The 72,089-nt window shown below is 38.5% G+C and overlaps 1 protein-coding gene across 2 annotated transcripts; it reads right to left on the minus strand.

Moving 5' to 3' along the window:
• Positions 1–529: 529 nt before the first annotated feature.
• Positions 530–28,421, minus strand: Dph5 (diphthamide biosynthesis 5). 2 transcript variants are annotated; one of them, XM_060392845.1, is made up of 8 exons: positions 28,141–28,421; positions 27,570–27,728; positions 24,039–24,163; positions 16,827–16,935; positions 7,669–7,789; positions 4,488–4,527; positions 2,901–3,004; positions 530–1,158 (listed from the first exon to the last, which is right to left on the minus strand). In XM_060392845.1, the coding sequence occupies exons 2-8, from the start codon at positions 27,702–27,704 to the stop codon at positions 947–949; spliced, it is 846 nt and encodes a 281-aa protein (XP_060248828.1). In that variant the 5' UTR covers positions 27,705–27,728; positions 28,141–28,421; the 3' UTR covers positions 530–946. The 2 variants fall into 2 exon arrangements, with proteins under 2 accessions (XP_060248828.1, XP_021498388.1); XM_021642713.2 differs by lacking the exon at positions 28,141–28,421 and adding an exon at positions 27,922–28,076.
• Positions 28,422–72,089: the final 43,668 nt, after the last annotated feature.

Below are 72,089 nucleotides of genomic sequence, written 5' to 3' on the forward strand. Positions count from 1 at the left end.
GACCTGAACTAACACACTAGTGTGAAACGAAGGTACTTTTATTCCAGACCAACAGAAGTATACCATTTTATGGTTATTAACCAAATGAGCCTTTTAAATTGGGAAGTGTATAGTTAATGTGTATATGTATACATGTGTGCATGTGTGATGACTAACATCACTGGCTATCCTCTTTCTCATCTTGCTCCACTATTTCTTTTTTTAAATTATTACACAATACAAGGTGATCTGCCTGACTCACTCCCAAGTGCTAGGATTAAGAAATGGGCCACCATATTCAGCTATCAACCAATTTTTTTTTTTTAAAACAGTATCTCTCTCTCACTGAATAAGGCACACACAGATTAACCTGAAAGCTCCAGGGATCTGCCTGCCTTGCACCCCACCTAGCGTTAGGGTAATAGCCATATACCGCCTCACTTGAGTTTTTACACCAGCTCTTAATGTTTGCACAGAAGCACTTTCCCAACTAATGCACATCCTCAGTCCCCAACAGCTACCTTTTTATAAAGGAGATCATAAAACAATATATGAATAATTAGCAATCTTTTATTTGCTTTTCTTGGTACTTTATGCTTCTTTAAACCCTTAAAAACAGGGTTCAAGTAATTCATATTCCAGTTTCCTCAAAGATATTCTTAGCACCTCCTTGCATTGATTTCAGATATGAAAAGGCTTCTGAATGTGTGGATACCCAGCCGCACTTTCCCAGCTTGGTCTGCCCCACGTGTGCACACTCCAGTAAGTAGCCAAGGGATACTGCAACAGCAACTGATGATGAAATGGGAAAACTGCTGCAGGAAACCAAATACTGTTGGGTCAACTTGCTTCTTCTTCGTCATTTCTGTTACATTTTCAAGATAAATGACAGACCCATGCCATTTGTCATATAAATGCAACACACCCCAATCTAACCAAATTGTGAGACAACAGAAAATGTCCATGGTCAGAGTCCATTAATACTCTGGGCCTCTGGGATAAGGAAGAGACTCAGCATTTCCATCTCCAGGGGATGCAGGCTTCCCCCTGTAATGACCAAAGAATGCAATGGTTCCCCCAAGTCCACTGTACACATTTGCTGTAAAGTGCCTGTTGCAATCTTCTGGTCTTCAGCGCCAACTCTGGCTAAGCCAACACAGAGTGTCTCCTCAGTGATTGCTGTTTAAACAAGGGGTGGGGGAGACACAGAGAGATACTGCAGATCAGTTCAGCAAATGCATTGCCTTATTCAACATGCAAAGATAATAGTACAAATGCACTGAAAACCTTCCTAACATCTTAAATCTCCCCACTGGCTCACTATAGACCAGTTACTTTATCTTTTGAAAATTTCAAAGGTTCACCCAAGCTTATGTTTTAACTTCTTGAAAACAATGAGATATATTTATACTTCACATAATGATATAACATTTATATTGAAACAGTTCTGAATGAACATCTTTATGACTCACACATATTATAAATATTTAGTTTTAACGTTATTTACATGTGTGTTGGTATATGTGCACATGTGCATGGACATGCTTGCAGTTACCTACGGAGGCAAAAGAGAGAATTGGATCTCCTGAAGTTGGAACATATGTGGTTGTGAACTATTCAATTTGAGTTCTGGAAACCTAACTTCAATCTTCTTTAACAACAATAAACCCTTATAAGGGAATTATTCCTCCTGCACCAACATACTTTTATTTTAAATTAATTCTTGAGATACATTTATACTGACCAAGACACAGTAAAATTCAGAAGACTCAGAAAATTTCACATATGTGAGCTTCTACTTGGCCGTCTAATTAGACTAACTTTAGGTTTTTTTGGTTTTTATTTAAATGTTTTGTATCATAAATGGTAGTTATGAGAGTTAATATAATTAATACAAGAGTACTTAATAAACTATAGAGCCTTTAAAAGTAATAGGTATTTCTGGATACTTTAGCTTTTAAATTCAAAATAAAAATCCTTATCTTTTCATAATTACTCATTTTGATGCTACAGCTGAAGAACTGACTTTCTGTTACTTTTATCCTTTAGTTAAGAAAGCTGTGCTCACTGAAAAGTGATTTTAAAAAGAAATGAGACAAGGATTTATACAAAGCAAAGAAGGCAGTCAAGAAACTTGATAGCACTAGTACAGATAAAATACATAATGCCTGGGCCAGCAGGATGGCTCAGGAAAGAAAGGTACTTGCCACCATGCCTTGATGGCCTGAGTTTGAGTCCTGGGACCCATTTGATGAAAAAAGAACTGATTTGTAAAACTTGTCCTCCAACCTCCGTATGTGCATTACAGCAAGCATATACACACATAATAAAGAAACAAACAGACAAATGTAATGAAGATTTAAAAATATAAAATACCATGGTGCTCAAAAGACAGTGCCCGTAACAGACTATGGCACGTACATTCAAGAAATTCTCAGTGTACGTTACAGTTCAGACACACTTTATGTGTATACCAACATTCTACCTAAGAAGGATGGAAGAGAAACTCTTGTCTTTATCCTAAATAAAACTTTTCTATGTTTCAGTGTTGAGAAGAAAAAGTAGAATGAATGTATTTATGTAGGACAGATCAAATTGATTAGAACTAGAATGGTAGCTAGCTCTCTATTTTATCAAACATACATTAGCATGTTTACATAAAACCTGATTATAAGTAATTGGTAAAAAGTAATTTTTAAAATTTAAGTGACAATTTTACTGTAAAGAATGCAAATTATATTTCTTTCAGTATAACTTGAGTCCTGGGGGATTTATAATTAGAAAAAAAAAAAAACAGACAAGATATCTGTAACAAGGTAAAACCCCTGACTCTGTTTCAGTGTATTGTGAGTATATCAGGTATATATTGATACAAGTATCTGTAGGGAAATGACATAAGACTCTCACGGGGTCCTAAGTACCTGGCTCTTCCCCACGAGCTCTCTGATTCTGAACAATTTCTAGAAGCTGCTGGGCTGCCTGGTTCACACTCATATACCGAGGAGGTTCATAGATCTTCTTTCCCCTGTAAGCATGAAACCAAACGTCATTCTTCTTACCCATGAAATTACAGCAGCATTCAATGCAGTTCCTCCCCAGATACACTCAAGCAGCACAGCCCACACTCTGAGTTTTCACATGATACCCACCTCTGAACAATCCAAGGATGGGTCCAGGGACTGAGTTTCTTTAGGTTTTTTTTCTATTGTTCTACTTTAGCTGTCCTCAATGGCATTGAAATGATGGCAAGATTAACATTCTCATAATGATACATGTCCAAATCAAAGTTATATTGATTAAAAGTGATGCTTTAGTTACAGTAATTTGAACTGTGTCAATACAATTCTGTGTAAACTGTGTAAACCCCAGTTGCATCAGTGTTTGCTCTTTCTGTTTTTATTTTCATGGTACTGGGGATTGAACCCAGGACCTAGTACATGCTAGCCACTTTTTTTTTATTATTAATACATTTTTTCACTTCTTCCTCTAAGCAAAAGAAACTGTCAAGATCTGAAAATCCTTGGCAGTGACTTATGTTTATTTTCTGCATGCCTTTAAAGTTTAGCAAATGATCAATAACAAAGAACATAGGCTTCTGAAATGTGCACTCTGCACTGATCACTTTATTCTTTATTGCTCTACAATTCTCCAAGTCAATGCTATCCAGCAGAGGCACAGCAAACATTGCAGGCACTACGCTAATGAGTCAAGAGAGGCAAAATTAATTTTAATAACATGTAAATATATTTAACCCAGATTCACCACAATATTATATTTGAATATATTATTCACAAATAAGTATTAAACATTGTTTTTATAACGAGTCTTTGAAATCTGATAAACATTTTGAGCACATTTCATTTGTTGAGAAATATTTAACATGTATATAAAATATTTGGTCATACAAATAGATTTATGAGGGTAAGTTGAGGGGAAGGCATAACTTAAATATGTTATACACATGTATGAAATCCCCAAGGAATAAAAATATATTTAAATAACAGATTTACATATTAATGTTGTATCAAACAACCTAAAGGTTTTGTAACGATTAGCTCAAAGCTAAATGAAAACTTCAGTTCCTCAAATTTGTCAGCCACACTTCAAGCGCTCATTGCCATATTTAGGTGGAAGCTGCTGTACTGCACACTGCCTCACCAAGACAGAATCCATCCTCACACACAGGGAGAAGTGAGCCCAAAAGCAGCAGCAGCCACAGGCTGACGTCAGACTTAAAGCCAAGGTTCTGGACTGAAGGACTTAAAGCCAACACATAAATTCATTCCACACACATTAAATGCCCATCGCTGCTCTCAGTGTTGGATCTATGAATTCCACTGTTACTTTCACGGGATCACCCTGCTCTATTTTTTGTAAGAGTCAACTATTTACTTGTAACTGCTCTGAGAGCTCATTTCTCAAGCATCTTTAGTCCCGAGTAACTGAAGCAGAACTTATAAAGTCTGCCCCAGAATGAAAGCAGGTGCACTCATCCTTAGCACACTCACCTGATGAGATTCTCCACAGACTGTTCCTTCACTTTGATATCTGGAGGGAGTGAAAGACAGCTCTTTCAATTTAGTTATTTACTCCAGACCTCCTCCTAAATGCTGATCTCTGTTTGTGGTGTTACTGCTCACACTTGTGAGTGACTATTTCCCACTAAGGTTAGAAAGGAGTGGAAGCCTGTGGCTGTGGAAAGGTACCCACACTCGAAAACAAATGGCAGTTTGGCTCTCACACCACACTGCAGGGATCTAGTTTCCTGCTGGAAGAGATAAGGGAAAGCATTAGGAGAAGGTAGCATGGGGCTACCTAATAATAATCAGAATCTTTGTTTTCAGTTTTTAGCTGGTAATCGCAGACTCACCCAAAATGTCTGCTTGCACTCCTGCACTTATCTATTTTTCAGGCATCAGACTATAAAAGCATCAATGATAAAACTTAAGTAGAAAAAAAGATTCTTAGCATATTTTGAAAAGAAATGTCTTCATTCTTGCAACTGGTAAGACATATCATAATAACGAACAAATACTTTAATAACAGGGCTTCGAAGCTCTATGCCAAATACTGTGTATAGCAGGGACCAGAGACCTGCACACAGTGTCTGCACGCATGAGATCTGGCAGGGCCCTGTGGCAAGATTCCCTTTGCATTTCACTATCACTGCTGCCTAGATGAACTACTTGTGAAATGGTGAGAAGCCAGACTGGTCTGTGTCCTCACAGGAACTTCATACAAGGTCAACAGCTGCTTCCTGTTTTACATGCAAAATGAATGGTTCAGCCAAAGTTTATTTCTGTAAAAATAAATACGGTACAACTGAAGAGTCTCAGACAGACCTCCACTACTTTCTTATTGGTGAATACTAAAAAGTTTACTTAGATATTATAACAATGATTAATCTCATCTCTGGTTTTCAACGTCTGTGACACTAATCTATTTCTCAAATGTGAAATTACAATTATTTAATAGTTCTACTTGTCTGGCACATACAAAAATGAACATTATTGAAAAAATGGCCTCCAATACAATCAATAGTAGAAGTCATATTTTACTTTAAATTATGTCTTCAATATTTAAGGTAGACACCTCTATTAATTCATTCACCTTGAACTTATAAAATGCAACATGTTTGCTGAAAACGTAAAGCGCAGATATCTACTGATATGTGGACATGGATCTTCTACAACCTACTCCCACCCCACTGGAAACTATGCTTACAAGTACATTCCAATTATTTCACACAGTCTTTGTTATTTCTACTCTCATGCTTTGTACTTAAAAATATCTATGTAACTAATGCTCTTTTACTAACTTCTGACCATGACATATACTGTTTTTGTCTCAAAATAAATTATAACTTTTCTGCAGTTTCCTACCAGGCTTTTTGCAGACCCATACCAGGCATTCAACAATTTCAGAATAATTTAAATGTTTAGATCTATGGTTTGAGCATTCGGAAGCCTGACACCCTACACTCCACACACAAATAAAGAAATTGTATTAAATAGGACAAACAACTATCTTAGTCATTGTTCTATTGGCAAAGAAATTATTATGAAGAAATACCATGACCAATTCTTATAAATGAAACCACTTAATTGGGGCTTATTTATAGTTTCAGAGGCTTTAGTCCATTATCATCATAGCAGGGAGCATGGTAGCCTGTATAGTGCTGGAGAAGTAGCTGAGAGTCCTACATCCTGACCTGGAGACAACACTGGGGAGACCTCAAAGCTCACACCACTGACATAACTCTAGTAAGGACACACCTACACCAACAAGGCCACACTGCTTAATCCTGCTAATCCTTTCAAAAGTCTCACTCCTGGGTGACTAAGCATTCAAATATATGAGCCTCTGAGGGCCATTCTTATTCAACCACAACAAAAACAGCCAAAAAGAGTATCAACCTTTGACTTGAGGGCTGGTGAGATGGCTAAGCAAATACACATACTTGCTGTTTACATGGATGACTTGAATTTGATCCACAGGATCCACAGTGTAAAGAGAGAACTAATTCTCACAAGTTTATCCTCTGACTTCCACACGTGTGCAGTGGCATGCACATGCATATACACACATACACAAACAAAATAATAAAAACATTCACCACAACTAGTTTGAGAAGCACTATTAGGAAAATCAAAGCCAGCCCAGGCTCCTCAACCCTACCACTAGCCATCAAATTTAGAATGGTCATTGAGAGAGCTCAATGGTGGGTAGGCCTGGCCCTACCCATCTATCTGCCCACCCTGGCCAGCCTGGCCCTCCCTGCCTACCCGCCCACAGGCAGGGTGACTTATTTTGGTAGTATGAAGGCAAAGGCCAAGGGCTGCTTCTCAATATTTTCTAGCTGGTAAGCAGAAACACTGGGATTTTATCTTCTAGTTCCAACTCTTAAGTATCATTTCAAGGCTAATTTAAGATGTCAACTGTGTTCTGGTCATCAGGGATAAAGTGAAAATTTATTTCCCATATTCCTTTCTCCAACGGATTAGTTTAGAAGAGGCTCTGAGACATGTGACTTGCTGGAAGGCAAAGTCCACGTCCATTTGAAACTCAGTACTATTATCTTGCTGCACAAAGCAGTCCTAGCACTTTCTACGTTACACAGGAAATAAAAATAAGATTTAGGCAGGACAGCACAATGAAGGGAGCTAGGAACAATGGGTCATTTGTTAACAATTTGCTAACATTTGTTAACAATCCTATTAACAATTAAATGAATGGTACTGGAAAAATGTTCAATAGTCAACATCATCTGCAAAACAGATTTTAACAAAATGATCTTGGAGTGTCTTTCAGAAGTAACATTTTGTGATTTTTGAAAGAGAATATCCTAGAAGATACAGAATGGTTGGTGATAAGAATAAATACTTACTATATGTCTGCTGAACTGCAATAATGATGGACAAATTTATCAATACAGAATCATGGAAAGAATCTACAGTTTCTAAGACAGCACAGCAAGTCCTCACCACGAAAACAGGACTTATGTGGTATTTGGAGCTGAAAGTATGGGAAAGAGAGCTGTGTGCATACAGTGGCTAGCCTGTATCCTTTTTTTTTTTTTTTCTTGCCTCTACCTAGGTATTCACAGAACAGTTTTAATTCTATCCCAAAATGAGAACACAAGAAGTCTGAGAGCTCCTCTGTGAGAGTAAGGGCTCTTCCCATGCTTACCAAGTAAGCACAATGTGTGCATGCCATTTTGTCTGTTCTTCTTCACCTTGTCAAAGAAGCTTTCTGGTCTCCAAGTGTCCGTCCAAAAAACAATAGAAACTGTTTCTCCAAATTTGTACAACTAGAAAAATAAAACAGTACTTAAAGATACAGCCATCACTACTGCTTCACAGTTCAAGAACCCTTGAAAGGGCTGCAGACAAGGCTCAGGCCGGGGGGAGGCTCAGGTCGAGGGGAGGCTCAGGCCGACAGGAGGCTCAGCAGTTAGTTGCTAGTAATACACCTGCAGGGCACCCAAGGCTGTGCAGCTAGCTCATCACCTCCACCTCCAGAAGATCTGACCCTGCTGCCCAACGTGGGCACCCACACTCACATGCACTTACTGCCCCGTATACATAATTAAACACTAAAGCAAAAAATTCAATCTTAAGGAAAAGGAACACACAAATAAAAATAGCTTCCAGCACTGACAACAGGTGTCAGAAGTTTAATATTCTGCTTTATGGATAAAGACTATCAAGCCTTAGAAAGGTCAGTTGACTAACCTAAGGTCACACAGCTAAAGATACATAAACACACAAACTTAGGTCTGAGGGAATATTCCTATCCATCCTATTAGCGCAATAAAATCTGCAAACCATATACTCACTCCTGCTACTGATCACAACTTGCCCTCTCCCAATTTAACAATATCTTTGTCTTTCATGTCAGAGTCCAACAATAAAAACCTTATCCCAAATCTCCTTCTCACCCAGGTGTTCACCTCATTTCCCTGTCACTATAACTAGGAAGTTTGAGTTTTAAACCAAACTAGTTGTAAGACCAATTCTAGAGCTTATGAAAAGAACAGTCAAGTTTTGGAGGCTGACTATATAACCTGCTAGCTGTTTGTTGATACTGTTCATCCCATCCCCAGCTGTGGGATCAAGTAACCCATAAAAATTATTCACATGGTGAAGTTACATATTAATATTATAATGGTTTTTAAAGAGGCACTGTGCAGGAGATGTTTCCCAAGTCAATGTATAGTAAAGCACAGTGCTAACATACAGAATGATTTAATTCTTCAGTTTAAACAGTTTGATACATCTTATAAGAAATCAGGAAAGCATAGGCATTGAAAAGCCACATCTAGTATCTTGTCACAGATTAGAAAGTCATTTTACTTTCCTAAGTCTTGTGCCCTTCCGCACTGGTGATGCTGTTTCCTGCAATGCCACTTCCTTCTTGCTTCAGTTTCAGGAGCTGTGGCAAGAGATGCCAGGAAGCAGACAGAAGAACAGCAAGAAAAAAGGCAGGGCACTCAGGGCATTCTTTCCTACCCCTCCAGAGCGGCTAACAGTTCTTAGGCTTTGTATACTGGAGTCTTGAAACCTTTAACTGTTACCACAGTACCTCTGAGTCCCACATACGATAGACTCCAGTCTACCTATCAAGGAGCTTTCCTCTCAAAATCCATTTGAAAGCTATCCAAACAAGTCATCCTCAGAGAGAAGCCATGCTACTCTGTAGTAGCTGTGTTCAGAAAACGGCGTGCAAAGGCCAAGCTGCTCCAAGTATTCAGCCATGCATCTTTCTGCCCTGTATAACAAGACTTCTCTGTGAAAAATACATTCTGAGTTCTAAGATAGGATTCTTACACTACATTCACCAGGGCCAACTTCCTAAGAGTAATCCTAACTCTGCAAAGGAGTTGTTACAGTTACTACCTCCTGTGAGAATCAAGTTTTCCCAACAAACAATGAATACAGATCACCTACTATGTGTCAGGCACTATTCTAGACACAGGTCTAAAACAACAAGCAGATGGATCCCTGGCCCTCAGGCAGAAAGTGATACCTCACAGAGCTGACCAAGGCTCTGGACTCACGACAGTGGCTCTGGTTAGCTGTGTGGTCAAATAACCTCTCGGCCGTGGAAAAGAACCTCCTACATGGTGAGGATAATGAGCACAGTTTTAAAGACTGAACAACCAAGTGCATACTGAGTGCCTAGTTGTGCCTTAGACATGGTCAGAGCTCAGTATATGATGTAATAATGTTCATGATGATGTTCTGAACTGCCGTGTCCTGACAAAATCCAATTGCTCTCTTTATTGGCTAAAGCTCAAAAAGTACTAAATATGTAAAACTACTCTTAATAAGGTACATTTAAAATGGACAAGCTCAACTACACATTTTAAAGGGGGTTTTTCACCTCCCAAACTTGAAACACCAGTGTTATTTCATAAAGAAAAAAAAAAAAAAACTTCTGTGGAAAACTGTTTCCATTTATGTATAAATACTTAAGAGGCTCTAAAATTGTAAGAAATATGGAAACAAAATCATGGAAGCAAGGAAGTCAGTTTTTCATTCAGAAAGAGTGATCAAGTCCTGCAAAGAGAATTGAGATGCTAGTCACATCTAACCTAACAGAAGTGTTCTGTGTGAAACACTGTGAACTGCCCCATTGGGGGACTGAAGAAAAGCTCACATAGGCACTGCCTTCTAGGACCCTGATTTATAACTGTAGCCACTCCTGTGGCAAGGGTGCAAACTTCTTCAATGAATGCCGGAACATAATGCAAACAGTTTCACCACTGTCCGTATCTCAAAGAACAGAAGGCCCAGTACTCTGTGTTTCACAACCAAAGGTCTTACCATTACCAGTAAAGTGGGAAAAAAGTGGAGCAAATCTCAGTAACAAGATCTGAGGTTGCAGAAACCTCAACACTGGTTGTCTTTCAACTCTGGCCTGTGTGCTACAACCATTCTTCCTGACAATATCATTGCTTCAAATCTGACAATGTTACTGCTTCAAACCTAAGTTTGAAAACTACAAAATCAGCTATTTTCTCAGAAATATTAGAGGAAATAAAGATCTGTTCTGCTTTCATCTGGAATAACTTACAGAGAAAGCAGCCCATCTAACTTGGTACTGGATCATGTTTTGTTAAAGAAAAAAGAAATATTCAGCTGAAAACCATCCATCTAGTCACTGTGTAAGTTACTAACTCTTAAGACAGAGGGGGAAGATACATAAGAAAGATAAATACTAGACAGTAAACAGTTGCTGTCAATATGAGATATGTACCCTACCTAGTCTGAGAGTACAGAATTTTCCATACCCAGAGAAAAAGCACCTGAAAGTGTCTTCTGAAAGACAGACCTAAGTTGAAACTTAAAGAAATGAAGGTACAGGAGTGAGCATGAGGAAGAATGGGAGGGATAAATTTCAAAACAGGATGGCATAAAAACAATTATCTAGAAAGAGCAAGAATATCTGACCTGCCTCTAATGTGTACCTCACATTTCTGATAGGCTACCATGCACCCAGTCCCATCAACTCTAGTTGTTTAACTCACAAAGAAACATACTACTCAATTATTTCCCTGCTGCTTTGCTTTGAGCCCTTGACACCACTTGTCTGAGTGACTATGCCAGTCCCCTAACTCATCTCACTGCCACCATTTCTTTCCTTTCACAAGTACAGACACAACACTTTAACATTTGCTCACTTACTTAGTGTGTATGTTCACGTGCAGATGGACATGTGGTATAGCACACAAAGGACAACCTGTGGATGCTGGTTCCCTCTTTCTACCTTATAGGTTCTTGGCATCGAACTCAGGTCATCAGGCTTGGTAGCAAGCACTTTTAACCCCTAAGCCATCCTATTGGCTCAGTACAGGTCCTCTGTAAATCCTATAATTAGGATTTAACACTTGTTATCTTGTATTTAAAATATTTTCTATGGTTTACTGTTTATAAAAATTCTGAAAAAAAAATCAAGAAACCTGTTAAACGTGTGTATGTATGAACTAGAAATTTTAACTTGCTAAGAAATCCATCAGACCCCATATGTAGGTTAAATCTGTGAACATAAAGAGAGAGCAAAGTCAGCAAAAGCCAAATGCTCACCACAAACCCACAAAATCCAGAGCGACTAGTTTTCTTGTCCATTCAGAGCACTGATCTTGGAGATGTTTCATTGTTGTTGTTGCTCTTATCCTGAATGAAGTTTCATCAATATTACATTGATTTTTGATGATACTAAGATTATGAATACGGCTACATGAGGTACATATGCCAACTACGGCATATCACAAAAGAACTACAAAAACTTGTTTTCATATCTTTTAGTGGAAATTCATTTATGGACTAAAGAAAAAGAAATATTTTAAAGCATATTACAACAAAGACAATAACGGATTTGGAAGGTGGAAGAAAAGTAATTTAACTCAGGAAATACCTGTTGTAAATACAGTGCTATGATAAATGCAATAGAAAGTGTGAAGATGAGTAAACCAAAGAGCTAATGGTAAAAACATGAACACAAGCATTCTGTATAGGAGAGGCATTTGCTGAGCTGTCTGAGTAGAGGAATGGCACTGTGAGACCCACAATTTTGAAAACAAATACTGAGTAGGAAGAATGATAACTCAGTGCTCTAAAATAATGGGTAGCATAGAAGTGGTGTTACACATATAATATCAACACTTGGGAGACTATAATAGAGAGAGATGGTGAGTTCAAATCCTGGGCTACATAACCAAGTCGTGTCTCAGGAAATCAAAACAAGAGCCAGCAAGATGGTAAAAACACCTGCCTACTCATGACCTGACTTTGACCCCTGAGATGCACATGGAAGAAGAAGAGAATCTCTTGTACAACCTGTCCCATGACCTACCTATATGCATTTACTCTGGCACACATGCACCCACACACAAAAATTATAAAGCAAATTAAGACATTGAAGGTAGATAAAAATAAAAAATAGAAACAATCAAACTAAATAAAAATTAAAGACAGATTTAATGGAAAGGAAGGGAAAATGCTTAATAAATATGGTAATGAGTTGTCAACTAATGACACAGAGCTTAGGTGGGTTCTGTGGTGACAGCCATGCAGAGCTCTGCTCTCCTCATTCCCAGTTCTGTGTCCCTTTGCTGTATTTTCATCAATTACTACACTGGGTCTTAGACCACAATGAATCTACATAATACTTTGAGTCAGTAGTACTGACTATCAGAGTGTTGTGGAATGAAAAAAGGAAACTGGTTATTACTTTTTTAAAGTAATATACATTTTTCTAGAGCAGACATGTACTATATAAACAAAAGAACACATGGCAATAGTCAGGGCCACTTAAGCAACAGGCAGAGAAAGTGGAAGTATTTCATAAGATGAGAAAAATTATGCAACCATCTACAAGCTCCTCGAAGACAAGTTTATCACTGCATCCAAAGGCGCTGAGCAAGCAAGCATTAAGTAGATGTGTAGTACTTATTGAGTGATTGAAGCATGTCTGCTCTAAAGATGTCGAACTTGCAAGCCTCTACAATGGAAATTTTCACCAAGACATGAAATCATACACACACACATAAACAGAATATTCATCAGTGGGTATGGATATGTGTTTGTATAAATATATAAAAGTGTTAAGTTCTGCAGCTACTGGCCACCAGTAACACTGATCAACAGGAATCTCCAGCCGTCCGATAAACTACCTAGTTAAGGAGATACTCAGTAGTCACAGCAGTCGACTGTAATTCAGAAATGTCTTTGCAAGCTCCTTCAGAAAACAACAAAAACAGACCAGCTTCAGCAGGGCAACAAACTGAGAGTGTAAAAAACTGTCTCCACTCTTGCATTAGGACACAGAAGCTGCCATGCTTTGAGGTAGAGTTGATGAAAAGCTTGTACCCAGGTCTTCCATAGTACTCAAGGCAGACCCTTGTGTTTTAATAACTTGATGCCTGTTTTTTTAAATTATGACAAAGCATCCAGAGATGGCAGGCCACCTTCCAGGAGTGAGGCCTACTTCCCTTTGCAAACTTAAGCAAGAGAACATGAGGAGGAACCTGCTAACACTCTCCATCTGGCAGTGCATTTCTGGTAACTAGCATCTGCTCTTTCAGTCAGTCCTGCCAAGCTAAAGGGAGATAATGAAGGACACTCACTTACTGAGACTATTACTGGCTGTTTTGTGTTGGTGGTTCTCTCGGCATGCCCATGTACCAGAGCTGCAGGAGCACTTGAGTGCTTATAAAAATGCAAATTCTCTTGGAGCTCCAGAGATGGCTCTGCAGTTCAGAGTGTGTACTGGTCTTCCACAGGGCTTGGGTTCAGTTCCCAGCAACCAGGTCAGGTGGTTTACAAGTGCCTCTAACCAGAGCTCCAGGTGACCAACAGCCTCTTCTGGCCTATGTGGCATCTGCATGCGGGCACAGGTGCGCACACACATACACACACCCACAATAAAAATTAAAATGAGGGGGTACAGGACAGGTATTGGAGAGAGGAGATAACATAATTTTAATTTTAAAATAAATAAGGAAATGTAAATTCTCAGACCCCCTACTGTTCTCACAAAGTCTGACAGTAAGGCTGCAGTCATAAGCCCTCTAGGCAGGTGTGATGAATACTGTCTCTGAGAATCACTTGTTCAGGTTACAGTGTCTTCCACAAATGCCTGTCCAAATACTAGCCTAAATACTAAAGAGAAAAAGTCCAAAAAGGAAAGGAATTCAACTGAAGATCTTTCATTACGCATAGTATATATGCATTTATTTACTAAATGTGCATGTATTTACTAAATACATAGTTGACCCTCCACTGTCTATACTTCTAATTCAATAAATTTGACTAACCATGGAACAGAAATATTTAGGGGTGAGAATTGTTTCTGTAATTACTATGTGCTCCTTTTCTTGTCCATCCCTGAACAATCCAACATAGCTATTTACACAGTACCTGTATTACACTAGATATTCTAATTATTCTGGAGATGAATTAAAGTATACGAGAGTCTTCATGCAGGTTGTATGCAAGTACTAAAATATTTTATAGACAGAACTTGAGAATGCAGATCTAGCATCTTTAAGGGTCTTAGAATTAGTGCTCATAAAAAGGATTATTGTCATTTCTTAGAATGCCTTTAGTTAGAGAACAATTAATCAATTAATTAATTTCCTTATTTTCCTGGAATGTGACTATTCTGGATGGCACAGAGGTCTATCTCCCTAGACTCTTATCGTGGATTAGAGGGAAGAGCAAGGCATGTCCTGTTGGGCACAGACATGGTCATTTCACATACAAATTAGATAATGAAGTAAAGATGGGAATGTGGTTACAACTGTCTAGAAAAGGCCCATACACAGTCATGAAAACTAAAATTAAAAAACAAAAACAAAAACAATAATATATTAAACAAAATACAGTCTTGGGGGCTTATATGAAAATTGTCAAATCTCATAGCAAATAGACCTCTCCCGTTTTAGATAGAGGACAAGTACCTCTTGGAGCAATTCAGAAGATCAGAAAGACAGGACCAGAAAATTTGATTCTTATTCTCCACAATAGATACATGTGGAAGGTTTTGTTTTTTTAATGCTTAAGAAAATAAAGGAAAAACAATACTTTTGGGAAAACATGATACAAAAGGGGCTACTTTCTTCACAAGTCCTACAATTAAAACCAACATAAAAAAATGTATATTCCATTAGTTTAATATTTCTACATCTTTCTTATCATGCTATTTTCTTCTTTTTTCTTTTCTTTTAAAAACCATTCAATCTTTCAAGGTATGACTATCCAAGGAGGGTTTTTGTTTGGTTGGTTATTTTGGTTATGTTTGTTTGTTTTAAATTCTATCTCTGTTACCAACTCAGGAACATTTTTGGAGTCATTTTCTCTATCCCATGTTCTTTGTAACATTAACATTTTAGAATTCTGTAAATAGATTTCACCCTGCTGCAATACAGAAATGTTTTCAACTATAAAGACAAATGGCAAGAGTTGTAGTACACATTTTAGGCAAAAGGGATGCAAACTCCTATGCCAATGCACATACAATAACTAACAGCAAGGGGTTAAGTACCAAAAAGGGATCTGTGTACACTTGTCTTTTTCTTCACAAACAAATTAAATATTAGTCAATAAAACTAAGCTATTCTTCCTATGTAACAAATAGCTGGTTTTAACATCTCTTTTTTTAAATGTCTGTTTAATTTGAGAGGGAGTGGCCACAGCATACACATGGGGATCAGAGACAACCTGCAAGACTCAGCTCCCCTTCCACCTCATGGGTCCCAGAGTTCTAACTCAGGCTGTCAAGCTTGAAGGCAAGCTCCTTTACTCACTAAACTCTCATAGTACCAAATGTATCTTTTGAAGAATATCTATCCAGCCGTGAGCCATGGCACATGCCTATAATCCCAGCACTCAGGAAAGCAGAGGCAGAAGGATCCCTTTTGAGTTCTGAGGCCAGCCTGGTCTATAAAGCAAATCTAGGACAGCCAAGGCTACACAGAGAAACCTTGTCTCAAAAAACCAAAAACCAGTAATAATAATAATAATAATAATAATAATAATAATAATAATAATAAAAGAATATCTATCCATAGGTGATGGATTTCAGCAAGATCTATCAGGGAAGGTCTTATTTCATGGATTCTAAGATGCACATATTTTTCCTATTAAGACATATACAGAGACTTGGAATATGTATTCATAAGCATTGTCTTAGAAAGCACTGTAGCCCTTGCAGGAATCACAACTGCCATGAATTATGCATGTGTGGATATCAGAACAGATCTCACACTTGGAAAGTGGGTACCAATAGCTTAAGAGTAAATCTTAGAAACATCAATAGAGGATTCTTTCAAACTCTCAGAGCCACAACTGTCAGAGTTAAAAGTAACTAACTTTCCACACCAGCACTGCGGCCTTAATGCCTTCATCACTGGCTTACAGCGCTGTATTCATTTAGGAAATGCAGTATCACATGATCTCAGTGAAGGAGAAAGGGATGCTGTGTGGGAAACTCAGGCTCAGCTATACTGATGAGGTCACCGGAAGAATATAAAAAACGTTTAGGAATACTTAATGTAATTTGTTTATTCTTTCCTTTTCATGTATGTACAAGATCAATATAAAGTTAAAATAATTCTGTAGCTAAATTTTTGTGGCCTGCTGAAAGAAAGGGTTAAAAGAAGGTTGCAAGAAAAAAAATAAATTATAGGAAAACATTATAAAAAGCTTAGTATATATTGAAGAGTAGAGTTTCAAAAGTTACATTTTACAGTTAATGAACAACAAAATCAGCTTGTAGCTTACAGAAAAACTGAACATTTTTGCTATGCTAAGTACCATCTAACACTTCCTTAGTAGCATTACCTGTAAACCACAGCAGCCTACAGCATTCATTATGGAGGCATTGTGAATAACTTGATATGGGATTCCCAACTTTGTTGCTCTCAGAATAAGATCACTGTGTGTTGTAGCCCTGTAGTGAGAAAACAGGTTGAATTAAGTGAATGGCACGAATCTTCTATACTGGCTCATGAATTCAAGTCAAAGACTCAACTGTTCTTCCTCAAATTCTACTAGGCACCTGCAGAGGTCTTTTATTTGGGCTTTTTAGGGATGCAATGTACGTCTACCCACATCCTTCACAAGATACAGTCCAACTACAACAGTGACAGTGACTTAAGAAAGGGACATGCTGTGTCTTGATATCTGCTAAAGACACTTGGAGAATATAAACTCAGCAGTTTGATTCTTGTCTCAGGGCTTCTTTAAGTTAGTTTTAAGAAATTTTAGCTGACCATTATTAATGAATACAATTGAGATTTCGGTGTTTGTATATATTAGTAATGATCAAAGTGAGTTATCACCTCAGATAGTTATCATTTCCTTGTGTTCAGAATACTCAGAATCTTCTCTACTATTTAGTTAAAAATACTCAACTGTCATCAACCATAGTTTCTGCTATGTTATACATCATTAGAATTACTCCTATCTCAGTTTTCTCCTATACCCAGTAACCACCTTCACTCTAGCCCCTTTCCCAGGATTCTTGCTAGGCTCTGGTAACAATTATTCTAATATCTATTTTTATACATTAATGTTTTAGCTTCCACACATATGTGGGGCACTTTAAATGACTGAGTTTTCTTCTTAGAGTTCTATACTTTAGTACAACTAAACCAAATTCTTCTGTCCTATTTGGATTTGTTTTCATATTTTAAAACTGAAGATTAAACACAGGACATTTTCATAGGCTATTGGTCTTTGTCCTTCAATGTATTAAAATTCTGCCCAATAAATTCCATTTGGAGTTTACGTCTGTGTGCAGTGTTTTTATTTATAGCTGTTTATATATAGTCTGATACATATAAAATATATATATATATATGTAAACTGTGTGTGTGTTCATCCCTGTGCATGTTCTGACTGTTAGCTTTCTTTTTAGCAATATGTGATTATAACTAGGTAGGCTGGGGTTGAAGGGAATACATGTAAATACAAATTGAATACTGTGACATGTAATCTCACATCAATTTAGAATGGCATTACTAAAGGTTTTTTCATCTTGATAAAATGCTAAGCCCTACTGGGGAAAGCAACATTAGCATGTTTGAGAAACTACTTAGAAATAAGCAGAATCTGTCAACTGGTCAATGCATACCAAGTAGGAAGATCAAGGGCTTACACCCCATGAGGCAGTCAGCTACAGATTAAAACATGCCCACCAGGGAAGCCTGTTTTTAATCACACACATAAAATAAAGCCAGTATAAAAAAATATCAGAAATTTGATTTAGAGTAAGTGTTAAAAAAAATAACAAGAATGCTAGATGTAAAGAATGTTTTTAATACTACCTTGAACAGAATTTTACTACCTAAGATTTAAGTACAAGGAAAAATAAATTAGTTATTTGATGAGGATGTTATTTTTAAATTTAAGTTGCTTCATGTGTGAGTTACTTAAACAGATGAAAGAAAAACTGGTTTAAAATTGTATTATCATCACAAACTCATTTGAAATAATCAGACAAAACAACACACACATACACACACGCTATTTTCCAATGTAGGAACTGAGTTACATAAACAGAAATAGTGAAGAAATTTTGCCTTTACAGCACACTTGTTATTTGAAAAAAAAAAATTTAAGGCAATTTCAAAAGAAAGGATGCAAAATGATTTAACTGACGGAAATAGCCAAGTCCGTGAAGGCGACTGGAGCAGTACTGCCAGGGCCAGGGTGGGGGTGGGGCTGGCAATCTAGAAATGTACTGTTTCAAAGTTCACGGAGAGAATTATAACTTCAAGAGCTACCAGAAACATCCGAAGTCATTTGAAACTCATTTGAAAGTTGCTTATCTGTTAGAAAGTCTGTATCTACATATCCTTACTTTTATTTTAAAACCCATTTGAGAAAATTCACCACAAAGAGAATGTAAAGTGTAGAAAAGTAGAAAAGGAACTGTGCATCAGTATACATTGTATGACAAGGTTTATGCATGTTGGAAAAACGAACAGCTTCATTTGTGTTAGAGAACAGAACAGACTAATGCTACTGACGCCATGTCCTGGACAGTTATTGGATGCCAAAGGTCAGATGCCTTACGTGGAATGAAAAATCATCAAATGTCTTACACTAGCACACTGAGAAGACAGGTAAATAAAGGTACATCTGCACATATTCCATTAAGGAAAAGGTACACTACATGAAAATAAAAATTACAAGTTCAGCACATATATTTATATAACTACAGTACATATTAAAATACAAAATAAATAGTGAAACAGAACCATCATTAGAAAGGGTCTTTAATGGTAACTCCTACAGACAGTAAGAGACACATTGTCTGATACTCTTATCTCCCAAGTGGCTGAGCCAATCTCAGATGTAGTACTACTTAGAATCAGCAAAATCTTCCTGTGGTAATTTTCTACTTCCCTTTCAACGACCTGGATACAAGGGAAGTGGGGAATTTGTGACTTTTACTTATCTCCTTAAAGGCTGTAAGACTGTGAGAGTCAGAGATGAATAGTGACGGAGTACAATACTGTGAATGTTCTTAAATCCAGTGATGGGTGTGTTAAGGTGAATTTTATGTTACGAATTATTTTACCACAGTTTGAAAAATTACTAAAAAATGAATATAAGACTACACATCTTAATTTTTCATAGTTTTAAATTTTAATTATTAAATTTTGTGCACATGATACTGTGTGTGTGTGTACACGCCATGACATAAACGTGGAGGTAAAAGGTCAACTGTGTAGTCAGTTCTCTCCTTCCATTCTATGTGAGTCCTGGAGCTCTAACTGCACACCAGGCTGACATAGCAAACATTTTACCATCTAAGCCATCATGCCAATCATCTTTTCACATTTTATTCAAATAAACAGAAAAATGCTTAAAATTAAACAAAAGAATTTTTATCATACGTATTGTAATAAAAATGTTAGTATCTTGCTGCACTTCCTGTTTCTCCTGACTTCATCAAATCACTGAACTTCTTCATTGTAGCCTGACTAATGAGACAAAATTTTAGTGTATGTGCCTACAGTTTCAGTTAGTTGTTTAGGAAGCTGAGGCAGGAGGATCACTTGACCCCAAGGCTAGCCTGGGCAGCATAAGATCTCATTTTAAAATCGAAAATAAAAACTCAAAACCAAACAAAATGAATCAATTAATTAGACTTTAAAACATCTTTCTCATCATCCATTTCCAACTGCATCCCAGCAGGAACCCAGCAAGAAACCGAAAGCAGCTGCAATATAATAAACATTGCTTAAACTTTTATCCAACACAAGGTTGTAGACGATCAGTCACGAAGATATGAAGAGTAATTATTCTAAGAGTTCCAAAAGAAAAAGAAAACAGAGTGAAATTGTCCCAAAGAATCTGTCACCTGGAGGGTGGAGGCAGGAGGACCAGGCAGAGTTCAAGGCTAATCTAGGACACTAAATGGTCCTAGGTTACAAGAGATTGTCTCAAACCAAACCAAAATAACACTAAATGGTAGCCTGGGTTACAAGAGATTGTCTCAAACCAAACCAAAATAACAAACAAACAAAACCCAAGGAGTTAAGCAAAGACTCTAACACTGCAATCCTACAAAAACACTTGACATGTACATCACTGTACAACTTCAGTCCTGGTAAGAGTGACAAAAGCAGACAGAGCAAGTAGAGATCACAGATGAAGACACAAAGTCACTGAAGCTTATCAGGGAAGCCAACCCTATCAAGCCACTTTCTCGCCCTTCCTTTTCACCACCCACCCTAAAGTCTCCTCTTCAGAACCTTATCCAGATCCAACTCAACACCTATTCACACACATTCTTCTACTTGCATACATCAGTCTTTTCCAGATTCTGTCATGACACTCTCTTGTTCCTCCTTTCCTCTGGCCACAGAGCATGAAATGCTCACTTTCCTTAGGCGTTCTTTATTCCTAGGCTGTCTTCTCTTCTGGAGGGATCCTACCCTTTCTTCTGGCTTTAAATACTACCCATATACTTCCCGATCAGAATGACCTGCTCTCCTGCTTCTAGAACCAGTCCTTATGGCAGAGTTCCTTCCTTCTTGTTCCATATCTACCAGATCCATGTAGTATCTTCCCTCTAAACATGCTCTATACTTCCTTTTCTTTCTGCCATTAGAAACACCCCAGTCTCCTCAGATTTTTTATTCCTTCAAAGACGAAAAGATGGATGGCTCCTGCCTAACTCTGTAACAGGTTCTGATACCCTCCATCCCATCATGCTCCATCACTGTGGCCTTCAGTGCCTTAACCCGTCTTTCTGTCTGCTCTGCCTGGAATAATCTACCTCCTAATTCCACTTGACTCAATCAAGTATAACCTTCAAATATAGGCTTTTCCATTTGCCTTTGCTTAAGTAAGTCTCTCTACTTCTCTCTCCATCACTTCATAGACTACCCCAAATTTAATTATTTTTCTTTTTCTGTGATTACTGTTGACCCCTCCCATTTAACTCCATATCTTGGTAAGTCCATATCTTGTCAACTCAGTAAGCATGAGTTCACAGCCCAAGAGGAGTATGAAAGAAATCTGGATAAATGGACAACTGCCAGTTCAAAACACGCTCTATCCCAAAGTTCTTCAATTAACATTTAATTAGGAGCAACTGCATGCCAAGTATTATAAATGAAACTAGAGGGCTAGAGACATGAAGGACACTATACAAATCCACAGGAATAGTAGAGGAACACAGTTTTTAAAAATATTGTAAGGAACTATGTGAAAGGTAATGCAGTGAGTAAGTATAAAGTGTCCCCTGAAAAACATAATAGACTGTGGCTTGTTCCCAGCTGGTGCTTTCTGGGAGGTTCAAAATATTCAGAAAGTAGGATCTATCTAAAGGTACACTGCTGGGGGGGGGCAGTTCCTTGGGGGCATTGTCTCCGGCCCCTTCTTGTATCTATCTCTTCTGTAGCTTCCTGTCTGGCATGGGACAAAGAAACTTCTCTACCACTTGCTATCTCTACCATGTTCTGCACAAATGCACAGGGCCAGGCAACCCCAGTTTGAACCCCCTGAAACCATGAACCATAATAAATCTTTCTTGCTGTGGACTTCAATCCCAGCTACATAACTAACATAGCTGTCAACAATAATCTGTCAAGTGGAGCTACAGCTTCCGGTTGGAGTGACAAAGGACTGCGGCATGGAGAACGGTAAGCTGCAGATGTAAGTGAAGGGAAAAGCTTGAGCTAAGGTGTGGGAATGAAAAAGAATGATGGCATGAGTTGGCTAGCCTGAGTGTGGTCTCAATGCAAGAATGGTGGACCATATACTTGAAGAGCAAGTTGGGAAATTTTAAATTTGGCTAGTAACGGGGCTTCTAGAGGTCTCAGTTGAGGTTTCCAAATTGTTATGGTTTTACACATACAAATTTGACCACAGCATGGGAAATAAGTTAAAAGTCTATATAAGTCTGTATGCAGACCATGCAAAAAGAACAAAATATATTAACCTGGTTAAAACAACGGTATTAATTAAAAGTAAAAAGAAATGAAAAGATATGAAAAATCTGGCAAATAAATAAATGAACAAGTCAATTGTAGTGTTCCTCAAAGTATGGTGAAAACTTTTTGTTATTGTTGTTTTTTTATGTTTGTTTGTTTGTTTGTTTTTGAGACAGGGTTTCTCTGTGTAGCCTTTGCTGTCCTGAGATCTGCCTGCCTCCGCCTCCCTAAGTGCTGAGATTACAGGTATGTGTCACTGCTCTCAGTGAAACTTTTTTTTTACATTATAAACTCATGAGTTTTCTAAAATATAAAAAAATTAACTATTTGAAAATAAAATATGGAATGAGACAATATAAACTTTAAACTCCAACTTTTCTTATTACTTTCAGTAAACAACAAATTTTACGTTTTAATTGGCTATACTAGTTTCTAACACTTGCTCTCAATTTCTCTACTTATTTCATCTGGACTAGCAAGTCTGTGGACTCATACCAGATGAGAAGCCTCACTTTGAGCAGCAATTTTATTGTCAAATGGACACTCCCAATGACTGAGGCAGCGCCTCAGGTGACTGTAAGAACTCCATGACACTATGTTAGGTGAGGTTTCTCTATAGAAAATATAAATTTTAGGTAGAAGGAGTCAGTGTATTAGTGGGAAAATTCTATAGAAAAGAAGACATTTGCTGGATAAATTTTTTTTTCTTATTTTCGTTATTTCATTTTACTATCCTATTGTAAAGAAGAAAAAGAAAGCTACCATGAAATTTGAGAAAGCCTTAATTTTACAGAACACAATGTCAGACTAGGGCTAAAACAATTTAAATATTTTATAGTATATGATTACCCAATATAATTTGCAATCAAATATAATAATGATACAGACTCTCTGGCCCTGCATACTGACATAAATTATTTTCTTTATGACAGACCCATACACATGTAACTCCATTGTTTTGAGAAATATCCTTGATGGTGGACCCAGAGTGATTTAATTGTCCTTATGTTCCTCAAATCTGTGACATAAATCTTGGGTCACCAGCTGTAGACAAAGAACTCTTGTGTTTGGCTTGACACTAGAGATTGATGATGCTTGACTAGACAAGTAGAAACCCATCTTCTTGGTAATGAGGAAGAGCAGTGTTCCCAATGGGGATGGGACATTGAAATCAAAGGTTTGATAAATGATAAATTCAAGGCAAATAAGTGACAGCATTATTGCCAAATATTAGATTATTAAAAAAGAAGGGGCGGGGGAGCCTAGAACAAAGGAAGCCAAAGATGCTTATAATTATCAAGTAAATGGCAGATCTGATTTTTGATAATATACTTAATGATACACTAAAGTTATCTGACACCTTATATAACAAAACAAAAGTATCAGAGAAATAAATGTTAGACTTGACACTTGTTAAGATAGTAATACTTATAATGACATCTTTATTACGTAGATTCTCTTCATTAATCTTCTAACAAAAAAAATTAAATACAAAGTTTTAGGCAGAACTCTGATAAACTTATCAGGACCTGGCAAGGAAATTGTTATGCAGAACAATCATTGCTGATAAATAAATAAAACAATGTGTCTTCTGACTTACCCAAATGGGTCACCAACCACAAGGAATGCGACATCACTGACATCAGCATCCTTAAAAATATTGTCTGCTTCTTGTTCCACTTCTTCTCTGTCAGCAAGAATTAATTTTCTCCCATAAAACTCTTCCTACAGATTTAAGTAGGATATTAAAATATCAAGAAACAGCAATTGAGTCATTAACACACACAAACATCACAGAACAATCTTTGTCTAGAACTAGGTGTAAATCTTGGCAACCATCCAAACACAGATCATTCAATACAACTCATCAGTGAGCCCAGACTCAACATCATGATGCAATTAAACTCCGTCTTTGGGGCTATCATCATATCCCTAGAGAAAGCAGACCTCTTAACATCTGAGGCCTTTAAATTTCTGTCTAATAGACCAGACAGAACACCAAAGGATGAACAGAGAATATGTATTCATGAGCCCTATTCCAGAAACATGAAAATATGGAATACATTAACAATAATGATGCATGGTGCTGCAGATGTTTCACCCAATTTCTGTAGGCACAGTTTTGGTATGCTGGCTAAAATAAAGGGTAACGTCAATAAGAAATGACAGAAAATTACAATTTAGCTGTTCACAAAAAAGTGAATCGTCCTATATAATTTTTAAAAAAATGATTTTAAATACACAGGAAGTTTTCATCCAAGCTGCTTTGAGAATTAATTTTTTGTGTATGGGGGGAAGCAGGTTTTGAGAAGTTCTCTGTGTAGTCTTAGCTGTCCTGGACTTGATTTGTAGACCAGGATGGCTTCAAACTCAAATCGATGTCCCTGACTCTGCCTTCCTTAGTACTGGGATTAAAGGTGTGCGTGACCATGCCCAGCTTGTCAATTAATTTCTTTTAGGAGTGAGTCAGTGAACTAGTGGTCACATGATACTAGTTAATGATAATATGCAAGTTTATATAGCTGAATCTTATAACTGAATTTCTATGCAATTCAAATATGGAAGAGGAAGCATAAATAAATAAACATTCCTTCATACTGAGAAGTCTGAGTTATTAAAAGTTATAGGACTGCTACAGTAGAAGAGCAATGGGACTCAATATTGGTCAAACAAGGAAGTACATGAACAAACAAGCATCCAAAGATATATATATGTATAAACACTACAATTCCAAATGTGGTAGTTATTTTTTAACACTTATATAAAATCCATTAATCAAATGGGACAACAACCTCACCCTAGACAAATATTTTATAAGTTCCTAATAACACTAATATAGATTTTTAAAAAAATGTATTCTTTATTTTCAGTTTTACTGTGTGCCTCTTTCTTAATCATTAATCTTTATATGTTTAAATTTGATTGTAGGAACCAGAATCATCACAGGACGATTACACCCACATATATAACACAACACACATGATAACTGGACACCAAGGCAAAAAAAATTGGTCTTTACTAAACTATGTTTCCTGAAAATGACCAAGAAGCCACGTGCCACCAATATAATCCTGTCTCCTACGTGTGGAGGTCAAAGGGCAGCTGGAGAAAGTTGGTTCTCTCCTTTTACCATGTGGGTTCCAGGGACTGGTTTAGATTATGGGTTTCCAGAGTGCTGGTTTGGATGAAACCTCTCCAGTTATTTAGAGGCATATTATAGTTTCTTCCTCCCGCTACTTTTATAAATTACTACTTAAGTCTTTCATTACATTTCCTTATGTATAATGCAGACAGACCACGAACCACTTGTAATAAAGAATATGCTTTATCTTTATATATATCTTTATTTAATATATATCTTTATATAATGCACACATGCATCCAACCAATAAGCATACAAGATTTAATCTATCAACAGAAATTGCCTACAGGAAGATGAAGTTGCATATACCAAAACTTACATCTTTCCCATATTTGCTGTCTCTGTATTTTTTTTGGAGATTATTTTAACACTACTCCCATTTGACCGTTTGAAAACAACAACAAGTTTTGGAACATCTATGTGCCTACAAAATGTGAATAGTAATAGTGGGTACTGTAGCTCTGTGGTAGAGAGCTTGTAGACCACATGAGAGACCCTGGGTTCAACTCCCAGCTCTGTAAGGAAAATAAACAAAACTAAGTAAAATAAATGTCCTGCAAATATCAACATTCATTACTATGAAATAATAGATAATAGATAAGTCCCTTTAAAAAAATTACACATAATATACTCACAAGTAAGGTCAGCCCAAACCCCCAATATTCATGCTATAGTAACTACCTATATGTTTGGGGGGAGAAAAAAAAAACTCTTGAAAATTAGTATTTACAAAGCATTTTCACATACACTTTAATAAACACTATATACCTTCTAATTGACAAATGAAGAAACTGACATTCAGAAGTTTGGAAATGTATCTACTAACAACTAAAATGTCTAAAAACTTTTGTCACTGTTCTATGAGCTTAGGAAACAGACACTTCCGATCTCAATTTATACAGTAAGAAATTAAAAACAAAGAAATTATCCAAGAACATGGCACAAAGCAAGACAAGCTATGTCCCAATTCTGCTCTAAGCCACTGTGCAACACTTCATTCTATTAACCTGGCAATCTGTTATCTATTCTCTCAGATGATTAAACTCATTATGGTTTCTGATCACTGATCAGAGACAAATTTTTATCATCTTGAAATAAGAATAAAAACTAACAAGTTTGGCCAGCAAGTCAAGACTGGCCATTAGACACTATTTTTATTCTGATGCATGGCTGATTCAAGAACAAGTCTTAGTTTAGTGTTCAAGATTTTAAAGTAACTCTGAAACTGTCAGAACTCTCTGAATAGTGAATCGAGAGAAATGACCAGAAATTCTGGCGCCCACCCTTTTATTCAAAAGACTTAGCGATTTCAAAAACTCTTCCCCTCTTCCCATAACACACCCATTGGTCCTTTATCTCAAATACCTTCCATTTGAAATTTGCAGGAACTAACCCTTCTGCTCATATTTATTATTTACTTATTTTTCCTTAATGAGAGCCTGCTCAAGGTATATAATACACTAATAAATTCTCTGGATACTCAGTCTCAGGCTCACTCTATATATACATGTGGGAATGACAGCCTTCCTGGGAGATTATAAGTAAGATCTCTTTGGATATGATGCAGACAAAAAGGAGATGGCTGTTCCCTATGGAAATACTTCAAAGGAGGAAGCCTTCAGATTGCTTGCTGAATGTATAACCAACTCATTAAAGCTGTGTCAGCACCTCATTAGCACTCAAGTCAGAAAGGATTTCTTGGCTAGCTCATGAAATAACGGATTTTGATAACTATTCCCAAGAGTGTAAAATAACTTTCCTTTTCATTTTTTAAAATTTACTAAAGAAAGGCACAAAATTAGACTTGTAAAGTAGGACAAACCACTGTTTCATTTCCCAAGTCACTGGGTATGAGGGAGACTTTAATGAACAGGGCGTGTGTTTTAAATAAGGATCAAAAAAGGCAGGCACTTAGATTTGTGCAGTCTACTGTACGCGAATCAGATGCTACTTATATTCCCCCAGAGGCCTGGGACTTTTATCACGTACCAGGGCTTCCTTCCCTACAGTGAGGACTGACGTGTAGGCTTCCAAATACACTCGACTGCAGCGTCTCACAACTTCCAGGCCCTTCACTGTGATGTCCTTGGCATCTCCCAGGCCCAAGCCGATCAAGTAAAGCATTTCGAACTCCAGGGAGGGGGGAGACTGCAGAGCGAAGTGAACGACAAAAAAGTCAGGTAACACCGGGAACTAAAGTCTAGGGATGGAGATGAAAAAAACAAAAAACAAATTTGCTCCAGAGCCGCGGCACCGCGCGTGACGCCTGAGACTCTTACAACATGCCTACGCTTTGAAATGGCTGGAACGACTGCTTTTAAATAAAGTCTGATCCAATTACCCGCTTAGAGACTCGTAGGTGCTTCGCTAACGCCCCTCAAAGTATTACTGCAGCCTTTCTGCAATCGCAGACCCAAAACCATGTGCCCGGCAGGAACGTATCTTCCGGGCCTCACCTACGGCGCCGTAAAGCGCAGCGCTCTTTACAGCACTTTACGACCGGCGGAGAGGAGTGGGCAGGCAGCTCCAGGAGCTGCCTCCCGCCAAGTCCCGGACTGACCTGTGGACGCTGGGGGTCAAGGGTCAGGAGCGCGTCCAGCTGTGCGCCTGGAAAGGGCCCAGCGTGCCCACGCTCGCGGCCAGCCGGGGCGCACGTATCCCCACGGGCGTCCGGACTAAGGGCGGTAGCTTCCAAACACCCCCTGGACGCCGGAGCGAAGGGACTTCCTTAACCGATTAGAGGTCTGCTGAGATTGGAATCGATCTGCCGTAGTTTAACCGGCGGTCACCCCGGTGTGGGGACAGGTTGGCAAGCCCTGCTGCAGAGTGTGGTTGCGCGTTCCCACGGGGGAGGGCAGTAGCTCCTTCTGGGGGTCTGTCGCCGGATCTGAGGCTGGAATGCCCCCAGGGATCTGCCTTAGCCACCCTCAGTAGAGAATGACCTTTTAAGAGTGCCCAGGGGATGACTAAGTACAAATGTGATGACATATACGGATGAAAAATGTCATAACGGAGCCCATTACTTAGTATGCTAACCAAAGGATAATTTTTTTTTAAAAAGGTAATGAATGCAATGGCGGGAGTGGGGAGGGGATGGATGCATAAGAGAAAAAAAGGAAAGTGCTTCAAACCTCTCAGCGACTGTTGCAGAGATTCTTATAAAGAGATTGGTTACATGCAGTTCCATTGAGGGGAAAGTTTGGACTGAAGACACTCTTCCTAAATTCACTGGTGACTTCAGGTTGGAAAGACAGTTTCATTGATTGTCTTGGTACTCTGTGCTGGCCATTCAGGCTTTTCCTGGTGGCTTCCATGCAATGTGCTTTCTTGTGTAGCCCTGCTTCCTTAAACCTAGCCATTTTCCTCCAAGGGCTCTGTCTGACCTTTGCACATCACAGCTGATTCTCTCTGTTCCTACTGCATTGATTTATTCTTCGTACCATATTAAAGCAGACATACCTCAAAATAGATCATGGTATAAGTGGAAAGTCCTAAAATTATGACAAAAGAAAACACACACACAAAATCTGTGACCTATCTAGGCAAAGATTTCTTAGGTATGATATCAAAGACATGTTGCAAAGAAATCTTTTTTTTAAAAAAGTTGTACTTTAATAAAAACTGTCTCCAAAAAACTGAAGTCACACAGTGAGAGGAAATGTTTGCAAACCAGAAATCTAATAAAGGTCTTGTAAAAAAAAAAAGAAAGAAAGAAAGAAAAAAAAGAAAACACTCAAAAAATGCAGGGACAGTAAGATGGCTCAGCTAATAAAGGAACTTGTCACACAAATCTGACAACCTGAGCTTGATCCCTGGAACCTAATTAAAGGTGGGAGGGAAACAGCTACAGAAGTTACAGGAACCTCCACAAGCTCCTATCCAACCCTACCCCCAACACACACACCACTAACAAAAACTAAAGAGCAATTAAAATGTAATGAATTCTTAAATGCAATAAGAAAACAGCTCTACTTGAAAAAAAATGTACAAAAGATTTTTGAATGGCAACCAATAAGATGTGGTAATAGCACATAAGCATTTTAAAATATTTCTAAACATAATTAAACACCAGGGAAATGCTTTTGAAATTTTTTTAGATTATGTTATGTGTACGAATGTTTATCCTGCATATATGCCTATGTACCATGTGTGTTCCTGGTGCCCATGAAGGGCAGAAGAGGGCATCAGAATACCTGGAACTGGAGTTATAGATGGTTATAAGCCACCATGTGAATACTGGGAATCAACCCCAGATAATTCAGAAACATATCTAGTTCAGTATATCCAAAGCTGAATTCCTCATCTTCCCTCCCTTTTTGACATTTTTCTCTGTATTATATACTTTGGTTTGGGAAGGGGTTGACATTCACCCAAGCCACATATCAGTCGGTTCCGCATGCAGTGACATCTCTACTTCTCAGAAACCGTGTTGGCTCAGGTCCTAGTTCCTTTTCTCTGTTAGCCATCCATCTTTTCCTCTTCAAATTTATCCTTACAGAAACCAGAGAGTCGTGGTAAAGATACAACATAAAAAATGGCATCTTCTTTCTAAAAAAGCTTTGGGAAACCAAGAGAAAGCACACACCCTTTTAGATACCCCCAAGGTCATCTATAGTATGTTCAGTGCCTGCCTCCCTAGCCTCTGTACATGCTATATACCATGAGCTTTTCTTCATTGGCATGACCCCCCCCCCCCATAGTTCTGTGTCCAAACAATGCAAGACATGTTCACCTTACCCTCTGCTAGAATCCTGTCTTCCATCATCAGCCTAGATTATCACTACTCATGCTTTACACCCAGGTCATCTTCCAGAGGTCTCTAAGCCTGTAAGCAAATGAGTCTCGTCTATTATCATACAAGTTCAATCTCTTTGAAATTGCCTGCTTGTATAGGTCTCATGCCCAGCAGTAGATAGCCAGCACAAAACAAAGTCAATGGTGTGTTTCATATCTAGTTCAGTATATCCAAAGCTGAATTCCTCATCTTCCCTCCCTTTTTGACATTTTTCTCATATTGGTTTGCTTGGGTGTTTTGTTGTTTTGTTTTGTTTTTCTCTTATTATTCTTTTTTTATTAGAATCTTACAGGTTCCAGTTTTGTGTTTTATGGATTTTGTTTTTATGTCTGTGTGTGTCTGCATGTTTTCTTTTGTTTGTTTTTGAGACAGGGTTTCTCTGTGTAGGCCTCCTTGGCTGTCCTGGACTTTCTTTGTACACTGGCCAGGCTGAACTTGATAACTTGATCTCACAGAGATCCACCTGCCTCTGCCTCCCTTAGCGCTGCAATTACTGGCATGAGCTACCACGGATTCCCTAAATCTGAGAGCGTTCGTGTTTTGGACACTTTTTTACTTTTTTTAAAAAAGTCTATTTTATTTGCCTGTTTGCTTTCTAAACAGAAAGAGAAAGCATGGAGTTGGATAGTGTGGTGAGGGAAATCTGAGAGGAGATGAGAGACAGGAAACCATGATCAGAATATATTGTATGAATTTTCAATGAAAAGATAAATAAATAAAATTGCTTTTCCCTATTCTTCATGAAAGTAATTTCTTGAAGTCAGTGACTGTGTCTTATTCATGTCCTCTTCATGGGCTTAGCATTGTGCATGGCCTTAGAAGGTTTACAGTAAGTCTGTTTATAAATCATTATGATCCATTAGTAGCCAAGCAGTTTCTTTGAAGTACACTTCCTGACTTATGCAGTGCCGATGTGTGATATGTTCTGAGTGACTACCAGAAAGTCACTAATAGAACTTCAGACACGAGCATGTCTTGTTCATACATCTTCAGAGAGCTGTGTTGAAAAGCTTACGACACGTATCAAACATACTTTATACAAACACTGTGGAAGAGGTCAGCAAAGTTTTCAAGGTACTGCTCATTTTTCATAACTTTTTAGATTTTATTGGCTACCTTCTTGTTAGTTTGTAGTAAGTGGATATTGCGAAAAAGAATAGTTAGGTAATCTAAACTATAGGGAAAAAAATGAAAGAGTCCTGTACAGCCGAAAGTTAAACATTTTTAGATAAAGAAAAAAAAATTAGTTTCTACTCAAAAATTTCCCAGAAAAACTTAACATTGGCATAAAATTTATATTAAAGCCCACTTTTCTACCTGCTCTGTCCCTCAATAGGAGGGTTATAGTTTTTTCTTTCCTGGGGGTCAAAAAGAAGAAAAGTTGTGACAATCTTTTGTCTCTTTAGCTTAATGTAAGTAGCAAAACTTGCCTACTTTGTTTTAGCAGAGCCATTCCTTTGGGGTTGGCTGCTTCTCCCTCACTATTTTAAAACAGTTTTCAAATATGGTGGTTTCTCCCCTGTCCCTAACAACATATTAGGGAACCCGATAAAGGTAGGAAAATTGAAACAGTTTTACAGTAAGCCTCCACACTTATCTAGATTCACAGCTGTTAAGAGGTCACTGTGTTTGCTTCATAATATATTTCAGCATCTAGCTGGACATCAGCCGATCTTGTTTTTTTGATACATTTCCAAGGGGCTGTCATTTCTTCTTCTAATACAAGCTGAGCTTTGAATATTTTCCATTAAATCGGTGACTTGTTTTTAGCATCTGTTGTACAATTTTAACAATAACAACAACAGTTAGAATGCAGACAAATTTCATCAATAGAGCAAATTGCAAGTCTTGGACAGCAGAAAGAGTATAATCGTTATACAGAATTATCATTCCAGGGCTAAAGAAAGATGGGGTTCCTTTTATAACTTAAAGAATGACAAAGAAATGACAAAGAGTAAGAAGTTTTCTATTTCATGTTACTTCCTTCAGATAGAAAAATGGCACATACTTTCTAGGGGTGTGTTAGTCTATTTTTTGAGAGATTATTGAAAATTTGTATAACCTTTGTCAGTAACTCAGTTTTAGTCTCCTCACTGAGAGGACACCTTCCTTGTGTCTTCTGGCAATACTCACGAAATGAGTGCTTCAGATGTGCATTGTCACAGCAAGTTATTCCTCGTGGCCTTTCCATCCCACTGTCATCAACATCACACACTACTGTTATTTTGAAGAACTAACATAGCTGAGATGCTTCATTACATCATGGACAAAATGTAATTACCGCACATCTGAAAGAAGCCATCCTTCAGTTTTCCTATTTGAGCTTGTTTGTCTGTTGAAAAGAAAGCATCAGGGGACTGACTAAACTCCATCTGACCTTATTGTGAATAGAGAATATTATTTTATCCTGACGCTGGCCTTTTAACCTACATGCTCCCACAGATTGCCTTTGTTAGAGGAAATCTGCATTAATATTCGGAGAGTCTAGAGACCTTGAATTGATTTATAGTCACTATTTTCTAACAAATGAGTGGTAATTAAAGATAACACTGCTCTAGAGGGTACTACATTTACAAAAGTTAAAAAAAAAAACAGACTTGCAGTTACTCTATTGTGCATTGATTTACTTAGGGGAAAAATCACTTTTTGTTTATTCACTGACCTTATGTATTTATTATAACAGCCATATAGAGTGTGCATGTAGAAAAAAGAAAAGAGCAAATCTAGAATTATTTTCATTATTTTCTGTGAAATATAAGGAAAATTTTATTGTCAGTGAGCTTGGCTCAATAGGTCGAGAGTAACCAGGTGGAAGGAGGCACCTAATGCCCTATGTTGTTAAGTGGCTTCCAGAGATGTAGCTCTCCTCCCCCTCCCTGTGTGTCTCTAAGCCATTTTAATAGCTGGTAGTTCTTTGGAAAATCTGTGCTTAAAAAGTAATAATAATCAAGCATAGATAGTTTGGCTTTGTGCTTTAAAACTATGTAGTGTCTGTTTATATTTAAATACATATAAAGTGGCCATAATTTTGTAGGGAAATAGCTTTCCTTTCACTCAAAATCCATGAATGTATTACTGTTGTCACATTTTTGTTTTATTTTAAATATCTGTTTTGTTTTTACGTGTATAAGTGTTTTCCTGTGTATGTATGGGCACTGTGTGTTCACACTGCCCATCAGGCAAGAACACGGCATCAAGATCCCCTGATAGATAGGTGGGAAGTACCATATGTGTATTGGGAGCCACCATGCCCATACTGGATACTGAACCTGGGTTCTCTGAAAGGGTCACAGTTACCCCTAAACATTGAACCATTTGTCTAGCCCTGTTCTTTCTTTTAAAGAAGTTTTATTTGAGGCAGGGAGGGTAACTATTTTATCATTGTAGCACTAAGGAATAAACTAGTTTGCATTTTCTCAAATGTGAAACAGGCCCATGACAGCATTTGTTTGATTATCTTAGAATCTGATTTTTTGGAGGATTTGCTCTCTTACAGCTTACATGATACTGCCCACAAGGATACCAACAGTGCTTAGCTACTTGCTATATCATGGGTCCTTAAGGGCTCAATGAGATCACTCAGTAGCTCATTCCTGTAGTCCGTATTTTAGCTCTTGATCATCTGTTTCTTTAATATTATGCACAGAATCTGGTTGAAGGATAGACTTGTATTTGGAATGTCACATATATGCTGTTTCCCTGCTACTAGATATCAAAACGACCTTTGCAATTATAGTCATTTGCAAGAAAAGAATACACAGAGAAACACAAAAGAGAGCTTTATTTTTTATTGGAATCAAGTGTTTCAAGATAAATCTTTCTATATACCACCCACGTTACTGTCACTATTGCCATGGTATATCAAAAGTATTAAGTGATATGAAAAAACAGCTTAAAAAAACTGAGGGAGGGAGAGATTTCTCAGTGGCTAAGAGGATTCAAGTTCAATTCCTAGCACCCACAAGGCTCACAACCATTTCTATCTCCAGTCCCAAGAGATTTTTGGTGGTATGTATCAGACATAGATTTATAGGGTTTGAAGTTTGCCAGGCTGGGATTTGGTCTTGTTTTGTTCCAGTAATTTTTCACTGTGCCACTATCCCTCCTTTTTGGAATGGAAATACATATTTTGTGTCATAAATATATATTCGTGTTTTGATTTTACAGGGGTTTACAGCTAAGATATTGCCTTATACTGCAAAAAAAGATGTTGGAGTTTGGATTTTTAAACTGTGTTGAGACTGTGAAAGATTATTGGACCTTTCGAATTTCAACTAAATGCATTTTGCTTTGTGATATGGCCACAACCCAATGGGGACCAGGGAGTAGAATGTGATGAAAATGTTTCCCATAGGCTCAAATATTTTAGTGATTGGTCTTCAGTTGTTGGAAATTTTTTGGAAGGATTGGGAGGTGTGGCCTTGTTGGAGGAGTTGTGTCACTAGGGTTAGGTTTTTGCGGTTTCAAAAGCTCATGCCACTTCCAATTAGCCTTCTATGCCTCATACTTGCTTGCCTGCTGCTATGTTCCCCATCTCTTGAAAAATGTATGCCCCCAATAAACTCTTCCCTCTATATGTTGCCTTGTTCGTGGTGTTTTACAGCATACAAAAGACTTTGATCTTAGCCATTCTGACGGGTATAAGGTGAAATCTCAGGGTCATTTTGATTTGCATCTCCCTGATGGCTAAGGATGTTGAGCATTTCTTTAAGTGTTTTTCTGCCATTCTACAATCCTCTACAGAGAGTTCTCTGTTGACCACCATATCCCATTTTTCAATTGGATTACTTGATTTGTTGCTTTTTAACTTCTTGAGTTCTTTATATATTCTGGATATCAGCCCTCTGTCAGATGTAGGGTTGGTGAAGATCCTTTCCCAGTCTATAGGTTGTCTTTTGTTCTGACAACAGTGTCTTTTGCTTTACAGAAGATTTTCAGTTTCATGAGGTCCCATTTATTTATTGTTGATCTTAGAACCTGTGCTGTTGGTGTTCTATGTAGGAAGTAGTCTCCTATGCTGATGAGTTCTGGGGTCTTCCCCATTTTTTCTTGTAACTGATTTAATGTGTCTGGTTTTATATTGAGGTCTTTGATCCACTTGGACTTTGTTTTATGCAGGGTGATGAATATGGATCTATTTTCATTTTTCTGCATGTAGACATCCAATAGGACCAGTACCATTTATTGAAGATGCTGTCTTTTTTTCCATTGAATGGTTTTGGCTTCTTTGTCAAAAATCAAGTTTCCATAGGTGTGTGGGTTTATTTCTGGGTCTTCTATTCAGCTCCATTGATCCACTATTCTGCTTCTCTGCCAGTACCATACAGTTTTTATTACTATGATTCTGAGATTTCACCTTACACCCATCAGAATGGCTAAGATAAAAAACTCAAGTGAAATCACATGCTGGAGAGGTTGTGAAGAAAGGGGAACCCTCCTCCATTGCTGGTGGGAATGTAAACTTGTACAACCACTTTGGAAATCAATTTGGCACTTTCTGAGACAATTAGGAATACTGCTTCCTCAAAATCCAGCTATACCACTCCTAGGCATATATCCAATAGATCCTCAAGTACACAACAAGGACATTTGCTCATGTTTGTAACAGCTTTATTTGGAGTAACCAGAACCTGGAAACAACCCAGATGTCCATCAACAGAGGAATGGATACAGAAATTGTGGTACATTTACACAATGGAATACTACTCAGCAATTAAAATCAAGGAAATCATGAAATTTGCAGGCAAATGGTGGGACCTAGAAAAGATCATCCTGAGTGAAGTATCCCAGAAGCAGAAAGACATACATGGTATATACTCACTTATAAGTGGATAATAGACCTATAGGATAAGATAGCATAAACATACTAAAATCTGTACACCTAAAGAAGATAAACAAGAAGGAGGACCCATGGTAAGAAGATCAATCCTTAATTAGAAAGACAAACAGGATGGACATTAGAAGTAGGAGAAAACGAGAAGCAGGATAGGAGCCTACCATAGAGGGCCTCTGAAAGATTCTAGATAGCAGTGTATCAAAGTAGATGCTGAGACTTATAACCAAACTTTGGGCAGATTGCAGGGAATCATATGAAAGAAAAGAGAGTTAGTAAGACCTAGAGAGGACAGGAGCTCCACAAGGACCAAATATATCAGGACACAGGGGCTTGTCTGAGACTGATTCTTCAACCAGGGACCACGCATGGTTATAACCTAGAACCCCCCTGCTTGGATGTAGCCTGTGGCAGCTCAGTATCCAAGTGGCTACCCTAGAAAGGGGAACAGGGTCTGTCTCTGGCATGAACTCTGTGGCTAGCTCCTTGACCTCCCAGCCCCCCGTGGGAGGAGCAGCCTAGCTAGGCCACAGAAGAGGACATTGCAGCCAGTCCTGGTGAGACCTGATAAGCTAGGGTCAGATGGAAGGGGAAGAGGACCTCCCCTGTAAGTGGACTTAGAGAGGGGCAAGGAGGAGATGAGGGAGGGAGGGTGGGATTGGGAGGGAATGAGGGAGGAGGCTACAGCTGGGACACAAACTGTAATTAATATAAAAATAAAAAGTTATATAAAAAAAAAAGACACTGAGATAGGATGTAAAACTTTTTTCTGGCCTAAGGTGGCATTGAACACACATGGTACACAGACATACATGCAGACAAAATTCTCATATACAAAATATAAATTAATTAGTTAATTACTTAATTTTATAAATTGCTGTTAGTGGTAGTTTTAAAATGTGTGTAGCAGTTTCTTTTTTAACCTAGTTAGCACCCAAATAATTGAGACTGGACTATGTTATTTATTTAACAAGCTTTAAGGCACAATACTGAGAAGTTATTGCTCTATTCTTTACTCTCTAAGCTAATCTGACTCCCTCTTTGCCAAAATCCCTGACATGCTTACAACTTATGGTTTTCTCTGATCTAGTTGCTTTCTCTCCCGTCTCCTGGACCTCTGCCCATGGCTGAATCCCCACTTTCTCTCTCTCTTTCTTTTTTTCCCCCTGGCTTACAGGAAGTCCAACCCTATTCTCTCCCCTGCTCAGTGACTGGCTGTTAAACTGCTTTATTGACATATCAGGGGACAACTGGGGAGCAAAGTTTAGACAGAAGATTCCCAGAATGAGGATTGCAACCAGATATGGAAGGCACAGAAATCAGCATTTGAATCTTTACACGGTGCACAATAACATAACTACAAACTGCCTTTAATTATACATCTAGATACACTGATTTCAACAAACCTGACATCTTGCCTCATCCTGGGCCTACATTTCCTAAAAGTGGCCTACCGAGCCCTAGAGTAGACACATCTTCTCTCTCAAAACCACTTCTTTTTTCTCAACTTCAACTCATACTATTCTTCTTACTTCACACCCTCACAGATACCTGTGTGGCTCTGACTTCATTTTTAAAAATCTTTTCTCAAGTTTTATTTCCTATTTAAACTTGTAACCGTTGCTACTCCCATGGGTTCTTGGCCATCTCATAATACAAAATGCATTCAGTCCAGCTTTGAAAGTCCTCACAGTCTTTGACAGTACTAACATTATTGAAAAGTTGAAAATCTCTTCTGAGACTCAAGTCAGTCTTTTAACTATGAGCCTCTATATTCCAATAAACAATCCCACAGAACAAATATTCCTATTTCAAAAAGAAGGAGATCATGCCAAGGAAAAAATGGGCTAAAGCAAGGCTCGAGCTCAATCAGGCAAATGCTAATCTCTGAAGCTTCATGTGCAACACTGGGCCTTTCGTAAGCATCATCTGGGCAGGGCTTGAATAGGCCTGCCCCTCCACCTCTAATGCCTGCATCAAATGTAACTTCTCTTAGAACAGCTCCACTTGGTGCTTTTCTCAGCAGATACCCCATAGACTTGGCATTTTCCAGTACTCTGAAGTCTCCACTGCAACTTAGAGTTTCCCTTTACATCTTTGCTCAGTGGCCTCTTTTGCAGGAAATCCAGCCCTGTTTCATTCATCTCACCTGGTTTCAGGGGCTTTCTGGAAACCTTGGCACATGTCTCCAAGACTCAGAACTCTTGGACTTTTCATGCCTTCAAAGTTAGCATCTTTGAATGATGACTGATGGAGCCAGATTCTGCTACCAGCCCCCTTCTGCCATAGTTACAGTGGCCTCTGTGTGCCTTGGCTAGACAAGAGAAAACACATTTCCCTAGGCAATTGTTTTGAGATCTTCCCATACTGCATTCCAGCTTTCTGCTTGTTGGAATGGTCAGTTGTTATTTATTAGAGACACTTGTCTCTGATTGTCTTAATATGTTTTGCCTTGAAAAAAATTCTATTTTCAAGTATTTTTATTTTGTTTTGCTTTATGAAATGGGGTCTCACATATCTCTCTAACTTGCTATATAGCTAAATTTGACCTTAAACTTCTGATCATGCTGCCTCCTTTCTCTAAGTGATAGGGTTTTAGGTGTATGCCACCATGTCCATTTTATGTAGTCTTTGGCATTGAAGCCAAGATTCACACATGTTCAACAAACTTTTTAACCAACTACAGAGCCAGCCCCAGTCTTTGTTTTTAAATGAAAAAATAGCAGTAATCAAAGGCTCTTGTGGAGCTGGAGAAGTGGCTCAGTGGTTAAGAGCACTTGCTGCTCCTACAGAGGACCCAGGTTCCATTCTTAGCACCGACATCTGGTGACCCACGAATGTCTGTAACTCCAATTCCAGGGGATCCAATGTCCTCTTCTAGCTCTATCAGCACCTGCATGCAAATGGTGCAAATACATGCATGCAGGTACATACACACAAATAGATTCTTTTTAAAAATGATTATTCTTCACCAAAGAGTTTATACATGTGAGGTTTTTAGAAGTAGTCATTGTGTAATAATCTATCAATAATACATTTATATGTATTGTGATTAGCTTATAAGTTAAGATAGTTTACTCTAGTATTAATAGGAAAAAATGCAAATGTACTTTGATAAATTTCAGTTTTATTTGTAAGTTCCCACAGTGTCCTCCTGAATCCTGGAAGTATCCTTTAGGAAGAGGCTTTCGCTATACAGAGGCCAGGATAAATTCTGTGCCTATTTTAAGTTCTAAAGAAATTTCTGTGAAATTATCATTAAATTCCTAAGTCAAACAAAGTTCTAGTGATTATGAAATGCATGTATTTTGACAGCAATTTAACTCCCAGTAGTATTTTCTCTTAACTTCATTACATGCAAATATATGTCTTGATTAAAAGCCAAGCCAACTTCTATTTCATTATAACAATGAAATCATCCTAGGTAGCCACTTCCACTAAAAGTATTTTTTATCAAATATGCTTGTATTCATTTGGATAAAGATAATGACCACTTAACAAAACTAGATATGTAACAAATACTTTGACTCTTTTCTGGCAGTGGAAACATGCTTAGACTACAATAGATATTTTGAGAGCAGTGTCATTAGTATTGAACACGTTAGCATTTCGCCCAACAAAATAAAGTCTATGAATTCTCTCTCTCTGAAAGATATTACAAGTATTTCTGGTGCAATGCCTAATTCTTCACCTGTGACATGAAACTAATTTCCATAATGCTTGGCATCTCAACAGCCGTGACTGCACCTGTTGCTAGGCTAGCCTTTTGGGGAGTAGTTGGTTGAGCCTTGGGGAAGACCCAAATAATTTGGTGATGGGAGGGGAAGTCCCAGCTGAAGGAAGGGAAAGCAGCTTTTGGAACATTTAAGTTACTGTACTACAAATGTATTTTTAAGCAGTGATTTACTTCCTTGGCTCTCAACTTGTCATGCCCCTGCAATCAGTCTCCTTTCCCTAAGCATCATAGAAACAAATCTTGCCAGGTCACAGCTGATGAGAAAGAAAATGCCAGCAATCATGAATTTATTTAGGCTTTTATGCCACCTTGTAATTGTGTTCGACAGTGTTGATCTGCCGAATGCTGTCTGCATCTTTGGCTTCTGTGAGTCTTCTACATTACCTGCTCTCCAACTCCTTGACAGCCTTTGTGTCCTTTAGTTCTTCATTGTTTGATTCTACCTTTATTCCTAAAATGAATGTTTAGTTCTTTTTCTTTAATATTTTCTCTTTCTTTTTCCTCCCTCCAAACCCTTTCATATTCCTAGCTCTCTTTCAAATTCATGGCCCTTTTTCATTAATTGCTGTTACACACATATATGTATGTCTATATACATATATATTTCTAAGTATAATCAGATCAGTCCTTACAATGCTATTTGTATGTACATTTTCAGAGCCGAGATAACCGATCTGTGTGCTCTTCCTTAGAGAAGACTATTTCTCTCTCTCTCAGAATTCCTTAGTTACCTGTAGAGATGAAGCCCCATTCACTTTGGCATATCTAGTTCAGCTTACGTTTAGGAAGTCATGTTGGTGAGACTTTATGGGACCCAAGGAATTATTTCAATCGCTTTGAATTTGTAAACATTTGTTTTCTGTCCCAGTATATGGTCTATTTTTAGAAACACATGTGTTGCTTAGTAGAATATGTGTTCTTTGGTGTTTGGGTGAAATATTCTATAACTATCTGTTAAATCCATTTGATGTATGATGACAGTTAATTCTTATGTTTCTCTATTTGTCTGTTTATTTATTTGTATTTGATCCAAAAAACCATCTACTGGAGAAAGGGGAGTTTTGAAATCACCTCCTATTAATAAATTGATGTTAGTTTCTCTAAATCTGGTAGTGAAAAAAAATAATGAAATTGGATACACCAGAGTTTGGAATATGTATGCTTAAGATACTAATGTCCTCTTAGTTAACTGTTTCCTTGATTGGAACGAAGTGTCCCTCTTTATCTTCTCTGACTAGTCTCTGTTTGAAGTCTCTTTTGTCAGATATTAGGGGAGGAAATGTCTACTTGCTTCCTGGTCCCATTTGAGTTGGGTACTTGGTAGGTAGCATAACCAAAACCTGAGATTTACTAGGGAAGAAATTATGTCTCATAGTACTGTATTAACTCCTGCCTGAGTTTCTGGGTTTCCAGCCTGCTCATCAGCTCACATTAAAAATCTCAGGCTAACCCCTTCACCTCCACACAACATCACCTCACAGGATACAGTATTTCAGGACACCAGCCCCTATAATCTAGAGTCAGTTCCTTTAGAATAAATTTCTTTGAAAACATATACTTTCTATACCTACATATATGCTGATACACATATTTACTCTGTTGGATCTCTTTCCCTAAAGAGTTATGATGACAGATTCCTTTTTTTTTTTATTTATACTGCCTTTAGAATTCATATATATCTTTGAATTCAGGATATTTATCCCAGTTTCTTCCCTGAACTAAATTACATTTTTCCTTTTAGATGTCTCCTCCTGATGCCTTCTTTGTTAGCTTTTCATTACTGTGAAAAAATACTTAAATTAATATAAAGGAGAAAGACTGATTTTTGCTCACAGTTTTAGAAGCCCAAGTCTGTATCTGATCTGAGGCTTAGACAAAGCTGAATGTCAATGTGGAAGAACACAGCACTGCAATGAACCTATCATCACAGGTAACCTTGAAATGCACACTGCCAGAAACTTGTTTTCTCCAGCTGGACCCTACTTTCTAATAGTCTATGCAGCTGATCCTGTCACCCCTGAACACTCCTCCACTGGGAGAAGCCTTCAATATATGAGACTTTGGAGGACATTCCAGATCCAAAGTGTCACACCTCAACCCCATCTTAACTGAACTTAATGGACTGTTTGCTTTTCTATACACTAACTCCTTTCCCTCCTCATTTTCTACCTCAGCTAGTGACATCTGTAGAACTCTCCACGCTGTTGTATTCATCCTTATCCTTTTCACTATTTTTAATTTTTAAAAATAGTTTTTATTTTTTCTTTACCATGAAATATAATGGACTTCATATGGGGTTTTCTTCTGTATGTCACATTGAGGGTACCTGGTTCTACTTTTTCCTCTTATTAACCTTCCCTATGCCCCCATTCCCCTGATTCATATCATATTTATTTCATTAACTTCTCTCACCCTGTCTTAAACCACCTTCCTATACTCTCATGAACACATTTCTAATTCTATGACTCACAGGCTCACACACAAATAGAATTCTGAATCTAGGTTCCACAAACAAAAGAAAATGAAGCATTTGTCTTTCTGAATTTGGCTAAAGATTTCTAGTTTCTCCAATTTCCTTTCTTTGAGGGTGGTTGAGATAGGGTTTCTCTGTGTAGCCTTGTCTGTCCTGGACTCGCTTTGTAGACCAGCTGGACTTGAACTCATAGAGATCTGCCTGCCTCTGCCTCCCTGAGTGCTGGGATTACAGGCATAAACCACCATAGCTAGGTGTTTTACTAATATTCTTAAAAATGGAATGATTATACTTTTCTTCATGATTGCATAAAATTCCACTGAGTATATGAAATATTTTCTTTATCTACTGATATCTACCCATGGACATTTAGGCTGGCATCATTTGTGAATAGTTCAGCAATTAAGCATAGATGAATAAATGTCTGTGATACATACACTTAGTCTTTCTGGTGTATACTGGAGTGGTAGTTCTATTTTTACCTTTCAAGAAACCTCTGCACCAATTTCCATAGTAGCTACATGGTTTACGTTTCCACCAACAGTTTGTTGAAGGGTCCTCTTTCCCTACATCCTTACTAGCATTTTATGTCACTTGCTTTTTTTCTTTAAAGCATTTATTATTTGTTTGCTTGCTTGTTTAGTGTGTATGTGTGTAGAAAGAGGGAGACAGGGGTATGCGTAGAGGTGCACACATACCATAGTGTGTATACTTATATGTAGATCTGAAGACAGTTTTGTGGGGTCAGTTCTTTCCAGTCTCCTTCTGCCTTTGCCTTGTTTAAAATGGACCATATTCTAGACAAAAATTAAGCCTTATAAAATAAAGTGTTCTAAAAAAAATCTCTTGTGCCATATCAGCTCATAGTGCAATAAAACTAGAAACCAATAGCAATACAAATTTCAGGAGTTTTTCAAGTACATGAAGACACTAGAGTGGCTACACTAGCTTGTTTTGAGCATCTGTTTACTTGGTAGTTTTCCATTCATTGACTCTCACTCTATGGGTGTCTTCATCAGAGAGGTATGTTTCTTGGAGACAGCAGTTAGTAGATCTTATTTTTGATGCACTCACTGAACACATGTGTCTTTATAAGTGAATTTAGGCCATGAAATTAGTGCACACTTAAAAAGGTCCAATGCAAGGACCTTATGAAATATAAGACTAAGCCTTCCTTAAATAAAACAAAAGGAAGAAATGAAAGTACTGAATTATGTGATGAGGAGAGTATGCTAATTTCCTAATAACAAATGAACACAAACCAAAGACCTTTAAGTAAGATGAACTTTTCACAGATCTCAAGGACAGAAACCTGAAGCCACGTCATCAGCTTGGCTCTCTCCAAAAGCCTTGGCAAGCTCCGTTTTGTGTCACTTCTAGTTTCCAGTGTTCTGTGAAGTCCCAGTCAGTCCTGATCACCCGTGGCTTATAGCTTCCATCACTTGTTTCTGCCTATTCCTACACATGACCATGTTTCTGTTAGTCTTTGCCTGTATGTCTAAATGCCATCTTCTTGGGATGATGTTTATTCTATTAGGGCCCACTTCAGCCGAGTATGATTTCATCCAAACAGTTTTATACAGAACTCTAGTTTTAAATAAAAATTCAATGCAATTCTCATAAAAATAGCAACACAATTCTTTACAGACTTTGAAAGAAAAATTCTCAACTTCATATGGAGAAACAAAAACCCAGAATTTCTAAAACGAGCCTGTACGACAACAGATCATCTGGCGGTATCTCCATTCCTGATCTCAAGCTGTATTACAGAGTAATAAAAATCACATGGTATTGGCATAGAAGCAGAATAGTGGATCAATGGAACCGAATAGAAGACCCAGAAATAAACCCACATACCTATGAATACTTGATTTTTGACAAAGAAGCCAAAACCATTCAGTGGAAAAAAGACAGCATCTTCAACAAATGGTGCTGGTCCAACTGGATGTCTACATGCAGAAAATGAAAATAGATCCATATTTATCACCCTGCACAAAACCAAAGTCCAAGTGGATCAAAGACCTCAACATAAAACCAGACACATTAAATCACTTACAAGAAAAAGTGGGGAAGAGTCTGGAAATTATTGGCACAGGAGAAAATTTCCTGAACAGAACACCAACAGCACAGGTTCTAAGATCAACAATAAATAAATGGGACCTCATGAAACTGAAAAGCTTCTGTAAATCAAAGAACACTGTTGTCAGAACAAAACAACAGCCTACATACTGGGAAAGGACCTTCACCAACCCTATATCTGACAGAGGGCTGATACCCAGAATCTGTAAAGAACTAAAGAAGTTAAAAGGCAATAATTCAAGTAATCCAGTTTAAAAAATGGGGTATGGAGCTAAACAGAGAATTCTCTGCAGAACAATATAGAATGGCAGAGAAACACTTAAAGAAATGTTCAAATTCCTTAATCATCAGAGAGATGCAAATCAAAACAACCCTGAGATTTCACCTTACACCCATAAGAATGGCTAAGATCAAAAACTCAAGTTGTGGAGGAAGGGGAACCCTCTTCCTTTGCTGGTGGCAATATAAACTTATACAACCACATTAGAAATGAATCTGGCACTTTCTCAGACAATTAGGAATACTGCTTCCTCAAGATCCAGCTATACTATTCTTAGGCATATATCCAAAAGATGCTCAAGTACATAACAAGGACATTTGCTCAACCATGTTCATAACAGCTTTATTTGGAATACCCAGAACCTGGAAATATCCCAGATGTCCATCAATGGAGGAATGGATACAGAAATTGTGGTACTTTTACACAATGGAATACTATTCAGCAATTAAAATCAAGGAAATCATGAAATTTGCAGACAAATGGTAGGATCTAGAAAAGATCATCCTGAATGAGGTATCCCAGAAACAGAAAAACACACAAGGTATAAACTCACTTATAAGTGGATAATAGACCTATAAGATAAGACAGCATAAACATACTAAAATCTGTACACCTAAAGAAGATAAACAGGAAAGAGGACCCCGGGTGAGATGATCAATCCTCACTTAGAAAAACAAACCGGATGGATATTGGAAGTAGAAGAAAACAAGTAACAGGACAGGAGCCTACCAGAGGGCCTCTGAAAGACTCTAGATAGCAGTGTATCAAAGCATATGCTAAGACCCATAACCAAGCCTTCGGCAGAGTGCAGGGAATCATGAAAGAAGGGGGAGTTAGTATGACCTGGAGAGGACAGGAGCTCCACAAGGACCAAATATATCAGGGCACAGGGGTCTTCTCTGAGACTGTTTCTCCAACCAAGGACCATGTATGGATATAACCTATAACCCCTGCTTGGATGTAGCCCTTGGTAGCTCAATATCCAAGTGGGTGTCCTAGTAAGGGAAACAAGGACTATTTCTGACATGAACTCGATGGCTGGCTCTTTGACCTACCTCCCTACCCTGAGGGAGGAGCAGCCTAGCTAGGCCACAGAGGAGGACATTGCAGCCAGTCCTGAAGATACCTGATAAGCTAGGGTCAGATGAACGGGGAGAGGGACCTCCCCTATCAGTGGACTTGGAAAGGAGCAGGGAGGAGATGAGGGAGGGGCCTATGTCTGGGATACAAAATAAATAATCTGTAATTAATATAAAAAATAAAAAATTATAAAAAATTAAAAGTAAATAGACATACCCATCTAAAATAAATAAATAAAATTGTTTTCAGGTAAGCAGGAGTTTTTGGAGGACAATGTTTAACATAGAACCTAGTTACTTCAGAGTCATGGAGCTGGGGGAAACTATGCTGCGAGATTCTAAGAAGTTATTCCCTAAAATAGACATGACTTTTTTCTTCCTGATTATTTGTTAGAAAAAGATTGTTTTAAAAAAAGAATGTAGTTTGAGGTAAAAGCTACATTGAGAAAGACAGATATAATGATAAGTTATATAAAGATAAATATAGGCTCATAACATATAAAAGCTTAGCTAAGCATACTTTCAGTAAAAATTGAGTGACAGAAGGGAAGGTTACCAGGTATAGTGGTATTTATCGAGGTGGAAAGGATTCAGGCAACTGCTCTTCTGAGAAGATAGACTGTATTTTGCAGTTCAAGAAACTGATGCCTGGGTTAATCCTACAATTTTCAAAATGCTATCTGCTCCTGTGCTTTATCTGACTGTACTTTGTAGATATCAGTCATGTATTAATCAAAAGTACTCTTTTCATCCCCTCACAAAGCAAATTCTTAAAGAATACTCACAATTAGAACTGACTGTAACCCACATGTTGGAATCTAACAGATTTGATCAACTTTTTACAATGAGAAGAATTTGATGTCAAACTCCCTTCTAAACACTTATGTTTATAAATAGCTCTCAGCCTTGGTCAAAGAAGTTTAATATTTTGCACTGGGGAGCAGTTAAGGCGAAGTCTCATAACTGGTCACGGTGCTAAGAAGAAATGACTTGAGAACTTGGCCTTAAATGGGATTCTTGTATCAATTCCTCTTAAGCTCAAGCAACAATGCTGAAAGAGAGCAGAGAGAATGTAAGAGCCAGAAGATAAGGGAAAAAAATGCTATAAAACTCTGTCTCCTAGATATAATACATTATTACACTCATGATCTAACTGCAGCTGTGATAGCTAGTACAAAACCTATGTAAGATTGGTTCCACTACCATTCCATCACAGATGAAGCTTGAATTTCATGAGGCTCCGTCCCTAGCTTAGGAGCTATTGACGATTAATAGCTACTGGGGTGGAGGGGGAGAGTAATTTTCTTCAGTCTTTTATTCACTGATAACATGCCTATCCTCTGATAAATGATATCACACCCATGACCATGAAAGCAACCATAATAAAATTTAGCAGGTCATTTAGAAAAATCCATGAAAGTAGGGAGAGCATGTTGGGAGAAAGAGGTTTTGAGAGTGTGGGAGAGGAACAAGAGAGGGAAATAGGAGGGTGATTATGCTCAAAATATATTAAAAGCATTATGAAAGTGACAGAGAATACATAAAAAATATTTAAGGGCTGGATAGCTGGATCATTGGATAAAAGCTGTATAGAGAAACTATAGCATAGTTTGCTTCCAAGAACATATACTAAATAGTTCAGAGGAAAAAAGCAGTGGCTGCTCCCCCAGAGGATCCTGTTTCAATTCCCAGCACCCACATGGCAGCTGTCTATAACTCCAATTCCAGGGGATCTGACAGCCTCACGCAGACACCCATGCAAGCAAAAACACAATGCATGTAAAAAATAAAAAGGAATCATCAAAAAAACTCAGTATGGTATTATATAGATAGATATAGATATATTCACAGCAGTTGCCTCAAAAACAAGGTAGAAAGATTTTGAGAACTGATTTTGAAAAGTCACCCTCTGACCTCTGCACATGGACCACTGCATACATGCATACTCTCTCAGTAAAATAAATAAATAAAAATTTTGAAATAGTGATTTAAAAATTAGAGTTCAAGAAACACTACATTTACAATAAGAGAAAGGACTGCTTTAATGCTGTTTGCTTTGTTAAATAATACATTTTAAACAATAAGATATTTTTATGATGACATACAGCATATATTTTATAAGATTAAGGCTCATAAGCATTAATATTTAGATTTGTGGTGAATCATGGAGGTCACTTCTTATGACATTTTCAAACTGAAAAATGTTTGTGCAAAGCAATGCACTAAGTTACCCTGAGCCAAGAATAACTATGTTGTGGATTCCATCCTCCAGGCTCTTTTCCAAGCAGCTTACATGCATTTTTACATATTGACTCACTCAGTTACTGTTCCATTGCTGAGAAGGGACACCACGACCAAGGCAACATATAAAAGGAAGCATTTACAGAGAATGCGTCCATCACTGTCATAGCAAGAAGCATGGCAGCAGGCAGACAGACCTGGTGCCAGAGCAGAAGCTGAGAGCTTACATCTGATCCACAAACAGGAGGTAGAAAGAGATGGAAACCTCAAAACCTAGAAACACACCTCCTCTATCACACCTCCTAATCCTTCCACCAACTAGGGACCAAGCTTTTAAACACATGAGCCTGTGGGGGGCTGTCCTAAATCAAACCACCACAATCACCATTCAACAAACAAAAGCCTAGCCATGTGTAAATTAGGCAAGCTATGAATTTTGCATGCAAATTTTTTTAAAAGAATAGACTTATGGGACTGGACTTATTTTTTTTCCCCTTTTAGCACTTTGAAGTGTCTTTCCACTACATTTTTGCCCGCATAGTTCCTGATAAAAACTCAACTGTCACCTCTGTCTTGTATTTTTCTCTCTAAAGACAATGTGTTTATGTGTTTCAAACTCTTATCACTGATTTTCAAAAGTTTAGCTATGACCTACCTTATAGAGATTAGTTTGTTGCTTCTGCTTAGAGCTATTTTGATTCTTGGATCTATAGGCTTATAGATTATATTGAAATAATTTTAGTTGTTATTTCTTCAAATGTATGTGTACCCTTCATAAAAGTTTAGGTCTTTCCTCCTGGAATCCCAATTATGTTTATCAGATTCCTTTTAAATTGTTCAAATGTCACAAAAGTTCTGTTTTTCTTTAGCTCATTTTTGATCTTGTACCTTATTTTGCATAGTTGATATTGGGATGATTTCAATTTCATTTTCAGTGATTTTTCTTTTACAGTGTCTTATTGTTATTATCCCATATAGCCTGTATTTCTGATATTACATTTTCATGTCTATAAAAAGTTCTATTTGGATTTTTTTGTGTCACATAATTTCTCTCCCTAATCTTCATGTTTTCCTTTACATTTTTGAGCCTGCTAAAAGTTCTACTTTTTATAATTAATATTTTTTATTTTTAAATAATTTTACACATTCACTTGTATCCCAGCTGTAGCCCACTCCCTCTTTCCCTCCCAATCCTCTCCTCCCTCCCTCATCTCCTCCCTGCCCCTTTCTAGTCCACTGAGAAGGGGTGTCCTCCTCTCCTTCTGTCTGGCCCTAGCTTATCAGGTATAAAAGATCTCCTCTTAATATAGTTTTTGTTCTGTTTATCATTACTAATTTTTTGTTCTCCTTGTTATGTGTTGCATTTTTTTCACTTTTTTTTCATATCTAATATCTTTTGACTGGACACTCCACCTATGAATTTTACTGTTGTGTAGTTAATGTAATTAAATTTTGTTGTATTTCCTTAAAGACTGATGGAGTTGTTCTATTGTGCATTTAAATAATTTGTACATTGTCATGAGAGTTTTGGTTTCTTTAAAAAAACAGTTATGTTATCTGAATATGTTTTTGTGTTTAATCCCAGGTATGGGATATGGGGCTGCTTCAAACTGTCCACAGCAGCAAACTGTAATGTGTCTTGTGCTCTATTAGGGGCATGATTTGTGTCATCTGCAGATAGTTTACTTCTGAGAACCCCTTAGAAGATATAAATACCAGGGCCCAAAAAGGGACCTGGTTGGGGGTGGCTGGGGCTCTAAAGAAGAAAGCTGTTACTTCCCCCTGCTGTTCCTACTTGCTGTTGTTGCAGTTTGACGAGAAGAAATTAGATAAATCCTGACTACGAAGACTGGACTACAAAGACTGGACTGACTACGAAGACTCGGGCTTTCCAAGGAACCTATGATCCTAATCAGCAGGACGTAGTCTAAAGAAATCTGTTGTTACAAACAAAAGTGAAAATCCCAACTATTCTATTTTACCAATAAAGATTCAGGAGCCAGATGCTGGGGTGAAAACCTGCTAGCTCAGAGAGGCAGAGAAAGTACCCAGCTAATCTTCCTACTCAGCTCAGGTCTGGATGGGAAAAGCCCAAAAGGCTCACTAGCTCAACTGACATCCCAGAAGGAAAAGGCCAAAAAACCTAAGGCCAAAGGCTTGCTCAAAGCCCAAAAAGCCTGGGAGTTGAGGAATTGAAACTTAAGCTAAGAGCCCTTTCAACTTTTACACACTGTCTTAAATACCCCTCAACTCAAAGCCCTTCCTACTCTTTTGTCTCTGTCATCTGTTTCTTCCTCTGCCTCTTGACCTAGGATTAACTTTATTAAAGCTTATGTACAGAAAACTCTTGGATTGAAGGTGTGTAGTAGGGCTGAGCCACACCATAATCCCCTCTTTACAATAAACAGACCGTTCTTGGATTAAAGGTGTGTGATAGGGCTCAGCCACAACAAACAAGAAACAGGGTTTTATAGTTCACAGTTTGGGGTTCACAATGGGATCAAATATCCTGCAACAGAAGTCTACATCCCCTTTCTCCTCTAACCTTTCTGGCCTATCAAGTGTAGAAGGGTTGGAAGGAATAAGGGTTGAAAGGGAGACAGGTGTAAGAACCCAAATAAAATAGATAAAAAATACTAACAGTATATAAATTCTATTCTTTTAAGGCTTGTTTTTAAGGTTAGTTATTTTAGAATTGATTCTATTCCACTACTAACGCATGACCCACTTTTCAGAGAGCCCTGATCTGACTCCCCTTTTGTGCAATGTCTGAACACTATTGTTTTGCATACTTTCTTTGGTTTCCTACTTGTTTATGGTGGTAAAACAATGCTCATGGCAGATGTTTTAGGTATTTTTGGTTGCTAAAACCAACTATCAGAAAATGGGTGGCTTATCAGCAATAGAAACTTATTTTCTTAGTTCTCTAATCCAAAACCAAGAAGCCAGCAGTTTGTGGAAATGTGTTTCCCCCAAAGTAATTATGCTGTTATTATAGTTTACAGCAGGTATTCAATTTCTAAAATTTTACCATCAACTATTAATATTTTTCTTCTATAAAATGATTAGAAAGAAAATATTTTCACCAACTGCTTTGTTCTTTTAGCAATAACTTTATATTCATGATGACAGTCCCTTTTTCACAGGTGATACTCAGATGCCTCATTGTACACTAACTTCAACAGGCTGTAATAATGTCTGCTTGCTATTAGAAAGTTTAAAATCTTCTTCCTGTTTTGAGTGTTCATTCCTATCCTGAATTGTTTAAGGGAATGAATCTATATACAAACGTGTGCTTCTGGGTTTTAGGTAATCAGGGTGGATTGACTGACATTGGTAAGCATCTCAGAAAAGGATTCACAAGTGAGAATATACCTTTCTAAACTGCAAGATTTACATCAGTGAAAAGATAAAGAATACTGAGTGGTTTCAGAAATGGAAGATATCTTTGTTACCTCAATTAAGAATTCTAAAATTTAAACTGAGCTTTAAGTTAAGTGGGTTGAAGGTGTCCCTAGGTCCGGCAAAAAACAAACAAAACAAGAATATAATGGGTAAGGTAAGGCAGCTTGTGGAAATCACCTAATTTAGTCAATAACATTTATCAACAGTGTATTCTTTGCTGAGTGTATTGTAGTGAAAAGACACAAAGATAAATGATGAATGGTCTTTGTGCATCAGGAACTTAATCAGCCAAAGAGAAAGGACAATGAGGCAACCACTACAACAGAGTAGATTTCTGTGAATAGACTTTATATTATAACCTTTCCTTTAAAGATTTCCTAAGCAACTGACTGTAGTCAGGAAGATCCAAGTTTAAATTTTAACTCTCCCTCATCCTAACTGTATAGTCAGAGTATTGTTTAGTTATGCTTTCATCTGTGTCTTCTACTGTGTGTCAAAGATAGAACCAGAAGCTCTCCACCAGAATGTCCATTCCTACCATCTCAGGAAACATTTTGCTACTATCATAATATGAAATTAATGGAGTCTGGACTACCTTTTTTTTATCACAAGTTTTGTATTTCGTTGCTCCACAAATACCCAGTGACAACTACTGAGCTCCAGTTCTTGCTGTCCATTGAGCAGCGTTAGAGTCCTGCCTCACCGCTTAGATACTCTCAACATTTCAGGGTTAAAGATATAATCTATGTCAGAACTGACTTTCTGTGCTAGCACAGTGGCTCAGGCCTGTAATCCTTGTGCTCAGGAGGCTGAGGTGGGAGATTTTCATGAGTTCAAAGGGAGCCTGGATTACTATCATCAAAAACAAAATGAGAACCCCCCTGAAGACCAGAAACAGAAAACATGTGAAGTGTATTCACAAGTATTGCATGGAAATGACAACAAACTGTCTAAAAATCAACAGCAGGGCCAGGTTGCAAATCAAAGATAAGAAAACCTAGGGACCGGTAAGTAATCCATGTGGCTAATTTTTAAGTTGATTTTCATTGCTATGACAAAATATCTATGAGAAGCTATGTAAGAGATGAAAGACTTCATTTTCAGAAGTTTCAGACCATTGTTGGCTGGCTTCCTTGTCCCATGCCATGGCATGACAGGAACATCATGGCAACAAGGCGTTATGATGGGAAGCAGCTTGCTTCATGACAACCACTACAAGCCAATCCAACAATGGCTGGCTAGGAATAAAAAGCTCAAGAACCCAGAAGTTACTCAGTCTATGAGGCTAGAATGCAGTATACACTGGAATTCTGAAGAAGTGGGCTATAAGGCCAATGAAGGAATGAACTTTCTAGCATGGTGACAGCAAGCAGACAAGAATTAAATCCTCCTTCGTACACGTCCTTATATAGATTGCCAGAAGAACGAGTGGCCCAGATTAAAAGGTGTGTCTTTCAACCTCAAAATCCGGGATTAAAGGCACTTCTTTTCTCAACTCAAAAGAGCTGTATTAAAGACGTGTCTTCCTACCTCAAAGAGCCAGATTAGAAGTAGATCTTTGAACTTCAAATTAAGCAAGTTAAGAGGATGTTTAATAAAAATCTTACAATTTAATTTATATAACTCATTTTTTAACTGGACAGCCCGCTTCACTTCTTTTTTTAATATTTTTTATTTTTAAATAATTTTATACCTTCACTTGTATCCCAGATGTAGCCCCCTCCCTCCTTCCTTCCCAATCCTCCCCTTCCTCCCTCATCTCCTCCCTGCCCCCTTTCAAGTCCACTGATAGGGGAGGTCTCCTTCCCCTTTCATCTGACCCTAGCTTATCAGGTATCTTCAGGATGGCTGCAGTGTCCTTATCTGTGGTCTAGTAAGGCTACTCCTCCCTTGGGGGGTGGGAGGAGGAGCTCAATGAGCCAGTCATTGAGTTCATGTCAGAAATAGTCCTTGTTCCCCTTACTAGGACACCCACTTGGATACTGAGCTACCATGGGCTACATCCAAGCAGGGGTTGTAGGTTATATCCATGCATGGTCCTTGGTTGGAAAAACAGTCTCAGAGAAGAACCCTATGCCCAGATATATTTGGACCTTGTGGGGCTCCTGTCCCCTCTAGGTCATACTAACTTCTCCTTTCATATGATTCTCTGCACTCTGCCAAAGGCTTAGTTATGGGTCTCAGCATCTGCTTTGATACACTGCTAAGTAGAGTCTTTCAGAGGCCCTCTGTGGTAGGCTCCTGTCCTGTTACCTGTTTTCTCCTACTTTCAATGTCCATCCCATTTGTCTTTCTAGGTGAGTATTGATCATCTTATCCCTGGTCCTCTTTCTTGTTTGTCTTCTTTAGGTGTACATATTTTAGTATGTTTGTCCTATCTTATAGGTCTAGTACCCACTTATAAGTGAGTATATTTCATATGTGTCTTTCTGCTTCTAGGATATCTCACTCAGGATGATTTTTTCTAGATCCCGCCATTTGCCTGCAAAATTCATGATTTCCTTGTTTTTAATTGCTGAGTAGTATTCCATTGTGTAAAAGTACCACAATTTCTGCATCCATTCCTCTGTTGATGGACATCTGGGTTATTTCCAGGTTCTGGCTATTCTGAATAAAACTGCTACAAACATGGTTGAGCAAATGTCCTTTTTGTGTCTGCTTCACTTCTTTTTTTTTTCCCTCATGTTTTTTTTAACTTTTATTAATTACACTTTATTCACTTTGTATCCCCCCATAAACCCTCCCTCCTCCCCTCTCATTCCCACCTTCCCTCCCCCTTCTTCATGCATGCCCTTTCCCAAGTCCACTGATAGGGGAGGTCCCCTCTCCTTCCTTCTGATCTTAGTCTATCAGATCACATCAGGAGTGGCTGCATTGTCATTCTCTGTGGCCTGGTAAGGCTGCTCCCCACTAAGGGGGAAGTGATCAAAGAGCAGGCCAATCAGCTTATGTCAGAAGCAGTCCCTCTTCCCATTACTATGGAAAACACTTGGACACTGAGCTGCCATGGGCTACATCTGTGCAGGGGTTCTAGGTTATTTCCATGCATGGTGCTTGGTTGGAGTATGTTTACAGAAGATTGTTATAAAAAAGTAGACTACAGAGGTAGAAAGCAATCCAGTGTGGAGATGTCGAGTCTGCTGCTTGATATGGTGGTGTGGACCACTGAAAATGGGCATAGAAGGCAATATTGGAGCAGATACCTGAAAGATTCAAAGGAATGAACCATGAAAAGCACCCAAGGAGGAGACAATGTAGCAAGAACCAAGATCCCAAGGCAGAACTCCTACACTCTTACACATTTTTGAGGGAAGGCAAGCATGCTAGTACATATACGGAGCAGCAAGTTTACATTCCCACCAGCAGTGGAGGAGGGTTCCAACCCTTTTTCCACATCCCCTCCAGCATGTGTTGTCACCTGAGTTTTTGATTTAGCCATTCTGATGAGTGTCAGGTGAAATCTCAGGGTCGTTTTGATTTGCATTTGCCTGATGACTGAGGAGGTTGAACATTTCTTTAATGGCATTTCTCTGCCATTCAGTATTCCTCTATTGAGAATTCTCTGTTTAGCAATGTACCCCATTTTTACATTGGATTACTTGATTTGTTGCTGTTTAACTTCTTGAATTCTTTATATATTCTGGATATTAGCCCTCTGTCAGATATAGGGTTGGTGAAGATCCTTTCCAAATTCGTAGGCTGTCATTTTGTTATGACAACAGTAGTCCTTTGCTTTTCAGAAGGTTTTCAGTTTCATGAGGTCCCAATTATTGATGGTTGATCTTAGAGCCTGTGCTGTTGGTGTTCTGCTCAGGAAGTTGTCTCCTGTGTTAATGAGTTCAAGGCTCTTCCCCACTTTTTCTTCTAAGAGGTTTAGTGTGTCTGGTTTTATGTTGAGGTCTTCGATCCACTTGGACTTTAGTGCAAGGGTGATAAATATGGATCTATTTTCATTTTTCTACATGTAGACATCCAGTTAGACCAGAATGTAAACTTCTATAACCACTTTGAAAATCAGTCTGGTGCTTTCTCAGAAAATTGGGAACAGCACTATTTCAAAACCCAGCTATACCACTCTTGGGCATATATCCAAAAGATGCGCAACCATGCAGCAAGGACATTTGCTCAAGTATGTTCATAGCAGCTTTATTTATAATAGCCAGAATTTGGAATCAACCTAGGTGTCCCTCAACCGAAGAATGGATAAAGAAATTGTGGTACATTTACATAATGGAATACTACTCAGCTATTAAAAACGAGGAAATCATGAAATTGCAGGTAAATTGATGGAACTGGAAATATCATCCTGAGTGAGGTAACCCATAAGCATGGTATATATTTATAAGTGGATATTAGCCATATAATATAGGATAAGCATTCTAAAATTCACAGACCTAGAGAAAGTGAACACTAAGGAGGACACTAGGGAAGATGCTTAATTCTCAGTCACAAGGGCAAACAGGATAGATACCGGAAGCGGTAGAAGAGAGGGAACAGGACAAGAGCCTACCACAGATGTCCTCTGAAAGACTCCACCCAACATGGGATTGAAGCAGATGCAGAGACTCACAGTCAAATTTTGGGAAGAGTAAAGGGAGTCTTATGTAAATGTCGGGGGATAGAAGGACCAGAGGAGACAGTAGTTCCACAAGGAGACCAACAAAGCCAAACAAGTCTGGGAACATGGTGCCCTGCAGAGAGTGATGAATCAACAAGGACCATGCATGGAGAGGACCTAAATCTCCTGTTCATATGTAGCCCATAGGCAGCTCAGTCTCCATGTGGGTACCCTAGTAAGGGGAGCAGGAGCAGTCTCTGACATGAACTTGGTTGCCTGCTCTTTCTTCATTTCCCCCTGGTGGGGTGACCTTGCCAACTCACAGAGGAAGAGGATCCAGGCAGTCCTGATGAGAACTGTTAGGCTAGGGTCAGATAGTAGGGGAGGAGGACTTCCCCTATCAGTGAACTAGGGAAGAGGGATAGGGTATAAGGGTGGTACAGGGAGGAGATGAGTGAGGAAGCTACAACCAGGGTACAAAGTGAATAAATTGTAAATAATAGTAATAAAAATAGATATGGAGCAGCAAGGGAAAAGTGGAGTAGTAAGGGAGGAGGCAAGAGAGGTGAAGGTAAGGTTGCAGAACATGCAAGGCCTAAGGCTATGGTAGAGATTTTGCACATTTGTGTCCAAAATGGTTTCGGGAGCAAAGTCTCCTAAAAGTCAAGTAGCCCGAAACCAAAATGCCACAATATCCTCTTAACCAAGTAAGGAGAACAGTTTATATCCTGAATTATTTTTTGAGTAGAGATGATTCTGTAAGATACCAACAATTCAGTTTGGGGAAAGGAAGTGTTGCCTCGTGACATGACAGGGGCTATGGGTGCCAGAGTCTTAGAACAGCTTGACAGTTTCTCGGGTTTCTGTCTTTCACCTCTCAAAAGTGTTTGGCAGAAATTTTTAATAAAAGAACACTGGTACTTTTCTAAGCCTGTGGTATATTACCGACATTATTCAAGTATCAGAAAGCCTGTTCTATTAGCTGTCCAATCACATATCTACTTTGTAGTTATTATGTTCCAGGGACCATGTAAAACACGGACAACACAGAGATATGCAAGGGACTACTTCCAAGTTCATGTCACATCCAAGGGAATCAGGTTGAGAAACAGGTACAGGAAGATGTGGCAGGTGCATGGGGTGTGGCAGGTTGAAAGCTGAATGAACAGCAAATGGTGATGGTGAGTGAGAACCCAGTGCCGTTTCTGTCTGAGGACTAGAATGGGAGCAAGAATTCATGTTTGACCATCAGCTCCACGAGGAAGAGAGACTGTTTATCTTTTCCTCTCCTGGATCTAGCACAGAATACAGCAAATAATTGATGCCCAGTAAAATCTTATTCAATGAATGAACAAGATGCTACATAGCATAAAATGGGCATAAGATTTGTCTGGAAGGATGTTCACACTACTGGCAAGTGGACAAGTGTATACACACTGGAGGATGATGTGCAGCTGTGTGACTCTTTAGTAGCAATAAGATTTCTACTCAGATTTGCTGAAACACACACACACACATATATACTTTTTTTTTTTAAACACAGACATGTCTTTGTTTCCCGAGCTCCTTTAACTAGTATGTTTACAAGCAAGAATAACTGAAACCAGCACAGATCACATTGTCCGCACAATACGAAGAAGGATTCACTCGGGTAAACTCGGTAGGAAAAAGAAAATTACAGATTTTGCCACACAGCAAAATGGAGTATCTTTTTCATTCATTGTTATACTTCAGCCTTCATCAGGTATAACAAACTCTGGAAGTGATTTCGACTGAATGACAAAAGAAATGGGACAAAACTTCATTTAAAACTGGTTCACACCAGCTCTGCGGCATGTACGATTAACAGCTAAGATCAAGTCACAAAACATTATTTTGAGGAGAAAGGGTTTAGTGAACCCTAGAAATTGGGTTTGATTTATGCCAGCAAATCTGCCTTTTCACTGCTTGAGATTTCTAAGGAAGAAAGCCACAGTTCTTACCAAATGGTTTCTAAGGAAACTCCCTACCCCACAGCTCCTGAAAACAATTCGGTTGTTAATGAGAGCTCCTTCTCACGGTGGGAAAGTGTTGGCTAAAAGAAAAGGCTCCTAGTCTGAGCAGGCAGTCTGTAAAAATGTTCACTGTTCTACAGTTCACCTTTATGAAATTTCTACTCAGAGCAAACATTTTTAGGTTCTGTTCTTACTCATCCTTTTCTAAAGAAGTTAGGAGAAATGAATATCCACTGACAATGAGCTTGCAAATGCATTTAAAGAAGTTGCATTCCAGACTCTGGCCACTCCATTGAGGTTTTCAGTTGGTTTTGGAATCCAGAATTGTACAATTTACATATTAGTATTGGAATATAAATATTAAATCTGTTTGTATAAAATATATCTAAAAATCCTAGACAATATTATTTGTCTTTGACTGTTTTTAAAATGTATTCTGAAGTGTCCAATAAGTTATCTTTATTTTACTTCAAGCTGTTTGTCCAAAATTAATTGCAGTTTTAACTAAAATTCTTTTATAATAACTTCAAGATGACTTTAGATATACAATGAAACAGCCTTGTAGTTCAAAGACAGATGCTAGTTACCCTTAATTCTTATTGAAGTCAGATTTCAAAAATTCGCCTGCCTGCATTTTCTTGATAACCATTAGGTAATGAAAGCAAAGGAAATTCATTCACAAATTTAAGTAGATTTTTCATTTCAAGCCTTACTCAGAAACATGAATGAATAAATGCTAGGAGCCAAAAACAGTGACCATTACAAATTCAGAAGAAAATGTTTAGAAATCTTTCTTTCCCCTAGCAGTGTTGTCCATTTTCAAGTCTTTGTAAAATATAACAGTCAGTTGTTGAGCCACTTGGAAACCTCTCAGGGCATCACTCTGTCCATAGTGGCCATCAGTCCATCTGTCCCCAAATATGTTTTCTGTTTTAGACTTCTGTGCAAAGGAGAGCTGCCAAGCTTCTGCTTGTCCTTGGTGGCTCTCCTCATTCGACCCCTACCTCCTTTCTCTTTCTCTGCTGGTCTTTGAACTTCCTCCACTGTGGACAGCTGCTTTCATTTGTAGCTGCTTTGGACTGGGGGAAGTTCTGCCAATGAAAACAAGTAAAATAAGAAAAGGGTTGCAAGTGCTTTGCATGTGTGGCAGCTCTCTGGCTGTCCATAGTTGGGTCTTCTTGGCCTTTAGGTAGGAAGCTAAGAGGGGATCTGCTACTGGAGATTAGCCCAAGAGGCTTTTGTCCCTCATCTTATGATCAACATGTTAAAAAACAATTTGTTTTAAAGGAGAATACATATTTGTTTTGGTCAGACATGCGCTATTGCCACCATTTTATAGCTTACAAGAGTAATTTTTGTTGTTTCTTTCAGACAGGTTCTTACTATGTAGCCCAAGCTATCCTAAAACTTGTCATTTCCTCACACATCTGCCTCATCAATGCTGGGATTACAAGGACACACCACCCTGCCTGTTTATAATAATTTAGATGATATTTTTATTAGGATGTTAGAAAGGGAGGGAATCTGATCTTTCTCCATCATTCCTTAGAATACACAACAATCAGAAGGCAGAGGTTCTCCAATCAGTCTCTTCAGAGTGAGACACCATAGATATGTATGTATGTGAGAATAATTCATAAATGCTAGTTTTTGAAAAGAATGAAGGAAACATTCTTTTCTGAATCAAAATAACAGCAAAAAAAATAATTACTTATAGCTGCTGCTGTCATTCCACTTTGCTCGCTGGCTGGCTGGGTTGAAAAAGCCTTTCTAGAGCAGATTAAAAGGAGAAGTCAATTCTGCCTCTACGGAGAAAATACCAGCAGAGGTTGATTGAGTGTGATGGGCCCATAGCAGAAACAGACTTTCCCCCTACACACACTGGACTTCTTTCTGTTTTTTCTCTTTCCCTTTACCACAGGGTGGCTTCCCAGATAAGATGACAATCTAAGGAGGTAACTCTGTGTCAGACAGACCAGAGGGATGCTGGTCTTTGCTTATGGTACCCAGTCTACATCTCACACTGAAGCATCCAGGGATGCCTGAGGAAATAGTCCAAGAAAATAATTCCTCTTGTCTCAATACACTAATTCTGTTAGAAGGTCTGAACAGTAAAAAGGCTGGACCACATAAGATAAATAAACAAATCTACAAGGAAAAAAGAAAAGGTACCAGCCCAACAAGATGGCTGAGTGGGTACAGGTTCTTGCTGCCAAACATGAACACTTGAGTTTTATCCTCATGACCCACACAGGGAAAGGAGAGAATGGACTCCTGGAAACAGTCCTCTGATTTCTGCATGCATATACATAAGCATACATGCGCATCACACACATAAAACAATAAAATAAGAAAAAAAGTCACCATCGTTTACTGAGTCAAAGTCCCTGAGAAGAAGATGATCACATTGTCTCATCCTACAGAAAAAAAAATTTTTTTAAAAAGAAATTAGTCTTGCGATAAATTGAGTTCAGTATGTGTCCTAAAGAACTGAGTACTATACAATGTGCTAGGCTCTCTAGTACTCACTGACTATGAAGAGCTCTTTTGCTTGTAGAAGAGCTAACGTGACAACCTCTGTGAGTTAGGAGGTTTTAGAAGATCCAGGTGGGTGGGCAGTGATGCTTGCTTGTGTAACAGACCCCCAGTGAGGCCTTTGTTCATCAGCAAACATCAAGTTTTGATGGTAAATAAGACATGACACTGAGCACTCCCCTCCAGAGAGTCTGGTATAGCTGAGGGGAGAAATGTGCCTAAGAGAAATTACAGTACTATTTCATAGAAAGGAGCTAATGCTTTTTGCAAAGCCGTTTCTGAAATTGATAAATCTTGCCAAATACATGGTGACACAGGTAAGGTGTTAGCAGAACCAAGGTTTCCGTGATGGAGAATAAGAGAACAGGGAGTGTGAGCATGACCAATATCTTATGTGCTTGTGTGGAATTTGCATAATGAAACCCATTATTTTGTATAACTAATACATGGTAATCAAGAACTTTAAGTAATGTTAACTATCTTCTTTCCCATTATTGCTTCTTCTTTTCCTGTTTCGGTCATCTCAGTGAGACACTGGGTCCAAATGTAGCCTGCCCGAATTTCTCTTCTTCAAGGTCTCATTACTAGCAAATGCCAGTACTTGTATTCCAGGTGAAATGCGTTGTCTGCACTACACGCCACCATCACACCTACCGCCTACTTCCTAAAGATGTCATGCTCTGGTGAACAGGAAGACTGTAAGCTGAGAGATGGCTGAGAGATGGGTGGCTTTCTGTTCCCTGTCCCCATTTTCATCCCAGCTGCTTTGCTCTTTGAGAAGTAAGTACTGAGTGAAGTGAACTTGCTTTCTTCTGAACCTTAACAGAAGATCTTGTATTTATTTCATCAACATGTGGTTTAGTGAGTTCTACTGCGCACAGGTCCATGATCAGCACCATTGCCGTTTGGGGCCGTACAACTCTTCCTCTCTGGAAGGTCCTCCTGTGCTTTATACGACATGGGACAGTATCCTTGGTTTCTGTCTACTAGGTGAGAGCAACCCCATTGGTGTGGCAACCCAAAATGTCTCCACACACTGCCAAATACTCCAGGAGTAAAATCATCTCAAATTGGTCATTGACTGTAAGCTAATGACACCATGCATCATGACTAAGGTGTGGTCTTCTGATGGGTGCATCTCTTGAGTCTGCCGTGCTCTTTCAAGTACTCAGTGCACACCCTGTGCCAAATATCAGAAGAACTGCAATGAGCAGAAAGGCAGTCCTCAGCTTGAAGTAACCTGCAGTGTGTGGAGTCAGAGAATTCAGGAGCATCAGTTCTCCCCTTCCACCATGGGGCTCAAATACAGGTGGAATCCAGTGCACAAAGTTTCCTTAATAAATGTACAAAATAACCTATATGTGCAAGTTTTCATAATACGTCCAAGCAGTGGAAAGCCTTTGTAATTGTCTTTTAAGCTTTTTATTAAAGAACTGATTTTGTACGAGATAGATTCAAATACATTATTTTGTTTAACTAGTGTGATATTTACTTATTTTTTTATGTTTAACTTTTTCTTTTCCTCTGTATCTTTCTTAAACTAACACTTATGTTGTAGGTTTAGGGGATATTAATGGCACCTGTCTGTATACAGAAAGGTCTTATTATTTGAACAGCTGTCCAAATGTTGAGCATTTTTTCCTGAGCCCATTCAGTTTTGAGAGAATAATTGTTGATAAAAATAGATCTCAAAATTGTGTACCTGAAGCGAAGTCTTTTTGCGCATCTTACCACTGTCACTGCTTGGACACCTTTAAAAGGTAAGGACTCCAGCGCTTAGAACACAATGTTTTTCAACCTGTGAGTCACAACTCCTTAAGGGGTTGACTGACCCTTTTAGGGGGTGGGGTCACCTTAGATCATTGGAAAACACAGATAGCCACACTATGATTCTTAACAGTAGCAAAATTATAGTTATGAAGTGGTAGTGAAAATAATTTTATAGTTGAGGGTCACACAATGTGAGGATCCATATCAAAGGATCCCAGGGTTAGGAATTTGAGAACCGCTGCTATGTAAGCACTATGCTTTATTTAAAATTGAATCAAAACCAGGGATGCCAGTGGAAGACACATGTAATCCCAGAACTCAGAAAGTGATGATTGAGAGTTGAGAATTAAGAGTTGAGGATTGTGAGCTGAAGCTCACCTGGACAACATAGTGAGTCTAGACTCTCCCAGGGTACAGAAAGAGACTGTCTCAAAAGTAGATAGATGATAGCTGAGTAGGTAGCTATATAGACTCAGGGAAAGGTACCATACATGGCATTAATATCATCCTTGGGCTGACATGGTACTGTTTAATTTACTGTGCATTAGTAAAATAATTACTTTCCAGAAATATCGCTTTCCCCTGGCAAAGCAACTCAGTGAAGTGTAGGAAGAGTCTAAATTGCTGTGTGTGTGTGTGTGTGTGTGTGTGTGTGTGTGTGTGTGTGTGTGTGTTTCCTGGTAAAGATGCTTTAGGGAGATAGTTATTTTTACTTTTAATATTTATCAGATGTCTTTTCTGTGAAAAATTTATTTTTCAACTCTGGCATTTTTTTTCTGTATTCTTATAGGTGTATATATGTTTAATTTTATTTCAACTTACTTTTTACTGAGTAGTTACTAAATAAAAGGAGCCATTCAAAGCACTTCTCAAACATAACACATTTCGTGTGAGAACCTCATGAAAAGCCGTATAGTGAGGGGCTTGAAAATTGTCTCAGCAGTTAAGAGCACTTGCTACTTCCAGAGATCCTGAGCTTGGTTCTCAGAGCCCACATCCAGCAGCTCACAACCACCTGAAACTCTAGCCCCAGAGAACCCAATGTCTTCTGGCCTCTGTTAGCACCCGCACTCACATACAAGCACACACATGCACACACATCGGCACAATACTCACAAAAAGACACTAAATAGTTACACAGTCACTTCCAGAATCTAGGTAGTTGCATCCATCATGTTTTGTTTTGTTTTGAGTCAAAGTCTTACTTCGTACCTTGGGCTGGCCTTGAGCTCAGAGATAAGTCTGCTCCCCACCCCCAAGCACTGGTATTGGGCATGCCCTATCTGGCCTGGCTCATGGTCTTGTTGTTAATGATGACAGCATGTGGCTCTGCTGTGCAGTCTATTGAGAAGTGTATTAAAAACGAAGAAATGAATGTCTCCACCTAAGCTCTCTGCCATTGTAAAAGCTCAGTTCAGACATTCTGATCTTTGTAAAATTCAGATGATGGTGCGTGAGTTTTGACCCATTTGAAATGGAGCCTAATATTTCCTCACCTATTCTGGTGAAAGAGCAAATGAAAATCGCTCCGACTTCCAAAACTCAAGAGAGTCATCCTTTGACCTATGCTTCACCCCCAAATTAGAGAGAAGGGGCTGGGGAGAGGGCTCAGTTGATAGAGGGCTTGCATGAACTCAAGCTTACGGGCCTGAGTTCATATGAAGCACCCACATAAAGCTAGGTGCAGTAATGTGCATCTATAATCCCAGAGCTGGGGAGGAAGAGCCTGGAGTTCACTGGCCAACCTAGTCAGACCGATGAGCTCCAGATCCACTGCTCAAAAGTGATTGAGGGAGATACCCAACATTGACCTCTGACATCCAAGCACACACATGGGCACGCATGCGCGCGCACACACACAGACACACCAAATAAAGAAAAAACAAAACAAAACAAAACAGCAGATATGTATGTACAGAATTGTTTAAATAATCATCACAATTCTAAACTGATCTTACTTTAAATAGTTGAAACACTTAATTTTGGTTTTGTTACTATAATTTCCTTAAACCATTCCGCTAAATCAGATTTAATAGAGAATGTGAAAAGGGGGTTATTTTAAAACAGCACACTTGTATAATAAAAACTGTCTTGAGATAATTTCCTCAACATTTTACGCTGTGATGATTACTGGTTGTTCCCAGGCAGGATCAACTTGCTTTACAAAGCTGGGGCTTGTATTGCAATTTGCTCATTCGAGGAGCTAATTTGTGTAGCATATTTCCATGAGAGTGTGAGAAAGAACATGAGTGAAAGAAGAGAAGCAAATCATAATCTATGAAAAACAGGATCTATAAATACTCAGAATTAGAAACTAGAAGTTGTAGTTAATTTAGTGGCAGTGCTTTAGGGAGGGTGATGAGCTGATGTGGTCCCATTTCACAGATGGGGAAAATGAAGCAGAAAGGAGTTAAATAACTCTCCCACGGTTGGGAGGCTGAGAAGTGTCCGGGGCCCTTGTAGTCCACGCTAGCCCTGGTGATCACTTCCTACTGCCTAAGGTGAAAAGTCAAAAGGCTTCTGTGGGGTTTTACACACTGAGGAAACTTTATATTACAGCCAGAGCTTCAGGTGTATCAGGGCTTCAGCTAAGTATCAGGAGCAGGAGGCGATCTGTAAATTGAAGGTGGATTTTCTCTGCTAAATATTCCTCCCAGCAGCAGAGCACATCTGTATGGCCAGGATTACTACTGTAAAATGTCTGTTGCAGAAAAGACAGAGAGAGAATGAAGGGTTTCCTTCAGAACATACCCTGACAATAATCTAAAAGTGAAAAATGCCATTTTCCTTTAGAGAGATACTTTTAAAACGTGATTTTTCTATGTAACAGCTATTTTACCGTCATCCTTCGTAACCTGGTCACATTGTCAGGCGTCTATCACTCATTTTCACGTCACTGGCCAGAGCAGATCTCTTCTGGTCCCATTATTGCTCTTGTATAGAGATGGTCCCTGATGTTTTAAGCAGATCTCTGTTGTTGAAACCTCAAGCCTCAGTTCTCCAAGGAACCTGAGAACAGAGAGTGAGTAAGCTGGGGCCAAACTGACCTGAGGTTGAACTGGAGCTTTGGGGTGTATTAGTTGCATGAACACAATCACTCAATTTTGTTGCTTGGTTGAGTGCTCTAAAAAATGAGAGCAATTATAACTACCCATAGGATTGTTTTGTGGGTTAGAGGAAAATTGTATATATTGCTTAATATCAGATAAGTTGTATTATTTTACTTTCTTTTATGCCTGTAACTGAGCCACTCTTAGTTACAGACATGATAAGGGAGGGAGAAAACTGACTATATTTATTTTCAGGCTGACATCAACACAGAGTAGAGGATGCCCTTCAGCTTCTGAACCTCCCTCTTGCCATCACCTCCTGAATTCTGGAATTTCAGACATATACCACACACTGGGGTGCTGGGATCTGCCTTGGGGTTGATTGCTAGGTACCCACTCTACAAAGTGAGCTAAATATCCAGCTCCTGGCTACAAATTTTAAAAACTAACTCCCATGACTGAAATATTAAGGGTCAAACACTGTTCATTAGAAGTGATCTCTGCATTTCTCTGGCCCATTTCGCTTGATTTTTATTTGTTTCTCAAAAATGTTCTTTCCATTGGTAATGCTGTCAATGCTAAATTTGCTTCTTAACTGGTTTCTAATCTAGCACTTTAAAAAAAAGCTATCCTCAGACATATCTATAAAAGTCATTGCTTACTTTAATTAGAACAACTTTTGCATGTTGATCCCTAAAACAACAGTAGGTCCAAGATTTGTGATGTTGACATTACAAGGTAGTAAGCGTCATCCATGCCCATGCTTGGCCATATTATATTAAGATTCCCCAAAGGGAGTTTAGCCACTTAGCCTCTTTGGTTGCAAGAAATATGTAAGTGCTTACAAAACAGGCTTGCATTACACAACAGATGAAGTAGACTAGCCCACAGACTCGAAGGCATCACTGAGAAAACAAACTTCAGGGAGCTTAGATAACAGGACAATTCTGAGGACTTGAGCCCTGAGAGCTCATGGGTACTGTGGCTAGGTCTCCTCGGGCCACTTTCATTCAAGAGTCAAATTGCCAGAAGGTGGATCAAACCACGTTGATTCAAAGGTCCAACCATGTGATTTAGAAAATAGTCTACTTTAAGAACAAAATCACAAATTCAAGTTAAGAGAATTTACTAAGGAGGAGGAGGCAGACAAACAGAACCAAGCCACAGTAATCTGAAGCCATGCTAAAATGCCAAGATTATTGCTTAAGAATGTGAACTGAGAGTTCAAAAACAAACAGAATGAGTGAATTCCAGCTTGAAGGTCATGTAGATTGAGACTGGAGCCGTAGGAGGGAAGTAGAGAAAACAGCAAGCAGTGACAGGAGGAAAAAGATAAGAGACACTCACAGTGGGATCACAGTCTCTGAAAGGCATCATCCGATGATTTTGCCAATGTGTAAACATCATGGAGGTCATCTACCTCCACAAACTTATATGTGTAGATCAATGACACCCAGATACATAGGTAAATCATTTCACTTGGCTTCTTAAGATAGTCAAGATAAGCCATACAAAAGATCCATGAGGTAAATAAAGTTTCTGTATAAAACTCTTCACTTAAGGAGAAGCACATGATAGAATAATGATACTGTATATATATGAGAGCTGGGAGGTTAGTCACTGGTTAAGAGCTCTGGAAGTTTGTATGGAAGATCTGAGTTCAGTTCCTAGCACCCATATCAAGAGGCTTACCACTATCTAAAACTACAGTTTCAGAGCATCTGATGTCCTCTGGTCTCTGAGGGTACCTGCACACACAGTATACACATAAAATCATGCGGGCAAGCATACACAAAAACAAATAATTAAATCTTTTCTGAAAAAAATCATAGCAGATCCATAACTAAGCGGCACAGTCATATATTATTGTTATTAAGTGCATAATTGTATGTGCTATGATTGTACCTGACTGACAGTATAATAAGTTTGTTTGCAATATCAGCACAAATGCCAGAGTTTCACTCATCACAGTATGAAGTTGCTGTGGCTGTGACAGATGCCAATTTGTCATGCTTTTGCAGGACCCATCACTTCACATGCAATCTATCATTGGACGAAGCTTTTGGTAGATAAATGGTTTTTTTGTTACTACTTTGTCCTAGAACATCTTTTACTTTATAAGCAAGAGGTCTAGCAAGTGTCTCATGTTCTAGAATATTGGACTAATCAATTATTGGAATTAAAATAGTCTTAGACACCAAATAATACAGAAAAATTAGATAATCACAGGCAGTGGGACAAACAATTTCACTTAATCTCTACAAATTTCCTATAATATGGGTGAAATATTAGTCCCATCTTACATATAAGGGAAGTAAGAGAGAATGAACCACAGAGCCAGGATTTAGATTTTTTTAAAATATTTATTTATTATTTATATGACATTCTGCCTGTATACCAGATCTTACTATAGAAGGTAGTGAGCCACCATGTGGTGGCTGGGAATTGAACTCAGGACCTTTGGAAGAACAGCGAGTGTTCTTAACCTCTGAGTCATCTCTCCAGTCCCTGGATTTAGATTTTTTTAATTAACAAGAAAGCCTTTCAAAATTCTTGAAAGTATAATTCCCTGTACAAACTCCAGTAATGAAACCTTCTAATGCAAAACTTCTAAGATTTAGGATGGTTCGAAACCTTCTCTCTCTCTCTCTCTCTCTATATATATATATATGTGTGTGTGTGTGTGTGTGTGTGTGTGTGTGTGTATGTGTGTGTATGTATGTAATTATTCTTGTCTTCTAGGTCCTGTTCAAATTCAAGCGTTGCTCTGTTATTTCCATTGACAGTAGTCTCATTTGAACGTCTTCAGAGACTCAGAAAGTACTACGAATGATCATTTGCTGAGCAATTGCAACACAAGATTGATTGATGAGCATTGTGTTTTTCATTCTTACACCGACTGAAGTAGATAGTCCACAACCTGAAGTAGCAGTGACTATGATTTCCCCTACAGTTGTATACCATTGTATAACAAAATGCTTAGACTACACGCACAGTAATTACGCAATATGTTTATGTGGTAAACTCAGTCGCTGTTTGAATGATGAAAACGTGCAGGAAGCATTTTGCAATCATCACAATTGCAGGTAACGCTGTAATTTCTTGTAAGAGACTTTCTGACAGAGATCACTTTGCTTGGCATATGGCTGCTGTTTATTTTTCCTGCAAAACAATTCAGCCTGAGAACTGTCTTTTAATCCTTAAGGTCCTCAACAAGAAGCGGTTCCATCAAGTGCTTCAAGAGCACACAGTGTGAGGGAGCATTAAAGGTCCCCTGCTGGTGAGTGGAGTGCCTGGACACAGGTTCCTCACCCCCGCTGGACTGCACTGCTCTTGCCAGTCACTGTGGGCAGAAATACAGGCCGGAGTGAGAGCAGATGCCAAGAACCTGTCTCCTTCCACCTCCCTACCCTCCTTTCACTTTGTTACTGAGAAATGGAGAAAGAGGAAGAGAGAAGGAGAGAGAACGCGCCTTGAGCTAAACTACGAATATATTAGTTCCCTTACTAAAGAAGGAAAAAAATTAGTGGAATTTTAACTGAAATCCTTTTCTTTTTATATCAGCCTTCTGACCGTGTTGTTGGAAAGCAGCCACATGCTGGATTACAGTTAACTGCTGCGTTAACTTAACCAGTTGTGGTGAGTTTGCCCTTTTACTGAGGAAGTTTTTTTTTTCCTTTCTTTTTTTTTTTTTGAGCAAGTTGACAAAAGAGTGTAACGTCTAACCCTAGAAATGAAAATTACAGCTTGATAATGTATTGTTGACAGCTACTCACTTCTTAATCCAGTCATAATGAGAGAAGGCACTGCATAAGCCAAAGGCCACACGATTTATCAGTGTAAATTTCATGAGGTGTGGGGGAAACCGGTTCCAGTTTCTTTTCCTCCAACTATTGTAATGTTTTGCCTTTTTTTTTTTAATGTTTTGCTTTTTAAGACATCATCTAAGAATATGCTAAGCCCTGATACAATCATACAAACAACAAACAAAGTAGGTCTACTGACTCAGGTGTGACTGCTTCACTCTGAAAGGACTAATTTTCCCACAAGGCTCTGTCACTCCCCCTTTTTCTTGTGCTATTATTTCATGTCCTTGTGTCAAGTTTAGTCCATTGGAAATTCCTACGTCCTCTGTAATTTAGGTTTTAGGCAACATATAATTTAGTCTGTTATTAAAAAAAAAAAAGAATTGTAGCTGTCTTCGATGACTGGGAGCCTTTCTGGCATCTGAAATCTTCTGTAGAACCTTCAGTGAAGAACACATAAGCCCAAGCATCTTGGCATTTGAGAAGTGCTCCTTAAAATTCAAAATCCCACAATTGGTTAAAACTAAAATTTGTTTTTGTCCTGAATATCCTTGCTGGATGCATTATGCATTAAAAAGGGGGCCACAGCCCATTTGCAAGGCCTCTGAATGAGTCCCATTCATTCTGTGCTTGGAAAAGTCTTCTCAGCCACCAAGACAAACAATAGCTACAACCTAATTTCTTTGGCGTGAATATCAGCAGAGGAAAAGCCAAGAGACCATTATGAAGACTCTAGTACTTTCTCTTGGTAATTATATAATTCTGTATTCGTTGGTCATATTTATTTAAATAAGTCCATTTTTTGAAAAGGTTATAAAATGGTTCATAATACCATAGTATCTCATTTCGTTCATGGAACAACCTTTTGAAAACAAGATTATTTCAAAGCAATTAGCTTCTTAATGCTACTAAAGTTTAAAGATACACTAACTTGTGGTTTTCTTTTTCATTTTGTTAAATCTGATGAGAATTCAGAATGATGGTTTTGTTAGCCAAGGCCACCGATCATGTTCCACATTTACCCCCAGGGTTCAGCTAGAGGCCAGACAGAGAAAGCTGGGTGGGATGGTGCATGAAATGGGGTCTTTGGAGTGATGACTGCTTCAGACGTTCTTAGGTACACAGGTCCATGTTCACATGTTTGCAGGTTTTGTGGAGTTCTCCTTCTGGCTTCTAATGTCTGCAGGCACCTTCTGCTAGCCACTTCGCTGTTATCTTCCTATACTGAACTTTCTCTGGCTGACCCGATCCTTCCTCCCGTTTTCCTTCTTGGACATCTCTCCCAGCAAATCTTTTCGTCCCACTTAATCTGAGCAGCCTTCAATTTCCCTGTAGTCTTAGCCTTAAGGTTACTTTTTAAAGAATCAATAATTGTATTATCAATTTAGTTAACAGTTTAAACTGTATTGCGATTAGAACTGAAATTGTATGGGGGTCAGTTGCTGAAATCTAAAACTAGATCATGAAGAACTTCTTTTTTTTTTTTTTATTCAGGAACCTTGAACAATCATCTGACCCTGGGGAAAGCCAGCCCACAGCTTAAATAGCCTCTGGGTAGCCAGCCCCAGCATGCCATGTGGGCAATGCAGATAGGTCCACATACATGGAAGCAAGCCAGATCCTCAGCCTTAGCCAAATGTGGAATTGTTTGTGACAGAGAGCACTCACCATCAGGAAGGTGGTGGAAGGCGGAAACCAGCTCCATCTTTAAGGCGCGGCATTACGCAGCTCTCTACAGTTCCCCCTTTTTGTTTTAGACGCATCAGGCAAGAGTAGAGGTCTGATCTCTGATATTAGAAATAAATTGGGATTTTGTACTGATGTTCATTTAGGTGTCATCCACCCAAAGAGCATCAGACCCGTCTGATACCTTTTTCTCAGAGGCGGGACCTGGGGCATCAACCCGCATGCAACCAGATATGCTCTTCTCTGGGTCCAAAGCGGCTGACCCTGAGTGCAGTGCTTAGCCCATGAAGAACTCCTAAACTGTCCTTACAAGGTTGTTAACAGAGAGTGATGTCCACTGTGTGTCTTAAAAGTTTGAAGGCTAGTCTGAAGGCTAGCCAGGCGCAGTGGTACACACCTATAATCCCAGCACTCAGGGAAGCAGAGGCAGGCAGATCTCTGTGAGTTCGAGGCCAGCCAGATCTACAAAGTGAGTCCAGGACAACCAAGGTTACATGAAAAAAAATCCCTGTCTCAACAAAACAAAACAGAAGTTTGAAGGATTGCTTGGGTCTTAAAAGAACATTTAGTCATCTTTGTATAGGTTATTTTTCTGTTGCTATGATAAAAGACTGACATAAGCAATTTAAGGAAGGAAGGAAGGGTTCATTTTTGATTTCAGTTCCAGGGGAAAAGAATCTTTACCAAAGAACTACAAAAAAATTGCTTGCTTTCATGGCATTTTTATAGCTTCTGCTAATTCATTATTGAAAATGTCAGCTGCTAGATTTTGCCTTCTATTGTCATTTATTCGTGAATGATGGGAAATATGATTTTAATTAAAATTTAAGGACTATTAAAATATTGAGTCATGTGGAAAGCAGGATCTAGAAAGTTCTAGTTTAAAATTCTTGCTCCGGTGCTTATTACTGGCACGAAAAAGGACAGGATACTTCAGACCGCGTAATTAGCAAAGTAAACTTGAAGCGAAGTGTATGCGACTGCAGCCTGGAAAATGGACCCCAAATAAATTTCTTCAGCATGACATTTCTCTGAATTCAGGAGTGTTATCTAAAATCTGTGTGAATCTTAAAGTCTCTTCCACAATACATATTTGTTTATTTTAATATAAACTATTTTAAGATGGGGGTGAGGATTAAGTTGACTCCTGCTTATTGTTTCAAATTTTTGACCTGATTATTTCTCTCAA

This window comes from Meriones unguiculatus, chromosome 10 (genome assembly GCF_030254825.1).
Source record: "Meriones unguiculatus strain TT.TT164.6M chromosome 10, Bangor_MerUng_6.1, whole genome shotgun sequence".
NCBI classification, from domain to species: domain Eukaryota; kingdom Metazoa; phylum Chordata; class Mammalia; order Rodentia; family Muridae; genus Meriones; species Meriones unguiculatus.

What these genes read in the sequence shown, in the direction of transcription:
- Dph5 (XM_060392845.1), bottom strand. Translation starts at nt 27,704, where the DNA reads ATGCTTTACTTGATCGGCTTGGGCCTGGGAGATGCCAAGGACATCACA. An exon ending in GCACACATTGTGCTTACTTG is followed by an intron (nt 4,528 to 7,668) that starts GTAAGCATGGGA and finishes CACTCCCTCCAG; the next exon opens with ATATCAAAGTGAAGGAACAG. An exon ending in TCTGTGGAGAATCTCATCAG is followed by an intron (nt 3,005 to 4,487) that starts GTGAGTGTGCTA and finishes TCATGCTTACAG; the next exon opens with GGGAAAGAAGATCTATGAAC.